This window comes from Miscanthus floridulus, chromosome 5 (genome assembly GCF_019320115.1).
Source record: "Miscanthus floridulus cultivar M001 chromosome 5, ASM1932011v1, whole genome shotgun sequence".
In the NCBI taxonomy this organism is placed as follows: Eukaryota; Viridiplantae; Streptophyta; class Magnoliopsida; order Poales; family Poaceae; genus Miscanthus; species Miscanthus floridulus.
This window is the reverse complement of record NC_089584.1, coordinates 21639696-21710907: the sequence shown is the minus strand read 5'-3', so window position 1 is coordinate 21710907 and position 71212 is coordinate 21639696. Positions and strand designations below refer to the sequence as shown.

General features: G+C 45.9%; 4 protein-coding genes and 1 pseudogene across 9 annotated transcripts; 2 read left to right on the top strand and 3 right to left on the bottom strand.

The window, feature by feature from the left end:
* Window positions 1–1333: 1333 nt before the first annotated feature.
* Window positions 1334–3620, bottom strand: LOC136454392 (uncharacterized). The gene is made up of 3 exons (XM_066454835.1): window positions 1910–3620; window positions 1691–1809; window positions 1334–1585 (listed from the first exon to the last, which is right to left on the bottom strand). The coding sequence occupies exons 1-3, from the start codon at window positions 3618–3620 to the stop codon at window positions 1334–1336; spliced, it is 2082 nt and encodes a 693-aa protein (XP_066310932.1).
* Window positions 3621–11427: 7807 nt separating this feature from the next.
* On the top strand, window positions 11428–12155 carry LOC136451735 (uncharacterized). The gene has a single exon (XM_066452419.1). It carries the CDS (start codon window positions 11444–11446, stop codon window positions 12092–12094), a length of 651 nt encoding a protein of 216 aa, XP_066308516.1. The 5' UTR covers window positions 11428–11443; the 3' UTR covers window positions 12095–12155.
* A 21577-nt stretch (window positions 12156–33732) lies between these two features.
* On the top strand, window positions 33733–36849 carry LOC136451733 (uncharacterized). Its single transcript, XM_066452418.1, has 7 exons — window positions 33733–34115; window positions 34337–34462; window positions 35332–35466; window positions 35548–35644; window positions 35855–35958; window positions 36130–36181; window positions 36478–36849. The coding sequence occupies exons 1-7, from the start codon at window positions 33835–33837 to the stop codon at window positions 36673–36675; spliced, it is 993 nt and encodes a 330-aa protein (XP_066308515.1). The 5' UTR covers window positions 33733–33834; the 3' UTR covers window positions 36676–36849.
* A 302-nt stretch (window positions 36850–37151) lies between these two features.
* Window positions 37152–46356, bottom strand: LOC136451732 (uncharacterized). Of its 6 annotated transcripts, none has more exons than XM_066452413.1 (9): window positions 46091–46355; window positions 45949–46004; window positions 45104–45345; window positions 38593–38664; window positions 38390–38457; window positions 38156–38306; window positions 37980–38060; window positions 37791–37880; window positions 37152–37614 (listed from the first exon to the last, which is right to left on the bottom strand). In XM_066452413.1, the coding sequence occupies exons 3-9, from the start codon at window positions 45338–45340 to the stop codon at window positions 37492–37494; spliced, it is 822 nt and encodes a 273-aa protein (XP_066308510.1). In that variant the 5' UTR covers window positions 45341–45345; window positions 45949–46004; window positions 46091–46355; the 3' UTR covers window positions 37152–37491. The 6 variants fall into 6 exon arrangements, with proteins under 6 accessions (XP_066308510.1, XP_066308511.1, XP_066308512.1 ...); XM_066452414.1 differs by having other exon boundaries at window positions 46128–46355; XM_066452415.1 differs by having other exon boundaries at window positions 46142–46355.
* Window positions 46357–47757: 1401 nt separating this feature from the next.
* LOC136454391 (uncharacterized) lies at window positions 47758–50380 on the bottom strand (annotated as a pseudogene).
* Window positions 50381–71212: the final 20832 nt, after the last annotated feature.

Genomic DNA, 71212 nt, shown 5'->3' with positions numbered 1-71212 from the left:
GTTGACACAGTATGCTGATGTCTTTTTTGACCCATGGACATTACCACCACAAAGGACTTATGATCACTCCATTCCTTTGCTCTCTGGTTCCATTCCTGTGAATTCAAAACCCTACCATTACTCTCCCCATCATAAATTAGAGATAGAGCGGCAGGTTCAATAGTTACTATAAGCTGGATTAATTTGCCACATCCACAACCCATTTGCTTCTCTAGTCCTACTAGTCAAGAAGAAAGATGGAACATGAAGGTTTTGTGTGGATTATAGGAAACTCAATGCACTAACTATAAAGAATAGATTCCCAATGCCTATAATTGAGGAGATATTGGATGAATTGGCTGGTTCCAAATTCTTCACAAAATTGGATATGAGGTCTGGTTACCATCAGGTCAGAATGCTCCCAGAGGATGAGCACAACACAACATTTAAGACACATCACGACCACTACCAGTTTAAAGTGACGCCTTTTGGACTCACTAATGCACCAACCACTTTCCAGTGTATCATGAATCAGATACTTTAGCCTTTTCTCAGGAAGTTTGTGTTAGTCTTTCTAGATGATATATTGGTATATAGCAACACTTTAGAAGATCATGCTAGTCATCTTGAGGAAGTGTTGGCCACCCTTAGACAGCATTAGTTGTACTTCAAATCTTCTAAGCAAAGAAAAAAATCGCGGGCTATAGAATTTAGCGGGAGCCTGTCCCGGACGCTATCGGCGCTATAGCGCACGCTATAGCGGCGCTATAGCCCCGCTATAGCGGCAGCCAAACACAGTAGCGTCAGATGGCTGAGCACACTATAGCGGCGCTATAGCGACGCTATAGCGCGCTATTTATATACAGCCAGGCAACATATGATAAACTCATAAGCATCTTCTAAACTGATAATCATATGACAATCATAACTTTATAAGAGCAAACAGGCAACATATTCATAGTTTCATACAGTCCAAAAAGGCATATAAAGCCATAAACAGCAAAACCACATCCATAAGGTTCAAACAGCCATAACGGCTTAAGCATAAGTGCTTAAACCACATCAAACATCCATAAGGTTCAAACAGGCATAACTATTAAGTCCTGATAAATAGTCAAACAGGCAAATAGCCATAAAGGCTAAAGCATAAGACCATAAGTGCATAAGCATAACCACATCACATCGCCACATCGGCACATCCACATCATTCAGCCTCAGAAGCAAAACTAGAATCAGATGCCATATCAATGTCATTTTCTCCATCAGAAGATGAACCAGATAACTCATCATCCTCATCAGTAGTAGGGATGAACCTCTTCCTCTTCCTGGTCTGGTTACCTCCCTTTCTTTTTTCTTATCCTTGAGGTGCAGCTGCAACTCCCTGTGATGATGCTCCAATTTCTCCTTCCTGCTCTAGATCTACTTCTGTTGGCTCAATGCCAGTGATCCACTCATTGTCTTCATCTTCTAAAGCATCACGAACAGGTTTCTCAAGGGGATCTCTGTCCTTGTTGTCCTTCTTTTGCCTCAGTTTTGAGTTGAACTTGACAAACACAAGATCCCTCATTCTGTCATGAAGCAGCCTGTTGCGTCTCTTTGTGTGGACCTGCATAGGTTTGATGCCATTATTTGAAAATTCAATAACAAAACAGGATTGAATAATTGCACAAATGAACATAGGAATCAGTAAGTCAGAATGTCAGATTCATACTTGTTCAAATGAACTCCAGCATCTCTCACAAGCTGATGAACTGCATGTCAAACTTAGAATTCTAGCAGCTAACTTTCTGAGGTTTGGTGCACTACTTCCATGATTCAGCCACCACTTAGCTAAATTACAAAAAAGTGGAAAACAGAGGACAATGTAAATTATTTGCCAAGAGAAAACAGTATATAAGAAATTTATTTGCCAGAGGATAATTTTTCATACCTGGATCAAAATGAATATTTTTGCACTGCCTTTTAGCAATGTCTTTGCCAAAGGATCCTTCAGCATCCTGAAACTTTTGAAGCTCTTCTATAATCTTGTCCTGAGTGTCTTCATTTGGAACAAGCTTTGTAATGCAAGTTATTACACCATCTCTAAATGATTCATTCTCCTCTATATCCTTCTTGTTTTGATAATAATAGAAAGGGTTCAAGTAGTAACCAGCCCAATGTAAAGGTGTCTTCAGCTTACTGTCCCACCTTTTGTCAATGAAGTGAAAAACTTCCTCAAACTTTTTACTGTCATTGTTAAACCTCTTAGAGATCTCATTCTTAGGCTCTAGTAGATACCCATACAAGAACCCCATTGCTGGCACATCACTGTCCATTCTCCTCAACACAGTAGCTAATGGCTCAAAGTAATTAACAGCAGTCTCAACTCCTTTCCAGAAAGTTTCAGACCTCACAATCTTGTTTGCTTTCTTCCCTTTGACACTCTTTAGGTAGCCTAGTTCACTGAGGTCATCTTCCCTAAAAAGCCTCTGCAATTGCTTCTTGTTTTCTAGCAAGCTCTTCAAGTTCAGATAAGCTGTAGCAAACCTTGTGACACCACACCTCACCAAATCTCTAGAAAGATACTTCCTCATCAGGTTCAAAACTCTAGTATGGCCATACAGAAAAACAGTCAAGCACTTTGCTTTGCTAATTGTTGTTGCCACTCTTGGCATCTTTCCTATGTCTTCCAGCATTAGATCAATGGTATGGGCAGCACAACCATTCCAGAAAATAGAGGGGTGCTTTGCTTTCAACAAACTTGCTGCTGTCTCATTTGGTCTTGCATTGTCAGTCACAACTTGAACTACATTTTGCACCCCTATTTCCTCAATACATTTAGCAACCAGTTCAAAAATGTATCTGCCATCTTTCTTCACAGCTGAGCAATCCACTGAATCAAGAAAACAAACTCCATATGCACTATGAACTACCAAATTCATCACACCTCTACCTCTCTTGTCTGTCCAAGCATCTGTCATAACTGAGCATCCATTTAGCTCCCAAGACTCTTGGTGAGACTTCAATAAATCCTGCACTTTCCTCTTCCTTTTTTGTAAGAATTTCCCACTCATCTCATATGGAGTTGGCCCTCTCAAGTTTCTGCCAAAGTCTCCAATAGCCTCAAGCATAAGATCAAAGCTAGGTAGTGTAACAGCGTTGTGTGGGATACTAGCTTCATAAAAAAACTGACAGATGTACTCACATGCTCTGTCCCTCTTCTCTTCCCTTTTTTCAGTTGACAGCTTGGATTGAACCTTATCAGCAACAACAGATTTGCCCTTCCTTGCAGCCACTATTTCTTCTGGTGTCAGTTTACAGAACTTATCAATAGGACCTGAAGAAGCACCTTTGCCACTCACCTTCTTCAACACAATAACTGAATTGAGTTCTTCATCACTCTGTTCCTCTCCTTTAGAATGGCTCAAATCAACTTCAGCTCTATCATCTTCTTTCTCCTTACTCTTCCTTTGCTTGTTATCCATCTTCTTTGATAGCAACTTAACCATTTCTTTTTGCACATCAGATGGAACTTTAGTACACTTTGCAACACCACATTTAGGAACTTTACCAAGGTGGTACTTGATTCTAGTTATTCCACCATGATAAGTGTTGTCACAGTAGTTGCACTTGAGAGAACCTTTCTTGTTCACATCTGGCATTGTGCAGTGCTTCCAAGCTGGGTCAGATGCTTCATTTGATTGGTTGCCTGTGGATGCAGTGCTAGATAAGCCTACAAAGTGGATAAAACAGAATTAATAAGTGCTTGCTCATTGTCTCATTGTGATGATAACTGATAATTAATAAGTGGACACCACATTTCAATCAGTAAATAAAGTAATAAACTGATAGCCATACTTTTCCAAAGTTCAGTTACTCTGTGGGAATGACAAACATACAGTAGCAAAATGTATGGTAGAAAAATTCAAATCTTAGAAGTAGAATCATGCATTCCAGAAGTACTCAGTAATCATCTGCCAGTAAGTACAGTAACAAATTTCATTTTAGTTTTCATTTTTCAACATCATATTCATATATAAAAAACCTGAGCTCTCCTAATTAGACTATTCAGAGAGATACAATCATGGAGGGCAATAGAACATGCCATGTTCCTAAATGAACTAATCAAGTAGTAAATCAAAGTATCAAACACATCTCCATAACACAGTGATGACTGATGACACAACCAAAGGTAAGCATCTAGCATATGCATCTCCATCACCAAAGAACAGGGGAGAAGAACAGGGGAGAAGAAATTACCTATTGTTGGCGCACTACCATCAAGACTTCGATTGATTTCGCTTGGCTCAGTCATTGTTGACACTTGAAGGAGTGCGCCCAGCCTGCCGCCGTCGCCCAGCCTGCCGCCGTGGCCCTGGCTCCCGCCGTCGCCCAGGCTGTGGCCGTCTCCCAGCGTGGGAGGGCGGCCGGAGTGGGAGGGCGGACGCCGGACGCAGAGGGTGGAGGTCGAGAGTTCGGGTGGAGGGCGCGGTCGCCCAGCGGCCGCCGTCGCCCAGGAGGTCGGGTCGAGTGGCCAGGGTGAGGAACTGACGATGGACTAGGGTTCCAGCACTTTTGGCTCGTGTATGTTTCCCTGAATCGGGCCCTTAGTGGGCTATATCTGACTGGGCCGCGTTTTTTTTGGGTCAGCCAGAGAAACAGCAATAGCGGCCATTTAGCGGCGCTATGGCGCTAAAGCAGTTTAGCGGCGCTATAGCGCGATATAGCGGCAATAGCGCGCATAGCGCGAATATGAGTAATATCGTCGCGCCAAGTCCTCTGGCCCGCTATAGCGGCGCTATAGCGCCGAAATAGCGCGCTATTTTTTTCGTGGCTTCTAAGTGTACTTTTGCTCAAGATAGTTTGGAATATTTGGGCCACATAATTTCTTCTAAAGGTGTGGCCACAGACCAAAACAAGATCATTGTTATGCTACATTGGCCAGTACCTACTATAGTCACTGAGCTGAGAGCTTTTCTAGGACTCACTGGATATTATAGGAGGTTTGTTAAACATTATGGTCTGCTTACTAAACCTCTTACTCAGCTGCTCAAATATAAGCAGTTTTCCTGGTCAGAAACAGCTCATAAGGCCTTTGATGAGGTGAAAATAGCCATGACCAGAACACCTGTATTGGGTCTTCCAAATTTCACTTAGCCATTTACTATAGAAACTGATGCTTGTGATGATGGTATTGGAGCTATTTTGATGCAGCAGGGACAACCCATTGCTTATCTTAGTAAGGCTCTTGGGGAGAAGCACAAATCACTATCCATTTATGAGAAGGAGTTCTTGGCCTTGATTATGGCAGTTGAGAAATGGAGACCATACTTACAAAGGCAAGAATTCATAATTCTCACAGACCACAATTCTTTAGTCTTTCTCAATGAACAGAACCTACATTCTGAAATGCAAAGAAAAGCTATGACTAGGCTCATAGGTCTCCAATTTAAGATTGTATCTAAGAAAGGAAAAGAAAATGTGGTTGTAGATGCTTTATCCAGGGTAGCTCACCTCATGGTTGTTCAAGCGGTTTCTACTGTTCAGCCAGTTTGGATCCAAGAGGTCTTGAATTCCTACACCACAGATCCCAAAGCTCAACTGCTATTGAAGCAATTAGATGTATCAAGCCCTGATGCTAATGGGTTCAGTCTCGAGCAGGGTCTCATTAGACACAATGGCAACATTTGGATTGGCCAAAATTTAGCTTTACAAACGAAGCTCATTGTTGCTTTTCATTCAAGTGCTTTGGGAGGTCATTTAGGTATGACACCTACCTACTACAAACTAAGGAAGCATTTTGCTTGAAAGGGTATGAAGCAAGATGTAGAGAGTTATATCAAGCAATGTTCAGTCTGTCAACATGCTAAACATCCATTACAGCATCCAACATGCCTGTTGCAACCCTTGTCGTGCCAGAAGGAGTTTGGAGAGATGTTTCTATAGATTTCATAGAGGGTTTGCCCAAATCTAATGGGTACAATGTCATTTTAGTAGTTGTGGACAGGCTGACTAAGTATGCCTATTTTATTCCTATGAAGCATCCTTACACTACCAACACTATTGCTTAGGCATTCCTAGATAATGTGGTGAAGTTGCATGGCTTATCAAATTCTATTATCAGTGACAGAGACACAGTGTTTGTCAATCACTTCTGGACACAACTGTTTAAGCTGTACAAAGTCAATTTAAGTCTGAGCACAGCATATCATCCTCAAACGGATGGACAAACTGAAAGGGTAAATTAGTGTTTAGAAATGTTTCTCAGATGTTCAGTGCAAGACTCTCTCAAGGCCTGAAAATCTTGGCTTTCACTAGCAGAATTGTGGTATAATTCCTCCTATCACAGTTCACTAGGTTGCTCACCTTTCAAGGCTCTTTATGGGTATGAACCAAATCTGGGTGTAGTACCTCAAATACCAGAAACTACTTGTCCATCAGTAGCTGAGGTCATTAAGAACAGAGGACTTCATCTGCAATCCCTCAAGCAAAATCTAGCACGAGCTCAGAATAGGATGAAGTTGATGGCTGACAGAAAACGCACTGACTGTCATTTCAGTGTGGGTGATCAGGTGTTATTAAAATTACAGCCCTACACTCAATCTACAGTGCCAACCGCCTCTTTCCCAAGCTAGCATACAAGTATTTTGGTCCTTATACAGTACTAGAACGAGTTGGATCAGTTGCCTATAATTTGGAATTACCAGAGGACACTATGATTCATCCTGTCTTCCACATATCACAGCTAAAGCCATTTGTGGCAGACTATACTCATGTGTTTGATAAGCTACCAGTAACTACAGACTTGGAAGCTGTAGTAGCTGTCCCGGATAGGATCATTGATAGGCATAAGGCATCTGGTCAAGAAAGAAAATACAACAATTCCTCATGTTAAGGTTCTCTGGACCGGTCTACCACCACCCGCCGCAATGTGGGAGGATTATAATGTTCTGCGGCAACGTTTTTCTGATGCTCAAGCTTAGGGACAAGCTTCATCTTCAGCGGGGGGAAGTGTCACAGGTGACACAACGGAACACTGAGCAGGAGAACATCGGTGGAGGCGTCTTCCAAATAGCTTGGCGTATTTTCATTATTTACTTGGGGGAATTCCCCGTGTGCCATTAAAAAAGATCGCAATGCCCTCTGTGCTCCTAAAAAAGTTCAGCGGTCTTCAGCGCTACTGCTCCAACTTTTTTGCGCCCTCCATGCCACTGCCGCCAGTTTGGGCTCTAACGCCGTCAAACTGCAGGTGTGAAAAGTCGAAAATACCCTTAAGTCTAAATATATCATTAATTTTTTGAGCATCTTACGACTTCAAATGAAAAAACTCAAAACTAGAAAGTTGTAGATCTCGTCGAGATCTATAATTTTCATATAAAAATTATTTTTATTTAATTCCGCAAAAAAATATATGATTTTTCTAAGATATATTAATCATATCAAATCATATTTTTTGCAGAATTAAATGAAGATAATTTTTATATGAAAATTATAGATCTCGACGAGATCTACAACTTTCTAGTTTTGAGTTTTTTCGTTTGAAGTCGTTAAGATGCTCAAAAAAATTAATGACAATTTAGATTTAAGGGTATTTTCGATTTTTCACACCTGCAGTTGACGACGTTAGAGCCTAAACTGACAGCAGTGGCATGGAGGACACAAAAAAGTTGGAGCAGTGGCGCTAAAGACCGCTGAACTTTTTCAGAGACATAAAGGACACTGCGATCTTTTTTAATGGCACATAGGGAATTCCCCCTATTTACTTTGTTACTCGGTGTCTGTAACGTGGGCCTGGGGCCAGAGTTTTTCCGACATACATATGCCTAGACGTTGTAAGCGAACATCTTATCGAACAAGTAAAGTAAAACACGAACACGCTAAGGCAAGGCTTTCCTAGCCGGCGCCTTCTCCTTCGATCTGTGCCTCTCGTAGTGCTCACGTCGACGGCTTGACACCGGTGGCCACGGTTGTTGCAGGATCTGGGAGTGCGGGTGGAGACGGCTGTGACGCAAGGGAAAGATGATGCGATGCCAGGGCATTCGGTGGCCGGTGGGGTGAGCGTTTCTGGCGTTCTGCACGACGTGGATGGATCTATAGGCATTGGTTTTCACTTTTCATTTCAGGTGATGGGACTCTGCAGGGTGTCTGATCTTCGGACGGGCAGCTGGGATCAAAGCCCCGTAGGGGCCACGTTTTGGAGGCAAGGCGAAACAGAGGATTGGGTTGAAATCTCTGGCCCAATTTTATGTGGGCCTTGTAGAGAGGCCCAGAAAAGATGGCCATCCTTTTCAACAGAGTTTTGGTTTTTTTTTCGTCCATAAAAAAACAGAATTTTGGTTTTCCAATCCAATAATGGTGATTCGATATTTCAAGGTAAATTACTATCCTCTCCCTACATTTCTCCGCAACTCCAAAAAAATATTATCGTACCCTGTTCACGTCATTGTCTCTGTCCGTGGCTATGTAGTTTGAGGAAATTTGGACACTGTTAAATCTATACACTACTAATAAGTACAAAAGTTTGTTTCAATGTTTCTTTTATTTGACTATATCGTTTGTGAATTCCTGCGTTCCAACCACTTCTTCCTATTTCTTTTCTATATTTTATAACCCTCCCGTCTTGCCACTATGTCCAGTGGCAGAGCCAGGACCTGCAACACCGGTCTAAAAACAACATAATCTTGCTTAACTCCATGTAACATAAGCTTAAGGCAAGTCTAATCTAATTTCTATTAGTCAGGTACTTGTTTAGCATTTTCAACTATAAATAGCACCAGGCGCAAGACCTGTCTAGCTCCGCCCACTATGTCCATTGTCTGTCCCGTAATTTTTTTTTCTATTTCTCCGTTTTTCTTTCCTTCGTTCTAGTCAAGTCCTGGATGTACAATGTGCGGCGTTGTGCATTTTCAATATTATCTTTGTGTTGTGCCGTCAAAAAGTCCTCGACTTGGTGCAGGTACTTACATTTTGCTTGATTTATTCCAGAATTTAACGGCGCCATGCTTTCAGTTGTAGACGACGCTCCGTCGTCAGCGAGGCGCCAATGATAACTTCGTGAATCTCGAGATCTGTCGGCTCTGTCTTTTGAATGTACTTATACGTATGTGTTGTGGGCGTCTGTGTTGTACCGTGTAATTCTAAAAAAAAAAAAACCCACTGTAGTACGCATTTCCATCGTGTCGCACACGCATACGCGGTGCGGTTGCTTGCCCTTAGTGTGGGGTATATCTCTCGGGGGTTGGCATTTGTAAAATTTTCACGTGGGAAACTACTACTCTCTTGGCTCAATGTGGAGCACAAATGGTACCGCCTTTCATGCAAAGATGCCCATCTTTCGTAGCGAACACGTGCAGCACTTGAGCAGGACATACTACACGAGTAGAGTGTGTGTGTGTGTGTATATATATATATATATATATATATATATATATATATATATATATATATATATATATATATATATATATATATATATATATATATATATATATATATATATATATCAATCAGCGCCGAAGCTGATTAAAAGTACCATAATTCCTCTCTCAACGTTGAGGCTGAGGAGTTTGACAGGCTCTTCGACGGCAACTTAACCGCGTCGAAGGCCGAGGCGATGGACGCAAGGCTACCTCCTAAGTCGCACTGCTACGTCGGTTTTGGTTGTTTCCTTTTATGTAATATCGCAACAAAAGATATTTTGTTAGGATGGTCCAGCTACGGCTGTGTTAGGTCAACCTTCTTTAGCGCTCGATGAAGCGCGTTGTATGTCTGTTCAGACTCTTCTATGATACATGAACCTTTTGCGTATTTAAGAAAAAAAAAAGATTCCAACGCCTTGATTGGCGTCGCCAACACTAGACTGGTCACAGGCGGGCAAAGATTGGGGGAATATATGGGGCGAGACGCCGGAATCCTCTGATTTTCCAGTAGGTCCATCTCGCAATCATCGCGAGCTGGATCTGTCGCCTTCGCCCTCCTAAAAATCGCCACGCCGCTCCATCCGGCCCTCACCCACAGCGCAACCACACCCCTTTGTTTAATGATCGAGCTAACCACAACGAGATAGCAATTAGCAATAAAGAAAATAAAAAGGAAACAATGTGCCGCACTGGAAGGAATTAGTTTTCTCGAACAACCGCTATGGTGTTCTGTTGGTTATTATACTAGCATTATAGTATATATGCAGAAATTCCGAGGTCCACCGCGAAAGTCAGAGCTAGTAGTGTGGAATACAAAGTCTTTGTAATAGTAATGCCGATTAATTGCTGAATTGCTCGTCACGACCAAAAATAAAAATAAACTTCTTGAACTGCGCCAGCGCTAATACATCGAGCTGCGACGATGCGCAAGTTCGCGCGTGCAGCCCTACTTTGCATAATTTGCTGCGGTCTACGATGATGATGCATTGGTCTCTGCTTATCCTCTTTCCTTTTTATTATCTGAACAAAAGACGACCTCCAGCTTACGATCAACTTAATCAGCTTTGTTAACTTGTCATCAGTTTGTGGCCTCCAACTCAACACTGGCTAGCTAGCACTGCACCGCCAAAGCGGCCGTTGGTGCCGGTCTGCCGGACTTTTGTCAAGCTCTGCAGCCACCTAGCAGGCGCCTGCAGGCAGAAGCAGGCAGAAGCAAGCTATGTTAGGTCTGAAAAAGGTAAGCCGGAAAAGCGGTGTGTTTGATTACGGGGCTTCAGTTTTATCTATTTTTACGTAAATCGAGGCACTGTAGCGTGAGGTCGTTTTATAAGCCGGGGTTAAAATGAACTAGAAGTCGAAAAAAGTTAGTTTTTCTGACTTCACTGGTGAAGCCATTTTGGATAAGCCGTGCCAAAAGGGCTTTAGAATTAGCAAGCTGGCTAGCTAGCCAGTAGCCAGCACTAAGAAGCTTAGCTAACTTGTGCCTGTGATCCTGTGACAGAGACCCCGGCCGCCGAATTAACAAGTGATTAACAGATGCCATGCTAGAGGGGCTGATACAGTGACATCCCTCCCACCGAGACGACGGAGGGTCCAAATGCATGCATGCCCTGCGTCGTCGCTTGACGCTCTCTGGCGCTCTGCCGAATCGAGAGCTGTTTTGTCCATGGGGATAGCTGTCTCGCGTCCTCTCGCTGCCACGTACAAAGTGCATGCGGGCGGGCGTTGGTTAATCCTGGAGACTAAAATAACCTAGCGAGAGCCTTGAGGGATTTCTGGAGTTGATTAAGCGAGCGAGCTGCTCCTAACCAGTCTGCATCATCAGAGTAATCAAAATCATCTGCTTGTCCTCTTCCATGCATGCACCGCACCAACTCGGCCCTTCCACCCTGGCCTGCGCCTGCCGCGGCGGCGTCGAGCGTCGTATACATACACCCACTCCACCATCTCCCACCTCACTGCCCCCCAAGGCATCGTCCGATGGCCGTCTCGTCCCCTCCTCCTCTTTCTCCTCTGATCTCCTGAATCCCGATCCCCTCTCTCTGATCGAGTTGCTGTGCGTGTTCATGGGGAACACGCCGTCGTGCATACTGCTGGCGGTGGCGCCCGCGGGGGGCGGCAGCCGCGCCTCGTCGCCCTCGTCGGCGGCGGCCACTACCACCAAGGTGATCCACGCGGACGGCACCGTCACGCGGCTGGCGCGCCCGGTGCGCGCGTCGGAGCTCATGCTCGACCACCCGGGCCAGTTCGTCTGCGACGCCCGCCGCCTCGCCGTCGGCTGCCGCGTCCCTGGCGTGGCCGCCGACGAGCTCCTCCAGCCGCGCCACGCCTGCTACTTCCTCCTGCCCATGGACATGCTCTACTCCGTGCTCACCCACGAGGAGATGGCCGCGCTCTCCGACTCCCACGCCGCCACGGCCGCCGCCTCCTCCTGGAAGAGGATCACCACCGCCGCCCACCGCGACGGCCGCCACGGCCGCCGCAGCGCGACCGGGGGCCGGGGCCGGGGACCCGCGAAGGACGAGGCCTCCAGCGATGGCGCCAGGGTTTACCCGATGCTCGGCCTGCTCGAGACCGGCGATCTCGGCGCGGATAATAACAACAAACCTGAAATACGCGCCGGACCCGCAGGCAGGTCGGGCGGCGGCGCCGGCGCTGGGTTGAGGCGGCACCGGTCGTGGCATCCGGTGCTGGACACCATCGAGGAAGTTCCGTGACGCGGCGGGCGGGCGGTTGACCGTCGGGACGCCGCAGGAGTGAGCAGCTTTGGCTGAGCTGGTGTTAGGCGGGCGGCAGCTAGCTTGAGCTGGCTTCCGAGTGTACAGTAGCTAGCTTCCAGCTATTCTTTTTTCTCTTTTCCTTTTCCATTTTTTTTTTGGTAAAGCCATTGTTTTTTGGGTCTACAAATGCACGACTGGCAAATTGATTGTCAAGTTTTTGTGCTCGGGAAACAAAATAAAGAAAATCAAGAGCCTTTTTCAAAATGAATCATCACTCGAACTATATCCTAAAATGCATTCTGAATTAGCCTTCTTCAAAATCAAAATAACAATAAAATGGGTATCTTAATTTTTGAATATATATTGTTATAAATAAGGTATAAAATTTACATAGTAATAAACATAAATACTTCATCCGTTCCAAATTATAAGACGTTTTGGCTTTTTTATATTCATAGTTTTTGCTACACACCTAGATATATGTTGTGTTTAGGTACATAATAAAAGCGATGAATCTAAAAATGTTAAAACGTCTTATAGTTTAGGACAGAAAAAGTAATAAACAACATATTATTTGACTTTGTTTCTATCTAACCTCAATGAAAATTTTATATACTAATTTACGATAATGTCAATATATATTTACTATAGTTGGGTTACTATAACACATAGGGATATTTACCATAACGTTATAGTAAACCACTTAGTAAGGAGTTACTATAATCTCATAAATTAACATAGTAATTATAGTAACTCAAGGTGGCTACAGAATAAGTTATTTTGTAGCCAGCTATAGAGTAGTTGTTCTATATATATATATATATATATATATATATATATATATATATATATATATATATATATATATATATATATATATATATGAAAAAGTCTACTTAACCTCCCAACTATTGATGGTTGTCTACTTCACCCCATCACTTATAAAACCAGGTATTCTACTCCTTAAACTATCGAAAATTGTCTAAATAACCCCCTGAAACGGTTTTAAAGATGGTTTCGCTAATGTGACGTATTAAAGGTCTACATAACCCCTAACATATTAAGGGTTGACTAAATAACCCCCTCAACTATAAGACCAAATATTATAGCCCTTAAGGTATATCTAATAATGTTCAAATGACCCCATGATAGTCTTGTAGGGTCGTTTGAACATTGTATCCCACCACACTAGCCTAAGCACTCATACTTGCACGTAGGCCCATTGGCTGTCTCCCTCTCCCTACTCTTTCTAGGATTACGGCACCGTTCGATGAGCACCACCCTATCTCCTGCTCCACCTCATGGCACTCCTCCACAACATTGAGTTCATGCACTCTACCTACACCCTTGTCATTCGACTGTACCCCATCCACATTCTAGTCATGTCTCATTGTCTCCTACCATAGCTTTCTAAAAAACTGAAGGACAACCTGATGGAGGATGTGGGAGAGGCCGGATGATGAGGGTGTAGGCTTGGTGCTTGAGCTCAATGGCATCGACGAGTCAGGAGGTGGAGCAAGAGACAAGATGTCGTGTGCTTCTCGCTGGATGGTGGATTAGTCTAGAAAGAGTTGAGAGGTGGAGGTAGAAAATGTGGCTTGTGCACAATCATAGGTACTTAGGCCAATGTGTCGGGATACGGTGTCCAAACGGACTTACAAGAACATCCAAGGGGTCATTTAAATATTATTAGATACTTTAAGGGCTATAATATCAGATTTTATAGTTGAGGGCTTATGTAGTCGGCACTTAATATGTTAGGGGGTTATGTGGACTTTTTAATATGCCAAGTTAGCGAAACCACCTTCAAAACCGGCTTAGGAGTTATTTAGATGGTTTTCAATAGTTCGAGGGGTAGAATGCCTGGTTTTATAGGTGAGGGGGTGAAATAGACTTTTTCGTATATATATAAAAAAGATTTCCACTAGCCCCCATATTTGTAGCACTAGCGGTGGTGCTAGATGAACAAAAGTTTCAACCAGTGTCTGAAAAATCACAAATTTTTTAGTGGCTCATATGAAATTTCAAACTTTTATAATGGCACATAGGAAAAACGCCTCTAGAATTAACAATTGCAGGATCATAACTGCGCCAGAATTGTAAAATCATAGATTCTACTCAATCGAATAGTAGAATCAATCCAAATTAACTAATATCATAAAGTTGTAAAATCTACTTGCGAACTCAGCACAGCTCAATTGGTTAAATTTCTTATAGTGAAACCTGTTTACCCCGGTTCAACTCCTATTTTTCTAAAATTATTATTTTAGGATTTAATGAATGCATTTTTTTAGTAGTAAGATTTAAGGTTCTCATGACTATAGGACTTCAATGGTGTTTGTAGGATTGAATGCACCTACGTGTGTTCATAGGATTTGAATGCACCTACGTGTTTGTAGGGTAGTATGGATCGTGTATTAGAGCAGTCGGTCTGTTGGTTTTTGTTTTTTTCAGTCTCTCTTAGCTCATAGTATAATAGTTAGCTCCTCATTATTAATATATGGTCCACTTGTTTTTTTTTTAGTTTCTTGGTTCCTGTACCTAACCCGTTTCTCCTCTTCTCCTCTTCTTTCTCCTCAAACTCATGCATTTATCTAGCTTACAGCCAGCTATTATACTTGCTCTTATATATGATCGTTGAATGTAGGTATATGTAGATACCGTGTGTGTAAGTAAAAAAAGCTATCGCATTTCATTCTTCACTAGCCAGCCGGCACACAGGTTGCAGAGAACATAATGCTAGGAGCACGAGCTGTATCGACCCGCTTAGCAAGATATACAAGTTTGCTGAATGCCGACTGGACCTCAGCTGTACATGCAACTTGTTATGGAACAACAAAGGGATCATATCTCAAAATGGTCCTTATTTTAGGTCATGTTGCTTTGAAGCAAACAAGGAGATATCATATGATATGCCAGTGTATTATCATCTACCTGTAATGATATAAAACAACTCAACACACCGGTTCTCGATGGTTGCAACTTGCGAGAGGATGAGAGATAAATAAACTTTACATATACTGGTAGCGTGTCCGTACGTTGCTACGGAACAACTAAATTTTTATACTAAAAACACATAGATCGTACGATAAAATAACAATACTGTGAAACTAAATACCGACGTTAAAATGACATTTAATCCAAAAGGCAAATTTAGTGAAATTAACATAACTTTTGTACTAAAAACACACGGATCGCACGATAAGATAACAATACTGTGAAATTAAATACCGAAGTAATATTTAATCCAAAAAGCAAAGTTCGTAAAATTAACGTTCTCACGGAGAGCGCGGCGTCGCAGGCTCACCAACTCTACTGTATAGACCTTTTCGTGCGTTGCAACAGGATAAATAATGTCCTAATAATTTGAGCATGAATGTGTTGTATTGTTAAAAAAACGATAATACGAGTATGATGTTCCATATAATGTAGACGGGAATCCCGATCTTCCGTCGGGTGATGGTAACTATCGTTGTGACGGAGAATGGCACATCGATCTGGCTTCAGATCGAAAGATCGAACCCTGCAATCTTAACACCACAGCTCCTCTAGTTATCAACCAAGTCACGGACCAAGTTGACCTCGCCAAGAAGGCTAATCCCTGCCTGCGCAACGAAGAACACAAGAAAGAACGCAACCAAATTGCAGATGAAAGATTAATCTCACGAGTTGGGATCTCACGAATCGAAGAGCGGCGAAACTATTTCTTGACAGAATAATCTAAGCAAAACCCAAAAACCTAATGACGGCGGCGGTGTATGATTATAAAGGTCTTAGGGTCATCGTCTACCCTGGACACGCCCCCTAATGGGCCCAAACACGATACATGGCCCAACGGACCAAAAGAAGATGTCGTAGCACCCTGGCAGATTCTAGACGCTGACTTGTTTCGACGATTCCTGTTGATTCCGAAGAGCTTTTGACGTGAAACCATTTGGATTGGCTTTCTTATCAAATTATCTTTCCATCCATATGTAGATCATCGAAAATGGAGTCCAGATGCGTCCTGGGTGACTAGTTTAAGGCAGACTGATTCTAGATTCCGAGGCAGACTCAAACTTGAGTTGCTTTGGGCCTCCACCTCGGGGACTCGAACCGAAGTAGCCTTGGGCCTCCTTCTTGACTTGGACACCCTTGCTGGCCTCCTTCCCCTCCATCCCATGTGCCAAACATGGTCATATGCATGGGTGTCATGTCCTCATCATCCTCCCCTTCTTGATGAAAAGCCGTCCTCGGTGTCGATTGTGCTTGAAACTGACCATGCACAACATAAAGGAGAACGGGGTTGCGAGGACAAAGAAAATTGAAATAATTCTAAGAAGGAACGTGACCATGTTTTTAAGTTTCTAGCATGTCATCTCGCATAAAAATTCCAGCAAGCATGTTGACTCCATGATCCGAATGCACACGATGTATGTCAACACTATCCTGCAAAAGATTAGAACTAACCAAAGACAATGCATGAATAGATGGTCGAGCAGACATAGGTAGCAACCAACAATACTCCCCTTCTTGGAAGTGAACTTGTTTCTTTAAGGAATATGAGAAAATGTTTGTATTATTATAGTTGCCTTCTAAACGATCATAATCTTGTACAACAAAAGGAGAATTCATATTATTACGAATGTATACTCGATGTATCATATATTGTCCCTTGTTGTTATATCTGCCAATAACATGATATGTGTGTTTAGAAAACCAAGGCAAATCAGCATATTTAAAAAGGCTCTCTTCTAAACAATCTAGGTTACACAAAACATCAAATTCAATGTAACCCAAAGTATATAAAGAAGACAACAGTTTGAACTCATCAGTTTTAGTAGTAATATGAATAACATGTTTATTTTCAGCACAAGTCACTGGTTCCAAAACATGTAAAACTGAAGCATCTTCAACCAATTCATCTTTGTTACAAGGAATATCAAGCAAATTATCATGGGACAAAGATAAATCAAGAGAGGGTTCCACTAACAATTGCTCTATGACAGCATGGTTTGTGGAAAAATTTAGTACATTAAGATAATTTTCACCTTCCATAAGTGTAGCATCATGGGTATTACCTATGTTCTCAGCAGGAGTAATAGGTGCATTGTGAAGTGATTGTTCTGAATTTGCATATGAGGTTGTGAGCTCCTCATTTTCTTCCATGTCATCCTCTCGCTTATGTACATTATCCTGCAGAAGGTTAGTCATAGCAAAAGGAATAACAACAGACTCTTCCTCTAAATGGTGCACCTCAGCATACGAAGTCAAAACAGGAGGTGAATTAATAAAGGTTTCTCACATAAGAAGTTTTATATCATTCCAAGTTTGAGGTTTATCAGAAGGATCTAAAGACTCCCACCAAGATAAAGCAGAATGTCGCAAAACACTAGCTGCATTTTTTACCTTCCTCCTTGGATACATAAAGCGAGTAGCAAATATGTTATCGATGGTAATTTCACACTCCATGTACTCATCAGCACCTATACCATCATAAGTTGGTGGATACGAACAACCTGTCATTATAAACACAAAAACAGGAACAAACGGTGAAAGTTATCCCTATCAAATGACTACGTGGTTGCAGTGGTGTCACTTTTCACAGTAAGTGGAAGCGTCTTACCAAGCTCTTACAAAGTTCTTACCAACACAAGCAGTGGGTGGTACAACCGGCGGCTGGTTCATGATACCTGTGGGGCAGTGGTACCGAGATTGCAAAGCCCTTTTTCTGTACTGATCTGAAGAATTTGTGGAGCTTGGAAGGCAAACAAAGAGTAATATGTATATTTGGCACACAAGTCAGTAACAGAAAGTAATGCTGAATTATAGTCCAAAGTACTTGTTCTCGTTGTTGGTCTAAAGTGTTGCAAGTATCAGATGTGTGACAAAAGTATGGTGGATAGCAAGGTGATAGGTGTGAGAAAAACAAGTATGATAGATGGAAACAGCAACACAAACAAAGAACCAGACAGCACATGCTAACACATCTCACTTTGGTCTTCTCTATGTGCTCCTCTAGATATTGTTCCTCTTTTGCCCCTCTCTTTTTTTCTATTTTTTGGGCTGTCGTTGTTTTTTTGGGAAATTTTGACTTTTTTATTTTATTTTTTGATATTTTTCCTTTACTTAGGAGCACAAAAGAAGTAACCACAGAAAATCTGAGCTCAAACAAGTGAAAGACGTGGCCTGTGGAATTTTCAGAAAACTAGAACAAAATCAATAAAAACCTTGTGACCACGAAATGAGGATCTTGTGACCAGTTTTTGACCAATCTAAAAATTTCGAACCCCGACAAGGCGAGGGATGGACGGATCTAAAAATTTTTTCTGATCGATTTGCATATATGGAACGTCGAAAATGGAGTTCGTATGCGAAATCACCATATTCCAAATTGAATCTTGTGCATGGCTAAAACTCTCATTGATGGTTCGCAATCATCAAGGTATGCATTTATAGTATTGTATATTTGTGCATACGCATATAAAAGTTTATATCACTATAACAAGATTAATTGATTCCTCAACCTTTTAAAACTAACCATCTCCATGAATTATCAGTTTACTTCATACAGGACTAGTATACCAAGGCCACCTTTCTTCATATTTTAGATAATAACATAACATGCCTTCAACCATATGCCCCTAGTATTGAATTATAATCCAGTTTAGTATACCTTTGCCGCTTTGAAACATTGTTCTATTAGTAACTCAATGAGATGTAGACAATTATTTAATTCAATATAAAAAACTTGTAACGAACAAACTATAATTCTAGCATACTATAATGGGATTATCATACTTAAGAAGTCATAGATCATGAAATTGCAACAAAGCTACTCACCCTTTCTAGAACTCAAGTAGTTACATGAGGCAAGCAAAATTTCAATGCAATTCAGATTTTAGAACTCGGTGTTGTATATAGAAGAAGGAATAGACAGTGTAGTCAAACAAGAAGCATCTCTTTCTATTTTTTTTGTAACTTGAACATTTTTCAGTGACTTTGGAATAGGAGATGATCCCTGTAGACGGCTTCCTAAGCTGCCATGGCCCCTGTTCACAGTCAAGTTTTATATAGTATTATGTAAAAGGAAAACTTAAAATATGGAGGTATTCATGTGTCCTTTGTTATTTCCATACTACCTAGGTAGATTAAAATATATCTGGCAAGAAGGTATTAACTACTCAAAATCACCATTTTCTATGAAGTCGATCAAAGTACGGCTCATTCTACATGGATAGCCTTGACCGGACATCGACGAGGCACGGAGGCCTCCACTCTCCTCTAGGCTCCAGATTTGGCGTTCCATGGTGGCAAGAACTACAGCCTAGTGACTCACTTCCGGCCCCGCAACATTAAGTCAGTAACCGGCCGGGAAACCACCCCAAAGAAGAGATCATAAGCAACCCATGACCACACAAAACCATAGATCAGAGCAAAGCCGATGCCTTTGGGGACCAATAGCGCGAGGGGAGCCGAATCCGGTGTTAAGATCGCACCTTTGCGTGTCCTAGCGGTTGCGGCAGTGGAAGGAGGGAGACGATGTCAGAGAGGAGGGTGCGCGAGTGCTGCGTTACCAGGCGGACGCGAGTGCCACGAAGTTTGCGTCCGTCGGCCTAGCGTGGCCATTAGGGGTTGGATCACCACTGCTTGATCTGAATACCAAAATGATGTATATATTTCCCAAAAAAACAAAATGATGATAGACCCTCTCTTAAGCATGTTCATTAATTTATTGGTAGGAAGTCCACATAAACTAAATATATACTACTAATAACACTAAAATAGTTACACACCGTGGGAACCGCCACAACAATACCAGCTATTGCGGCATTCTTGCTCCTAGTAGTACAGCCTCTGCAACACAAAAACTATATGTGGATCAGAACAAAAATTCTAAGAAGCTCCAAAAACACAGAATTTGAATCATGAACTGTTCGCAAGATGACTCAACTACTGAACTAAAACAAAACTGCTATGCTCTCCTGCTCTTAAGCCTTATGATCAAGCAAATAATATTGCAAAAAATAATTAAATAGAGTATATTAATTCCTATAGCTACTGCCCCTCCATCTATTGGCCAAAGCTCCAGCATGCACAGGGTCAACATAAGCATGATGCATGAACAATTAAAATGTAATTTAAGAGATGTTCAGAACATTTGTTTTTTGTAAATCCGTCTTCATGATGCGTGAACAATTAAAATATAATTTAAGTTTTAACATAAAATCGAAACAATCTTATTTTTTGAAGAAATCAAAACAATCTTATTGCAAACTGCCAGGACAAAACTCGATCTTAATATGTCACCTGCAGCTGTCCTGTTTATGAAAGTATGGCCCTGCATATAAACAATTATTGTTTAAAGCTAAAGTAACATTAATTATCATAAACAAAATTATAAATTTGTATTGCGGGACTTGCTCCTCACTGGCTTGTTTAGTTGGATGACATAGAACCTAAATGGAGGCCTAAAAAAATGAAAGCGGGAGAAGCAACATGAATACTATAGGAAACGTCCAAACATGAATTGCACTTGAAAGCTGGAGAAGCAACCTGAATACTAACCAAGTGACCTCGATTGGCCACGAAAGTTTTGGAGACATATATACCTAGGTGATGATGTGGTAGGCGGGGTTATGCGCGGTTATGCCTAGTACTGCCGAGATCGATGGGTGCGGCGACCAAACTGTCAAACTGACGAGGACAGTGGACTTTGCCCTACCAAGAGGGCAATAGCGGTGGAAGACGCTGGTGGAGACTTACTGATCCTTTGACGACGCGAGCCGGTGGGGAGGGCCTGGCGGAGACGCACGCTAGTTGTCCGGTTGGCCGCTGGACGTTGTTCCTTTCCTTTCTTCCATGAGCAGGATGAGCTGAACGGTGGCTTGCGCGATGATCGATCCACTACGATGATCGATGACGGCCAGAGTGATGATGGTTCATGGTGGGGTGGGGAAGTGAAAGGTCCTAATATGGCTAGAGGGGGGGGGGTGAATAGCCTATTTGAAAACCAACAAATCAACTAGAGCAATTTGATTAGTATGACAAATAGCGTAATGCAAACTTGCTCTAGCTCTATAAGGGTTGCAAGCCACCTATCCAACAATTCTAGTTGCAATGATTACTTACGCACACAAACTTGCTATGTAATTACTCACTAAGAGCTCTCAACCTTGCTACTCTAAAGAGCTCAACTAGATGAATATAAATAATAAAGCAAGCTCTCAATTCTAATTACACTAAAGAGCTTGTGTCAACTAGTTTGCAAGAATGTAAATAAGTGAGTAGAGTGATTATACCGACGTGTAGGGGATGAACCAATCACAAGATGAATATATAGCCAATCACTGGGAGAATGCCAAAGACAAGAGACAATCAATTTTCTCCCGAGGTTCACGTGCTTGTCAACACGCTACGTCACCGTTGTGTCGATCAACACTTGATGGTTCGGCGGCTAAGAGGTGTTTCACAAACCTCGTCCACACGATTGGACACCGCAAGAACCGACCCACAAGTGAGGTAACTCAATGACACGATCAATTTACTAGAGTTACCTTTCGGCGCTCCGCCGGGGAAGGTACAACTCCCCTCACAATCACCGAAGGCGGCCACGAACAATCACCAACTCGTGTCGATCCTTCACCGCTGCTCCAACCATCTAGATGGTGGCAACCACCAAGAGAAACAAGCGAAATCCGTAGCGCAACACGAATACCAAGTGCCACTAGATGCAATCACTCAAGCAATGCACTTGGATTCTCTCCCAATCTCACAAAGATGATGAATTAATGATGGAGATGAGTGGGAGGGCTTTGGCTAATCTCACAAGGTTGTTATGTCAATGAAAATGAGCAAGTATTATCCCTTGAGCCGGCCATGGGGCTATAAATAGAGCCCCCATCGAATAGAGCCATTGTACCCCTTCACTGGGCAAAACACGCTCTAACCGGACGCTCCAGTCACACCGACCGGACGCTGGCCCTCAGCATCCGGTCGCCCGATGGACGCCACGCATCACCTGCTTCAAACGCTGTTCGTCAGATTTCAACGGCTACGAAGCTGACCAGATGCTCCGGTCAAAACTGACCGGACGCTGAAGCTCTAGCGTCCGGTCATTTCCAGTAAGCTCCCCGAGGCATGTTTTTTCGACTGGACGTGTCCGGTCCACCTTGACCGGACGCAGACCAGCGTCCGGTGCTCAACCCTAGCGACTGTGCCGTCTGACAGCTCGACCGGACATAGCCCTTCAGCGTTCGGTCGCTGAGTGACCCAGCGTCTGGTCAGTAGACCGACGCCAGCATCATTTCGACCAACTCCATTTCAACTCTAACTTCTTCACCCTTGCTCAAGTGTGCCAACCACCAAGAATTTTTGTATTCGGCGTAATAGAAAATAGATATTTCATTTTTTCCAAAAGCGCCGAATCCCGCCGAGCTTGCGAGGCGGGAGGGAGAGAGGGACCCAAATCCATCTCAACCCTGCAAACACCTTGTGCACATGTGTTAGCATATTTTCACAAATATTTTCAAGGGTGTTAGCACTCCACTAGATCCTAAATGCATATGCAATGAGTTAGAGCATCTAGTGGCACTTTGATAACCGCATTCCGATACGAGTTTCACTCCTCTTAATAGTACGGCTATCTATCCTAAATGTGATCATACTCACTAAGTGTCTTGATCACTAAAACAAAATGGCTCCTACATTTTATACCTTTACCTTGAGCCTTTTGTTTTTCTCTTTCTTCTTTTCCAATGTTCAAGCATTTGATCATCACCATGCTATCACCATTGTCATGATCTTCATCATTGCTTCATCACTTGGAGTAGTGCTACCTATCTTATAATCATCTTGATAAACTAGGTTAGCACTTAGGGTTTCATCAATTAACCAAAACCAAACTAGAGCTTTCAATCTCCCCCTTTTTGGTAATTGATGACAACCCTTATACAAAGATATGAATTAAAGTTCATTTGAATCCATGTTGCTTGCCCAAGCTTATTTACCATGTGTAAAGGGTATAGGCAAGTTTCATGAACTCCATATGGTAGTAATTGCTCCCCCTACATATGTGCTAAGAGTTTGGATTGAAGCTTTGCACATATGCTTAGATAGGAAATATAGGAGTCAATTTCTATCAAATGATGCTAAGGTATAAGAGATGGACCTTTAAAGCGTGATACCAATCGGAGTGCACCAATATACCATCCTTAGCACCATTAGTAACTAGACATACACAAAAACTAGAATACCCCATGAGATCAACATTAAAAGCAAGAGTCTAGTTTTCATAATGTGAGCATGAGTCTAGTTACTTTTAGCCTATGCATGTTAGTTTTTTATTTCATCATTCAAACCTATAACTAGCATACACCACACAAGCATGGATGTTGAAACTTAGAATTTGTACCATGCGAGCAAATATATGAAATGTTCATTCAAATGCATCATACAAGTTTATGAGCTTGCTCCCCCTACTTGTGTGCTCAAAATTTTAATTGATCCCTTTCCTTTAGCATATCTCTCCCCTTATGTCCAATACTCCCCTATCACTCATATCTTTGTTTCTCTCCCCCTTTGTCAATAATTAGCACAAAAGGTGAGCTTAAATTATGGATAGGTTGGGGTGAAATCATGTGAAATGAGGATCATTTTCCCAATTTTGGTTCAATCTAAATTACTTGCAAAAGATATTTAACTCGGTTTGATCCAAGGACAAGCTTTTTCACACCTCCAAATAAGGGTTATCTTGTACCATGTTGAGTTAAACACTTATAGCTCATTTTTTAAATCAATATCTAGGTTTACAAGCCCACAAACATGTCATATGCTACCACTAGATCATTTCAAACATACAAGCAATAGTGGTACCATATAAGCATCAAATTCATTTGATTTTCATGAATGATCCTAGGACATGATAGGAATGACTAGATGCACTAAACAAGTCCTTAGTAATGAATGGATGACATGACAATCAACTTTACCTTGCTTTGCTTGAAGGAGAGGCATGTCATATTATGGGGGTGCATCAACACATATTGGAGAAGTCAAGTATGTTCAATTCATTCCTTAGCTTGCAAAACCTCTTCTCATCAAGTGGCTTGGTGAATATGTTGGCAAGTTGATCTTCGGTGCTCACACTCTCTATGCAAATGTCCCCTTTTTGTTGGTGATCTCTTATGAAATGATGGCGGACATCAATATGCTTTGTTCTTGAGTGTTGAACCGGGTTGTTGGTGAGCTTGACGGCACTTTCATTGTCACATAGCAATGGCACTTGTTTGAACTTGATTCCAGAGTCACTCAAAGTGGCCTTCATCCAAAGTAATTGAGCACAACAACTACCGGCCGAAATGTACTCCGCTTCGGCGGTTGAAAGTGCTACACTATTTTGCTTCTTTGATGACCAAGATACAAGTGATCTTCCTAATAGTTGACATGTGCCCGATGTGCTCTTTCTCTGAACTTTGCATCCCGCATAATCGGAATCCGAATATCCAATCAACTCAAATCTTGCTCCTTTGGGATACCATAATCCAACATGTTGTGTATGTTTCAAGTACCTCAATATTATCTTTGTTGCCTTCAAATGACTTTCTCTTGGTGAGGCTTGAAATCTAGCACACATGCATACACTAAACATCACATCCGGTCTTGATGCGGTCACATAGAGTAGACTTCCAATCATAGACCGATACATCTTTTGATCCACCATGTTGCCACTAGCATCACTATCTAAGCTTTCACTTGTCCCCATTGGTGTACTAATAGCTTTACTTTCATCCATTTCAAACTTCTTGAGCATGTCCTTGATATACTTACCTTGACTCACAAATGTGCCATTCTTCATTTGCTTGATTTGAAGACCAAGGAAGTAACTAAGTTCTCCAATCATAGACATCTCAAACTCACTTGCCATCATCTTGCCAAACTTCTCACAAAACTCTTAATTTGTTGATCCAAAAATGATGTCATCAACATAGATTTGCATTAGAAATAAGTCATTTCTAAGCCTTTTGGTGAAGAGAGTGGTGTCAACCTTTCCCATCTTGAATCCCTTAGAGAGTAGGAAATCCCTCAATCTCTCATACCATGCTCTTGGTGCTTATTTCAATCCATACAAAGCCTTTCTCAACTTGTAAACATGGTTGGGTTTCTTTTCATCTTCAAAACCAGGAGGTTGCTCAACATACACAAGCTCATTGATGTACCCATTGAGAAATGCACTCTTCACATCCATTTGATACAACTTGATGTTATGGGCACAAGCATAAGCTAGCAAGATCCTAATTGCTTCCAATCTTGCAACCGAGGCATATGTTTCTCCAAAGTCAAGACCTTCAACTTGAGTGTAACCTTGAGCCACTAATCTTGCTTTGTTCCTTATCACTATCCCATCTTGATCTTGCTTGTTTTGAAAGACCCACTTCATTCCAATCATATTATGACCTTTAGGCCTCTCAACTAGCCCTCATACTTGGTTTCTTGTGAAGTTGTTTAGCTCTTCATGCATAGCATTGACCCAATCAACATCATTCAAAGCTTCATCTATCTTCTTAGGCTCAATGGATGACACAAATGAGAAGTGCTCACAAAATGATGCCAATCTTGATCTTGTTTGCACACCTCTTGAAATATCACCAATGATGATGTCCAATGGATGATCTCTTGCAACATTGGTTGGTTGAAGCACTTGCACTTGATTGCTAGCATTTGATTGATCACTTGATTGAGATGATGAACTAGCCATTTATTGATCTTGCACATTGCCATTACTAGTGCTTGCTTGGATTTGATCATGAGAACCACTTGCTTGCACATTTGAGTTAGAGAGCACTTGATTCTTGTCATCTTCAATATCAATCACCTCTCTAGGACTTATATCACCAATGTCTATGTTCTTCATTACATTGACCAATTGAGTGCCTCTTACATCATCTAGATTCTCATCTTCCTCTTGGGAACTATTTGTTTCATCAAATTCCACATCATGAACCTCCTCAAGAGTACCACTAGCCAAATTCCAAACTCTATAAGCCTTGCTAGTAGTGGAGTAACCAAGCAAGAAACCTTCATCACATTTCTTTTCAAACTTGCTCAATCTAGTGCCTTTCTTCAATATATAGTATTTACATCCAAAAACCCGAAAGTATGCTATGTTGGGCTTTCTTCCATTCAATAGCTCATAGGGTGTCTTCTCCATCATGGGGTGACAATAGAGTCGGTTGCTATAATAGCAAGCCGTGTTGATTGCTTTGGCCCAAAAAGAATGACTCACATTGTACTCACTCAACATTAATCTTGCTATATCAATCAAGGTTCTATTCTTTCTTTCAACTAGCCCATTTGATTGAGGAGTATACTTGGCCGAGAATTGATGTCTAATTCCAAATTTATCACACAACTCATCAATTCTAGTGTTCTTGAATTCACTTCCATTGTCACTTCTAACTTTCTTGATGGTTGTTTCAAACTCATTGTGAATGCCTTTGACAAATGATTTAAATATTGCAAACACATCACTCTTGTCACCAAGAAAGAACACCCAAGTGTATCTAGTGAAATCATCCACAATCACAAATCCATATTTATTTCCACCAATGCTAGTGTATGTGGTTGGTCCAAACAAGTCCATTTGCATCAACTCAAATGCCTTAGATGTGCTCATTATGCTCTTCTTAGGATATATATTACCAACTTGTTTTCCGGCTTGACATGCACTACATAGCTTATCCTTCTCAAATATGACATCTTTCAAGCCTCTAACTAAGTCATGCTTAATCATTTTGTTCAATTGTTTCATTCCAACATGACCAAGCCTTCTATGACACAACCAACCCATGCTAGACTTAGTGATCAAATATGTTGACAATTGAGCTTCTCTAGCATTGAAATCAACTAAGTATAGATTCTCATATCTAAATCCTTTGAATATCAAGTTAGAGCCATCTACACTTATGATCTCTACATCATCCACACCAAATATGCACTTGAAACCAAGATCACACAATTGAGCTACCGATAATAAGTTGAAGTTCAAGCTCTCTACTAGTAGCACATTGGAAATGCTCAAGTCATTGGATATTGCAATCTTACCAAGCCCTTTGACCTTGCCTTTGCCATTATCACCAAATATGATACTATCAATCCCATTGCTCTTGCTTTCATTGATTGAATTGAACATTCTTGAATCACCAGTTATATGTTGTGTGCACCCGCTATCAAGCACCCAATGCCTTCCTCCGGCTTTATAATTTACCTACAAAAGAAGATCAATTCTTTTTAGGTACCCAAACTTGCTTGGGTCCTTGTAGGTTAGTCACCAAGGACTTTGGTACCCAAATGGCCTTCTTCTTTGGGTCCACAATTGGTGTACCAATGAACTTAGCCTTCACACATTTGGCACCCTTATAAAGCATGTAACAAGAATCAAATTTGATTAAGGATACATTAGGAAGCTTGTTCTTGTTAGTTTTGCAATATTGCTCTACATGCCCAACTTGCTTGCATCTATTGCAAAACCGACCATTGCCCTTCACAAAGCTAGCTTTGGGAGTGACAAAGGCCGCCTTGCCTTTCTTGGGGGTATAGCCTAATCCATCTTTGTTGAGAGAAAACCTTTGGCTACCCAAGCACTTTAGCAAGCAGGCATCTCCACCATAGGCTTTGCCTAAGGCACGAGTGAGCTCATTCACCTCCTTCTTGAGGGTTTCATTTTCCACCATTAGTGATGTATCATTCTTAGGTGGAGTGGTAATGGTTGTGCTATAAGAAGTGTTAGTGGGAGCAACAATAATGTGTTCATGAAAAGATTCATCAATAAGATCACATGTTAGTCCCACATCACATGTAACTATCACTTGCTCCTCCTTGGCTTCCTCCTTCTTGACTTGCTCAATGAGAGAGGAATGAGCTTTTTCAAGCTTTGAGTGAGTTTTGCCAAGCTTCTCATGGGCATCCATTAGCCCCTCATGAGTGGCATTGAGCTCATCAAAGGATTGCTCAAGAAATTTGACTTTCTTGTTCAATTCCTTACACTCCCTTCTCTTCATCTCAAAGCAAGTATGCACTTGCTCACACATGTCCATGAGCTCCTCCTTGGAGTACTCATCATCATCATCATCACTCCTACAAGCATCACTTTTGCATTCATCATCATCACTCACATCATATTTTACCTTGGTAGGTTTTGCCATGAGGCACGTCGATGGAGTATCGAAGATAGAGGGCTTGCCATTGATGGCGATGCTTGCTAGAGCTCTCTTGATAGATTTCTTGTCATCATCATTAGAGCTATCACTATCCAAAGAGCCATCACTATCCCAAGTGACTATATAGCCTCCACCCTTCTTCTTCTTTTGGAATGTCATTCTCTTCTCCTTCTTCTCCTTCTTTTCTTTCCTATCCTCATTGTGCTTCTTCTTCTCATCCTCATCATTGTCACTATTGTATGGACAATTTGCTACTACATGATCGGGGCTCTTGCAATTGTAGCATCTTCTCACATACTCTTTCTTCTTGGTGTGATCTCTTCTTTTTCTTGCACCATGGCCCTTCTTCTTCATGAACTTGCCCATCTTGCGCACAAAGAGAGCCATAGCTTCATCATCAATATCACTAAGATCCTCATCATCACTTGACTCTTTCTTTGACTTGCCCTTGTTCTTGTATGATGATGAGCTAGCCTTGAATGCTACACTCTTTTTCTTCTTGTCCTCATCTTCCTTCTTGTCCTCTTTGTCATCCCTCTCCCTTTCCACACGGTATGTCTCTTGTGTCATAACTTCACCTAGTACTTGGTTGGGGGTGATCTCCTTTAATCCTCCTCTTATGATTAGCATTCTCAACATTTCAAACCTTGGAGGTAGACTCATCAAGAACCGATGAGAGACATCATCATTCTTGATCTTTTCTCCCAAAGCCTTCAAATCATTGACAATGACTTGCAAGCGATGAAACATCTCTGGTATGCTCTCATCATCTTTCATCTTGAAACCTATCAACTTGTCCTTGAGAATATATAACTTGGCACTCTTCACCTCCGGTGTGCCCTCATAGGTTTCCTCTAATCTCCTCCACACTTCATTTGCTCTTTCACAATCCTTGATTTGCTCAAACACCTTTGGATCAAGGGCATTGTATAGGGTGTTGAGAGCCATTGTATTGCATTACTTGTTAGACTTATCTTGGTTGGTGGGATTGTCGAGATTAATGATAGCATAATCATTCTCGGTTACATCCCATACTTGATCATTGATTGAACCAAGATACACACTTATCTTTCTCTTCCAATAATCATAGCTTGTGCCATCAAAGAATGGTGGTTTGCCCCTCACATGGTTGAACACAACTTGAGCCATAATTTGACACCGAGGTTGTTAAGCCTTCAATCAAATGGTGACCACGGCTCTGATACCACTTGAAAGGTCCTAATATGGCTAGAGGGGGGGTGAATAGCCTATTTGAAAATCTATAAATCAACTAGAGCAATTTGATTAGTATGACAAATAGCGTAATGTAAACTTGCTCTAGCTCTACAAGGGTTACAAGCCACCTATCCAACAATTCTAGTTGTAATGATTACTTAGGCACACAAACTTGCTATGTAATTACTCACTAAGAGCTCTCAACCTTGCTACTCTAAAGAGCTCAACTAGATGAATATAAATAATAAAGCAAGCTCTCAATTCTAATTACACTAAAGAGCTTGTGTCAACTAGTTTGCAAGAATGTAAATAAGTGAGTAGAGTGATTATACCGATGTGTAGGGGATGAACCAATCACAAGATGAATATATAGCCAATCACCGGGAGAATGCCAAAGACAAGAGACAATCGATTTTCTCCCGAGGTTCACGTGCTTGCCAACACGCTACGCCCCCATTGTGTCGACCAACACTTGGTGGTTCGGCGGCTAAGAGGTGTTTCACAAACCTCGTCCACACGATTGGACACAGCAAGAACCGACCCACAAGTGAGGTAACTCAATGACACGATCAATTTACTAGAGTTACCTTTCGGCGCTCCGCCGGGGAAGGTACAACTCCCCTCACAATCACCGAAGGTGGCCACGAACAATCACCAACTCGTGCTGATCCTTCACCACTGCTCCAACCGTCTAGGTGGTGGCAACCACCAAGAGAAACAAGCGAAATCCGTAGCGCAACACGAATACCAAGTGCCACTAGATGCAACCACTCAAGCAATGCACTTGGATTCTCTCCCAATCTCACAAAGATGATGAATCAATGATGGAGATGAGTGGGAGGGCTTTGGCTAAGCTCACAAGGTTGTTATGCCAATGAAAATAAGCAAGTATTATCCCTTGAGCCGGCCATGGGGCTATAAATAGAGCCCCCATCGAATAGAGCCGTTGTACCCCTTCACTGGGCAAAAAACGCTCTGACTGGACGCTCCAGTCATACCGACCAGACGCTGGCCCTCAGCGTCCGGTCGCCCGATGGACGCCACGCGTCACCTACTTCAAACGCTGTTTGTCAGATTTCAACGGCTATGAAGCTGACCAGACGCTCTGGTCAAAACTGACCGGACGCTAAAGCTCCAGCGTCCGGTCGTTTCCAGTAAGCTCCCTGAGGCATGTTTTTTCGACCGGACGCGTCCGGTCCACCTTGACCGGACGCAGACCAGCGTCCGGTGCTCAACCCTAGCGACTGTGCCGTCTGACAGCTCGACCGGACGTAGCCCTTCAGCGTTCGGTCGCTGAGTGACCCAGTGTTCGGTCAGTAGACCGACGCCAGCATCATTTCGACCAACTCCATTTCAACTCTAACTTCTTCACCCTTGCTCAAGTGTACCAACCACCAAGAATTTTTGCATCCGACGCAATAGAAAATAGACATTTCATTTTTCCAAAAGCGCCGAATCCCGCCGAGCTTGCGAGGCAGGAGGGAGAGAGGGACCCAAACCCATCTCAACCCTGCAAACACCTTGTGCACATGTGTTAGCATATTTTCACAAATATTTTCAAGGGTGTTAGCACTCCACTAGATCCTAAATGCATATGCAATGAGTTAGAGCATCTAGTGGCACTTTGATAACCGCATTCCGATATGAGTTTCACTCCTCTTAATAGTACGGCTATCTATCCTAAATGTGATCATACTCACTAAGTGTCTTGATCACTAAAACAAAATGGCTCCTACATTTTATACCTTTGCCTTGAGCCTTTTGTTTTTCTCTTTCTTCTTTTCCAATGTTCAAGCATTTGATCATCACCATGCTATCACCATTGTCATGATCTTCATCATTGCTTCATCACTTGGAGTAGTGCTACCTATCTCATAATCATCTTGATAAACTAGGTTAGCACTTAGGGTTTCATCAATTAACCAAAACCAAACTAGAGCTTTCAGGAAGCAGGATATGGCGTCTGATCTCGTCTACCTCTCTTTTGTGCGGTTGTCGCTACAAGGAAAGAGAGAAGGATGAGAGAATATGAAAATCCGGGCTTACATATGAAAATCCGGGCTTACATGTAATGTGATTTTAGGAAAGAGAAGTGACGTATTTTTTCGTAAGTCTTAATTACGCCGGATGGACGTCCGTTTCTTCCCTTCCTATTTGGCCGACCGGATGGACGTCCGTTTCCCCTCCTTCCTATTCGGCTAGGCAATTTGAGATTTTTTTCACAAGCGCTTATGACTGGTGGACGCCGTTTGACCGTATGTTTCCGTCAATTAGTGGCATATGATGAGACATGATCATGTGATTCTTGCGTGGAGTAGCATTTTTAGGGAAGAAGTGTCGTGTGGGCCATTGTGGGGGGCGACGATGTCGGGTGGGATAACGAGCATGGGATCGTACGCAGGCAGACCGACGACCCGACGTTGGATTGTTGCATTAAAACGGTATCTATTTTTTAGTCTTTTTAGACGTGATGAGAGAAGAGATTGATGAGTCATTCTAATGTGCCGCTTGTGGTTGGTGTGGTCTTTGATGATTGCAGTTTCCTTCTTGGTTGATTGCATGGCTTCCTTCTTGATTGCACATGCACGATTCCTGTTTGCATGCACCATTGTGGCGCCGTGCATGGAAGGTGGTCTGATTGTTTGGTTTCACGTAATCCTTGATATTCTTTCTTCCTTTCAAAAAAAAAAAGAATGGAGATTGATCTATAATCAATCATTCGTATATATAGTCCCCATTTAACAAATTGTATTGCTATAATTGTGCATGACTAATTTGGAAGGAAGAATTTTGTTGCAAGGGATGGGTGTAGGAGCGAGGGCTGCAGGAACGCAACTGGTAGGATTATGGGTCTACGTTGGAATGTCGCATCAAAAAATATTCACGCTTTATTCTTTTTAGTTGTAGAAGATAAGCAAGCCTCCTAATAAACAGGCATTACTGGTTGAGAAGAAGCTAAAGCGATTTACATACTTTTTATATATCTGCAAACAACATTTCTTTAGGAAAGAAAATGTCATGTATTATATACTAGGAATTCCTAGGCTGCGAATCTGTCCTAGATTAAACTAACTTCAAGAGCCTGACCGTCTAGTAGCCTATTTGTTTTTTTTTTTTGGTAACAAAAGCCGCCAACAGTTTCTTGGGGCCACGTCCACGTTAACTAGTACTGCATCTAAGAGTATCTCCAGGAGTTTGATGTACTTAACTTGCTAAACTAACAGATAAAACAAGTTAATAGAAGAAATAACAACCTTAAATTTTGTCCTTCTCCAACAATCTCTATAATAGCGGTCTACACAATTTTGCATTGGTAACCCAAACTGTTTCTAACCAATCAAACCTTTTTTTAATAGTTTCTTTATCTCTTACCGCTTTATCGTATGAAATCCTTTATTTTCTTAATTTACTTAATTATAAGCGTCCAATTTACTCTGATCTCCCTAGAAAAAAGTCGGAAGGTGAGCGGATATAGAGTTTCTCTTGGCTGTGGAAACTTACAAGTTGGAGGGGATATCTGACAACTTTTTATTTTCAAGTTGCTCTTTTACTAAAAACTATTGAAGGGTATTTTTTTTTCTCTTTTTGCTAAAAAATTAAAATAGGGAGTCATTTTTATAAAACTCCTAGAGATGCTCTAAGAGGTGCCCTAAGAGGTCTTAATGTGCAATTAAAGATGGAACTCAAATTAATAAAGGCGCTATGGTCTTTTCACCTAGGACTAATTTGTCCCTTTTTAAGGACATCCATAATTTTGTTCTAATAAGGTTGATTTAGGCCATGTTTGGGATATATGGACTAATTGCTAGCTAACTAAAATTTAGTCAAAATTAGTTTTAGTCCATCCAAATAGGAGAGCTAATATATGAGTTAATTTTTTTAACCAAGTTTTCAACTAATTGTTAATCAATTAGTCCTAACTACTTTTTTTTAGCAAAATTTAGTCCTAAATAAAAACTGAGCTGTGTACCGGAGGGCCGGCGAAGCAAATAAAAACCGGCCCACTCCGGGCGGCTAACGGCCTTCAACCCAATCTCGCGCGCACCAGCACGACGCATTCTCTACCAATTAACTGATTCGTGGTCCCGCTCTTATTTGTCCCCACATTTCAGTTGAATAAGCTCCAACCGCCCGCCGTCCCTCTCCCAGTACCCCCGTGCCATCCCAACGATCCGAGACACCGACACGTAGGCCAACCTCTCTGCTGACCCACCTGTCATCACCGAGCCGCCTCGTATCCGTCGTTCCCCTCCTTCCGGCACTACCCAACCCAGCACGCGAGCCGCACGAGCAGGCTAGGGTTCCGGCAAGGCGACGGCGAGCGCCATGGCGGGGATTCGGTGGCCGCCGGAGGACCCGGAGATCTTCCCTTCCCGGATGGTCGGCGGCGGGGCTTGGGTCCCCGTCGCGCCCCCGGGGGAGATGGCGTCGGACGACGACCGGTCGGTGGCCGCGGACTCGTGGTCGATCAAGAGCGACTACGGCAGCACCCTCGACGACGATCAGCGCTACGCAGACACCGCCGAGGTCCTCCTCGCCTCCTCCTCCGCCTCCTCCGCGGCCGCGCCCTCCGCGTCGGTTGCCGTCCACCCCTCCTCTGACTTCAGGTGAACTGATTCTACTCCATTTCTGGTTCCTGTGCCGCAAAATGGGCGAGCATCTGTGATCTGATTCCTAGTTTTGGGGAAACAAAGGCATCAATTCTCTTCCCCCATAATAAACCTTAATTTGGTCCAATGATCTGTCGGTTATTGCATTTTGGTCCAAAATGATCTTATTTGTCTGGGCCTAGTGTATTCAAGTTATTGTTGCTGTGGATCTTTAACAGCTTCGACAAGGATGTCCCTGACTCCAGCGACGTTGAGCCTCGGTTGCTGGGCTTGCAGAATTTTCAGGATGGTGTTTATGCTGAGGATCTTGCAAATTTCCATGAGCGCAGCCACGCTGATGACTGGTATTATTCTTCAAGCTACTGTATTAGCATCTAAAATTGTTTGTAGTATGCACAATAACCTATAGTGGCAGCCTTTTTTGTCTGATGACGAGTGTTATGCTCCATTGTCATTTATAACAAAACTGATTTGACCTTTGCTTATATGAGCGATCAGGAGCATTATTTTGATAAGAATAAGAATGTAAAGGCGACTCAAGCAACCTTGGGTTGTACAAACTTTTTACATTTGCCATGCCATTAGCGTTTGGCGTTGTGGTATCGTTTTGAAAGCACCTTATTCTAGATCCTATAATTTTGCATCTAGCTTGAAGCATCTTTTTAGATCCATACCAGGGAAAAAAACTGGAACCAGTAAATATTCCAGTAGAAGACTATTCGATAGTTGCAGTGTAGCGCATCACAACATTGCAACTACAGTTGGCCTTTAGACCTGGCATTCCAAGGGAATTTATTTCAGGATGGGAATAATAAACCTTCTTTTATCCATGTTTAAACTTTACCATCTCTACTTCTAGTAAACCTTATTTTATCCATGTTTAAACTTTACCATCTCTATTTCTAGGTTTTCAGGAAATATGATGATTATTATCTTTTTATTTGAGGCTTGGCTGTTATAAACCATGCCCATCACCCGCTGGTGAAATAGGAGATCAAAATATGCAGAGTAGGTTTTTTTTTTTCACTTTTCTCGGATTACTGATTTGGGTTTTGGGTAACAGCTGTTTGCAGCATTTTTTCCTTTCAAGAAGAGATGTAAATACCGATAACAAAAAAAAAAGAAGTGGTGCAAAATTAATTGTGTGTTCCCCCTTTGTTTTATGCATTTGATGCTTATATTGTTGTTGACCAAAACCTGTGTGGGTTTGCAGGTTTGGCACTGAGATCATGGATATCCGTGTAGGTTGGACCAAAAATTTGTGCTCAAGCAGGGATTTACCCAGCTGCAGCGTACTTGACATTGGGACCGGGAGTGGCAGACTCTTGCAGCAGCTCGCGAAACAGGGGTATGCAGTATGCTGAGGAAATGTGAAACTTTGTTTTTCATTGTTAATGCCAGCACTGACCTGTTAATATACAATATACAGGTTTTCCGATCTGACTGGGATTGACTATAGTGAAGGCGTGATTGAGCTTGCTCGGAACCTTGCAATTCGTGATGGGTTTGAGCACATTAATTTCTTGGTGAGTCAGCCAGTGAAGCATATATTGTAATTTGTAAATTCACGTCGACATGCATGTCCATATTGCATGCCCACATTTGCTGTCCTTCTTGTGCTTCAGTTTATAACATATCCCCAAAGGCTTTCATTGTATCTTAGGTGCAAAACTAGCCTTAATATTGTAAGAGCAGTATAGAACTATTTCAGCTTAATATGAATGGTCCTTTTGCAGGTTGATGATGTATTGGAGTCGAAGCTGGAGAGAAGATTTGAACTTGTAATGGATGAAGGGACTCTTGATGCAATTGGGCTGCATCCTGATGGACCTGTGAAGAGGTAAATGCATGTTTACTGTGTAGATGGTGATGTGTCCTTTTAGTCCTCATGCAGTATTCACACCGATGCTTACATGTTTTCAATTGCTGAAACTTTTTAATGCGGAAAGAATGAGATCTTGTTTACACACATGTCTAAGCCTCTAATTTATGTTCATCTCCTGCATTTCAGAATGATGTATTGGCAGTCAGTTGCTAGCTTGGTTTCCCCTGGTGGTATATTGGTCAGTTCTTCCATCCAAATTGGACCTGGAATTTTCTTTTTCTTTGTACATTTAAGGCAGAATTATGAAAGACCAGTTTTACATTGACAGTGAAATTTGATGTATGCCTATTGTATCTACTTGAAAGTTGAAACTGCTATGCACATATGGTATACTGCTTTACTGCAATAATCCTCAATTGGCTATATGCTTTCACCTTGTGACTACCTGTTAGTAATGACAAAAGTAGTATAGCATATCCCTGTACGAGTAATATGGCCATTCAATCCTCTGATGTCACTTCAACGATTTTTTAGGTCATCACATCATGCAGCAGAACCAAGGATGAGCTGGTGCAGGAGGTAGAGAACTTCAACCAAAGGAAGCTTGGTGCTATGGGCTCAGAAGGATTGCCGGCTAGTGAAGCCGCGGTGTTCAGCTACCTCGACCACGTCCAAAGTTACCCTAGTGTGGATAGTTCTTGCATCACGACCGTTGCTTTCCTGCATAAGTGAAATGAAACATAAATGTATGCTTGATTTATTGGCCCTAGAAAGTTACCATACCTGCTACGATATTAACTATGTACCCAAATCACTGGTGTATCTGGATAATATTTTAGTGTTTTACCTTGTTGGGTTTGTTCATCAGAGCTCAGATGTTATTGTATGTTGTTTTGGTATTGCTGGGTCCTGGATTTCACTTTGGTATACTCTTTGAAAGCATGTCAAGTAACTGATGCAATCAAGACATCCAGATGTTTTAATGCGTGGAAACCGGGTATTATCTGACCAGAAACACAAGCTGCATGTTAGCACGTATCGTGGCAGATGACTCACATGACCTGTCTCGAGTTTTTGCAATACCAAGGGCAAAGCTATTGCAGGGAGAAAACATCAACAACAATAAAAATGAATGATTCGACTGCAATTAGTGATGCAAAATGCAAGATATAAAAAGGAAAGAAACCACTAACATTTGGAAACTGAAACGTAGTTACTTCGGTTTGCAATTGCAAGTACTTTTCACAGGGAATATCTTCAAGTACACGAGGGTAACTGCAGTTAGCTCACAAGTTACAGTATCCGGGTTTGTCAGTAGTCTGCTATTTTCTCATATGTACGAGTAGCAGGGCCACTACATTCTTCTCTATGGGCTTCGAAGCGAGTGGCTTCAGGCTATCTTACTATGTCACCACATTCTCATTTTTGTAGATTTTTTGTTTTGTTTTTCCCCTTATGATCATCCTTGCTTCTGTCAGCTACACAGGAGGCGCTGGAATTTCCTGTCAGATGGGAGGCTGGAACTTGGAAGGCTTGTTCTTGGCCATGTCAGTAGACTGGTATGAAGCGTGGTTGTGAGTAATTTGGATGTGCCGAATTGGTAACTGTCTCTTCTTCCTCTTCGTCTTCCTCCTCGCTTTCTGATGAAGATATATATGCTTCCCGGCTTTCCTGCAGTGTTAGATGATCTAGATCCGAGAGTTATGCCTGATATAAGTTTATGTTGCTACTACTACGAATGGAGAAATTTCCACAGGTGTGACATGCAATTATGCCGTATCTGCTGCTGCTAAACTGAACATGATCAGGATTGCATTTGACACAGCGCGACTCGGTAATGAAATTACCTGCTGCCGCCGTCGACAGTGGAAGCTTGCCAATGCTCTCACCATCACCAGGATTGGGAATAGGATTCCTGCAGTCTTCAGCACCAGAAGCTTTATTTCCAGAAGCAGAATGCACAATAGGAGACATCAAGTCAAGACCAACTTAAATCATACTAAAAGATACTGGTGAATGCTTATCGTCAATCTTACCGCGAATAAGGCCAATGAGTACTCCCCATTGTCACCAATCATGAGAGGAAGAGTGTGACGAAGGACCAGGAGTGCCATGAACTGTTCAATGATACAATCACAATGACAGATCTTCATCAGACAGGAGATAAAGGAAACCACACCAATCACTGTTGGTTCTGATGTTAGAAACTCACAATTATGGCAATTGTCCGGCAACACAAGGTGCTACTTCTTGTCCTGATAGGAAAGTAGTCGTCATAATTGTCAATAAAATCACGCTCCGTGGGCATCATTGTTATTATCTGGGAATCATTGAGATCTTGCCGGGCAATCTCCCAGTTCCCTCTGTAGAGAAACGTTAGACATTCATTGAGAGAACTAAACAAGAACACAAACAGATTTATTAAGAATGCTAAAGAGATGAGGACCTGAAGTTCATTGGTATACTTCCATAGTGAAACAGCTGCTGTGGAGAAGTATAACCTGGTCTGAATTGCTGAAGAAACATATCAAAATTAAATCCATAGGCATGTTTCCATAGTTGCACATATGTTAAAACTTAAAACTGCATCACCAGTTGACATATTTTTAAACCAATAAACAATATGCATAGATCACCTAAAAGTTTTACCTGCAGGCATATTTCACACATGGTGTCGCCTTTCTCATTGCACCAGCGCTGAATGCATTTCCGGTGCGCATACTGCAAGAAAGAAACTAATAGTTTAATTTGGTTCAATCACTCTAGCTTGCTGAAAAAAATACATCTTCATAGTCCATTCCTCACACAGCATGGTAATCTGTCCACTATTAGACATAATCTGCTGCTCCCCATTCTCTCCTTGGTTGGAGACTGGTCGGCTCGGCCGACCACTCCCTGTTGGGAGTTGGGGACTGATCGGCTCTGCCGACCAGTTCCTGTAGGTGTAGCAGTATTGCAATAGGCCACCTCTAATACATTAGTTGGTAGCTATTACATCAACCATGTCTTGGTAGTGGGTTGAGGTAAGCTTTGTACTGCTAGGAGTAGTTGGTATACTCTGTACCTTAGGAGTAGGTAGTTGGTGTACCCTGTACCTTATGAGTAGGTAGTTGGTGTACTCTTGTACTCAGGAGTAGGTAGTTGGCCAACAACTATGTTCCTGGTGAAGGTACAACTAGAGTTGTATATATTCTATTCAAAGGGCAATGGAATACTTAGTTCAGTTGCCACAAACCAAAGGGCAGGGCTTCGGTCAACGCTGGTGCTTGTGCTAAGTGTGTGTGCGCTGTTCTCAATCTGTTCTTCTACCTCTAGCTATAGTGAGTGAGTGTGTGTGCTGGTAAGCTAGTTACTTACCTGTGCAGGGCAGCCAGGGATCAACAAGTGGTATCGGAGCCGTACAAGCGTCGTCGCTGGACTAACCGCTGGCGATGACGAACGGTTTGGAGATGGGCGACAGCAGTGGCGCTGCTGTGGCTGCCCAGCCACGACAGGAGGTCGTTGTGCGCACGGTGCGGAAGGTCAGCGGCACCAGTTGGCCAACGCTGACTCACACCAACTATGACGAATGGACGGTGACCATGAAGGTCAAGCTCAGAGACAACTCTGGAGTGCCATTCACAAGGGCACCGACAACAAAGAAGACATGTCAGCGTTGGAAGCCATCCTCGCTGCTGTGCCAGCGAAGTACAGGAAGCCGTTGGAGGCGAAGAGCTTTGCTAAGGAGACGTTGGAGGCCATTGTGGCGATGCGCGTTGGTTCCGACCGTGCAAAGAAGGCGACGACCCAGCTGCTGAAGCAGGAGTACGCCAACCTCAAGTTCAAGGATGGTGAATCGGTGGAGGACTTCTCCCTTCGCCTGCAGATGCTCATCAGCAAGCTAAGGAGCCACGGCGTCACCATCGACGAAGAAGAGGCGGTCTCCAAGTACCTTCACTCCGTGCCGGCGAAGTACATCCAGATTGCTCTCTCCATAGAGACGATGCTGGACTTGTCCACCCTCACCATTGATGATGTGACAGGTCGTCTGCGGGCGGTGGACGAGCGCATGGAGCAAGCCACAGCAACGACGAACAACGGCAAGCTGCTGCTGACAGAAGAGGAGTGGGTTGCCCGGATGAAGGAGAAGAAGTCCGGGGAAGCCTCCTCCAGCCATGGTAGCGATGGCAAGCGTCGCAGCAAGGCTTCTTCGGAGAAGAAGAAGAAGGTTGACCCCAACGTCTGCTGGCGCTGCAGGAAGACTGGCCATTAGACAAAGGAGTGCCCAAATCTCAAGTAGGAGAAGAAGGCTGAGGCTCATCTGGCGCATCCTGCTGCTGATGATGAGGCCACTCTCCTGATGACGACGTTCTGTGCACTGCGCGACGTTGAGGCCAAGGAGAAGGGAGAGGGGATGACGGTGGAAGGGCCTAGGAAGGCTCTGAAGGCTATCAACCTCGATGAACCGCAGAAGTCCACCTCGGACGTGTGGGCGGCGAGCAGGAGCAGCGGTGGTACCTGAACTCCGGCGCTAGCAACCACATGACAGGCTCGAAGGCAGCCTTCTGCGAGCTCGACGACGACGTGACCGACACGGTGAAGTTCGGTGACGGCTCAAGGGTGACGATCCGAGGGCGTGGCACCATCATCTTCAGGTGCTAGAACAGCGAGCACCGCGCACTAACGGATGTATATTACATCCCACAGCTGCGTTCAAGCGTCATTAGCATTGGCCAGCAGGATGAGCGCGGCAGCGAGGTACTGATCAAGGACGACGTCCTCAGGATCAGGGACCGGGAGCAACGGCTTCTTGCCATGGTGAAGAGGTCCCGGAATCGGCTGTACCTGCTCAACCTCAAGGTGGAGCAGCCCATCTGCTTGGCTGCATGGCACACAGAGGAGCCATGGCTGTGGCATGCTCAGTATAGACATCTCAGCTTCGACGCTCTTGGTCGGCTGGAGAAGATGGTGGCTGGGCTGCCTCACATCGAGCACGCAGGCGAGCTGTGTGACAGCTGCTTGGCCAGGAAGCAAAGAAGGCTGCCGTTCCCAAAGACGGCAAAGTACCACACGGCAGAGACCCTCGAGCTGGTCCATGGTGACCTCTACGGGCCGATCACACTGGCGACGCCCGGCGGGCGCAAGTACTTCATCTTGCTGGTGGATGACTGCAGCCGATATATGTGGCTGCAGCTTCTGACCAGCAAGATCGAGGCAGCGGAAGCAGTCAAGAAGTTCAAGGCGTGCGCGGAGACGGAGAGCGGCAAGAAGCTACGCGTGCTGCGGACTGATCGCGGCGGCGAATTCACTTCGGTGGAATTTGCTGCGTACTGTGCGGATTAGGGCATGGTGCGACATCACACCTCGCCGTACTCGCCACAGCAGAATGGCGTGGTGGAGCGGCAGAACCAGACGGTAGTCGGCATGACACGATCCATGATGAAGGCTAAGAAGATGCTGGTGGAGTTCTAGGGAGAGATGGTGACCACGGCGGTGTTTATCCTCAACCGCGCGCCCACCAAGACCCTGAAGGGCAAGACGCCATTCGAGGCTTGGCATGGACGCAAGCCGAATGTGTCCTTACTCAGGACATTTGGCTGCGTCGGCCATCTGAAGAACACCAAGCCTCACCTCGGTAAGCTGGAAGACAGGAGCACGCAGATGGTGCTCCTAGGCTACGAGGAGGGCAGCAAGGCCTATCGGCTTTATGATCCCAAGAGAGGCAATGTGGTGATCTTTACGGATGTGGTGTTCGATGAGAAGGCGGCCTAGGACTGGGACAGTCCGGGCACGGGGGGAGCTGGCGGCTTCACCAGCACCTTCATCGTCGAGCGCATGGCCATTCACAGTGGTGGAGACGCTGGAGAGGAGGTGCCAACCACTCCAGCAACAGAGACGAGCAGTCCTAGGACAGTACCGAGCACTCCGGGAGGAGTGCCGAGCACTGCAGAGGGGGTGCCAAGCACTGCAGCAGCAGTGCAGAGCGCTCCAGCAGTAGAGTCAACCACTCCAGGAGTGGTGCCGACCACTCCAGCAGTGGATCCGACCAATTCGGCAATGGTGCTGAGCGGTCCAGCAGCGATGCCGACCACTCCGGCAGAACAGGGAAGCCGGAGACCAACGATCGAGTTCACCTCCCCTCCGAGCGACATCAGCGAGTTCGTAGATGCCTTCCACGACGGCGAGGTCCGGTTTCGCAGGCTAGACAACATCGTCGGCAATGCAGGGGCCACAGGCCTAGCGAGTCGACTGCTCGATGATCTAGAGCTGCTCCTTGTTAGTGCCGACAAGCCACCGACGTTCGCAGTGGCTAAACGCGACGCCAATTGGTGACGGGCGATGTTGGAAGAGATGAAGGCCATCGAAGACAATGGTACATGGGAGCTGGTAGATCCACCGGTGGGCTGCAGGCCGATCGGTTTGAAGTGGGTCTATAAGGTGAAGCGAGACAAGCGCAGCGCCATTGTCAAGTACAAGGCTCGGCTCGTCGCCCACGGCTTCATGCAGCGTGAGGGCATCGACTTCGAGGAAGTATTTGCTTCGGTGGAGCGAATGGAGTCCGTTCGCTTGCTGTTGGCTATGGCAGCAGCGAAGGATTGGCGTGTCCACCACCTCGACGTCAAGTCTACGTTCCTCAATGGCGGTCTTCGTCAAGAGCGCTGAGCACATGGTGCTCAAGCTGCGCAAGGCGCTCTACGGGCTACGGTAGGCCCCTCGGGCATGGAACGCCAAGCTCGACGCCACCTTGGGTGAGCTTGGGTTCACTCGCTGCGCTACAGAGCACACGCTCTACACGCGGCGACGTGGGAAGGAGGAGCTCGTCGTCAGCGTGTACGTGGATGACTTAATCATCACCGGAGCACGAGCAGAGGACATCGACGGTTTCAAGCGTGAGATGATGGCTCGTTTCAAGATGAGCGATCTCGACGCGCTCTCCTACTACCTCGGCATCGAGGTGAGGCAGGGGAAGCAGAGCATCTCCCTGGGTCAGCGTGCCTACGCGGAGAAGCTGCTGGAGTGCGGCGGCATGATGGAGTGCAAGCCGTGCACGACTTCGATGGAGGAGCGGCTGAAGCTGAGCAAGCACAGCACTACTGCAAAGGTGGACGCGACGCGCTACCAGAGTATCATCGGTAGCCTGCGCTACCTCACTCATACCCGACCGGACATTGCGTTCGCGGTTGGGTACGTCAGTTGTTTCATGGAGGACCCGCGCGAAGATCACTGGTCGACAGTGAAAAGGTTGTTGCGTTACGTCGAGGGGACGCTCGATCAAGCGATCATCTTCCCCAAGAGTGGCGGCAAGGGAGGGTTGAGGCTCACGGTGTTCAGTGAGGCATTCCCCAAGGCAAAGGAAGGTGAGCCGGAGCTCACTGTTTTCAGCGATGCGGACATGGCGGGCGACATTGATGGGCGACTGAGCACCTCCAGCGTGCTCGTCTTCTTTGGAGCGGCCCCCATTGCTTGGCAGTCGCTGAAGCAAAAGATCATGGCATTATCGACGTGTGAGGCGGAGTACGTCGCAGCGGCCACGGCGGCGTGCCAGGCTGTATGGCTGCGCCGGCTGCTGGGCGAGCTGACCGGCGAGGAAGCTCACCCGCCATCTCTGATGGTGGACAACCAGCCCGCCATCACCCTCGCCAAGAACCCTGTCCTCCACGACCAGAGCAAGCACATCGACATCAAGTTACACTTCCTCCGGGACTGCATCGATGGAGGGCAGATCGTCATCGAGTTTGTCGAGACCGGCAGACATCTCGCTGACATTCTCACCAAGTCACTCGGACACCTGCGGTTCATGGAGCTGAGGAAGATGATTGGCATGGATGAGGTTAAGGCATCGGACTCGCAGCAGGATTAGGGGAAGAATTGTTAGACATAATCTGCTGCTCCCCATTCTCTCCTTGGTCGGAGACTGGTCGGCTCGGCCGACCACTCCCTGTTGGGAGTTGGGGACTGATCGGCTCTGTCGACCAGTTCCTGTAGGTGTAGCAATATTGCAATAGGCTACCTCTAGTACATTAAATGGTAGCTATTACATCAGTCATGTCTTGGTAGTGGGCTGAGGTAAGCTTTGTACTGCTAGGAGTAGTTGGTATACTCTATACCTTAGGAGTAGGTAGTTAGTGTACCATATACCTTAGGAGTAGGTAGTTGGTGTACTCTTATACTCAGAAGTAGGTAGTTGGCCAACTTACCTGGTGGAGGTACAGCTAGAGTTGTATATATTCCATCCAAAGGACAATGGAATACTTAGTTCAGTTGCCACAAACCAAAGGGCAGGGCTTCGACCAACGCTGGTGCTTGTGCTGGGTGTGTGTGTGCGCTGTTCTCAATCTCTTCTTCTACCTCTAACCATAGTGAGTAATGGTGTGTGCTGGTAAGCTAGTTGCTTACCTGTGCAGGACAGCCAGGGATCAACATCCACTATCAGAAACAAGACCGCGCAATAAGATCAACACCAGGGTGTTTGCGTTGCTCTTAAGTTTCAACTACATTCTCGCCTTGCATTCAGCAATGTGGGTAGTTGCCCCACACATTCGGCGTGTTCGCTGGTTGGTTTCTGGACTGGTTTGAGCTGGCTGGTGCTGGTTTGTTGTGAGAGGAAAACACTGTTGGCTGGTTAAATAAGCCTGGCTGAAACCAACAAGCGACTAGGGTGATTGCGTGAAGGTCACACTCAAACAGATAGCTCCCTCCATACCCCTATCTTCTGGAAAACACCAACACCTTCCCCTTCCCTATATCTTTCAACACACTATTACATCACTGTCAAATAGGAAGGCCCACTACATAACATAATAGATAGTGCCTTCCAAGCCACATTGAGAAAAACACAGTTGATTTGGTTCATAGCTCTTGTCCACAATGGCCCTCAAGTTAACATGGAACTCCCAAGTCCTAACTGCACAACCTACAACATCTAACCCCAACCATAAAAGTCAACAATTTCTCATGCTAGGTCAACTACATTAACTAGTGCCCAATTTAAATCTAAAGAGACCCAACATAATACTGTAGTCGCAAGTGGCAACAAGCCAACAGGAACTGTAACACAATATTTTAGGAACTCTGAGAAACAGTTGCATAATCACCATAGCACGATCGTGAATCTGCTGCATAACCCTGAGCATTTATTTTGGCCCAAAATAAAAATAGCGTGATTAAGGAGGACAACTACCTTGAGGCTGCCACAGCAGGCGCAGGGGGCCTCCATGCAGGTGTCCCAGTCCTCCTCCTGGCAAATCCTGCACTCCACCACCTTAGTCGCCGAGCCACCGCCTAGGGCGCGATGACAGTACTCGATGGCCACCGTCTCCTGATGCAGATCGACCATCCGCTTCCCACCGCCGATCGCCGCCTCCAGCGTCGACTCTGTCAGCAGCCGGTCCACGATCAACGCGAGATGGTCGCCCATCGGTCCTGCGAGCACGCAATCCACGGTTCAGGGAAACAATGCCACCATCTCCACGAATTGCAGACACTCGAAACAGAAGAGCAATCAAACGCAATCGCAACTGCCAAATTGAAATTGTGTTTGAGATATCCGTAAGAGTGCCGAGAGGCAGACCAAGAACCCAATGAGGACCAGGAGGTTGCAGGCGGAGGGGATCCAATGCAAGCATGCAACTACTCCCTTTAACTGACTGACAGAAACCAACCAGCAACCGCTTGGAGATAATAAATTGATTTAAAAAAAAATACTAAATTGATAACCGCAAGATATGGAGGTCAGATTAGTGGAATTGTAGCAGCTGGGCCGACTGCCGAGAGAGGCCAAGACTGTGAGCGGTGGATCGAATAATCGGCAAGTGTACAAAGAACAGGTAAAAACCTCCACATTCGGAACGCGGCATATAATGGACCAATAAAGCTGACACTTTTTTGTTATATTAAACCAATTGATGAGAGTTGGCTAGCATTATAGCGTGCACAAGGGGTACGAGGAAAGCGCATTTATTAGTGTTGCACCGAAGAAACACCACGGAAAGGGGAAAAAATGAACACCAGGAAACGGAAACTCACCGAGGAAGAGGAGACGCAACCGGAGACGAACTGGAAGAAGGAATGAAGCTTGGCAGCTGGCGAAGATACAAGCGAACTCTCAATCTCGACGGGCCGAGCGTCTGACGAGTTAAATCTAACTGAATAACACAGCAGCACCAACAAGAAGAACCAGATGACGGGAACAAACAAATCTTTACGTTGTCCTAAGTACCAAGAACAGGGCTCCGGGACCGGGAGGAAGAGGAAGCTTCGAAGGCTGGATTCGGTGCGGGGTTAAGGCACGGAGGGGATTGGGTTGGATTGGTGGAGGGGTTAAGGGACGCAAGAGATGGAGTGCCCTCGGATGTAATACAGCGATGGAGGTGGAGGGGAGGCCAAGCCAAGGCAAGGCCAAGGCAAAACAAACCCTCTCTGTGCTGTGTTGTGCCTCTCGCTCCCTTGCAGCAGAGGTTTAAATTAGAAGAGAGGCAAGGTTAAGGGTGGGAAATAGCACTGGTATCATAACTTCACTGATAGTACTGCAGCTGTTTTGTTGGGTTCCCAGGAATGACCTCCTAACCTCGTCACTTTGCAAAAGCTTTCTATATTTTCTAGAGGTTTGGAGGGGGTGAAAAGCTCAACTTTTTTCCCCTTTGACTCTTTTTTCCTGAAAAAGGAGCCTTCTCTTTTGATTGTGGTAACTGCTTTTGGGTATCAGTAAATCAGTGAGATTGCAGAACAAAGGAGTACATCATCAGACACCGGTAAGAACTCTTCATATCTCACCAGTTTGTTCTGCCCATGTCTAGTCACTGTTATGAATGAAATGTCCTGATGGCAATGGTGCAACAATGCCAGTGTCTGAAACAGGAGTTGTCGAGAGGTGATTCGCCACACCTTTTGCTGCACAAACTAGTTCATCAGAATACACGCTGCATTCTGCTTAAATATAAATATACTCTTCTCATTCAGTCATTTGGGTAAAAGCCATTTTGCTCTGTTCGTTTGGCTGATAAGTCATGATTAAAATTGATTGATTTGTTGTAAGAAAAAATTACTGTTCGTTGGCTGAAAAAATACGACTTATAAGCCAGACGAACAGAGCGTAGGCTTACATGGTCTGCAGTTTGAGTTTGCGGACGAACTGGCCAGGACGTGCGATTTGCATGCCCAAGAATCCATTTCGCGTGAAACGACATGAGAGCTGCTAAAGCTACTAAGTCACATGATTAGTAGGGGATCTACAGTAATAGACGGCTGAGATGTGATAATTCCTTAATTGCATCATTAGCCGGCAAGATTCTCCCTGTGCTTGGAAGAACGCAAACGGGTTCCTTATAGGTGGCCCACCACTTCTGCGACGGCACACGAGTCAAGTTACAGGAGTGCCCCTCCCGGGGCTTGGACTTTGGTAGCTCCACTGCCCTAGGACTAGGAGCACAGTAGGAAGCAGTAGGCTAACTGCTTTGCACACGTTTGCCGCGACTGCTACGCCCACTACTCGATGCCCACTCTCCGGTCGGGCGGCCTCCGGGGATTTCTTTTCGTGCCGTCCTTTTCCGGGTAAGGGGCTCCTCTAATTATCTTGTGCGTGCAAATGCGCAATGTCGGATCGTGACGCGAGCAGTGGTAAATCTTGCGTGTTCATTAAGCGCCTTGGAAGGAAATGCAGGAATAAAAAAGAACCGTAGGAATAGATTGTCCTAAAATTTTGGAATTCTATATGGACGGAGAACATATAGAAAAGAGGTAAACTTGTCGCGTGGTGCCATTTAGGTTTACAAACTCTCAAATCGTACTTCTGACACTCTAATGTTGTTTAAGTATGCTACTTAGGTTCATAACTCATCAGATCAAGGTTTTTGCCGACGTGGCGTCCACAGAGCGCACATGAGCTACGCATGAGCCTGGTTTGGGACGTGCAAATAAGCAAAGAGGCCCCCAGTTCTTTTCTGCACGCAGCTTGTCGTACAGCAGCAGGACCCCAGGCGCCCTGTCACCACCATCACTCGGATCTCTGCTCCCGCGCGCCGCGGCGGCGGCGCACCACGTCCCGAGGTCAGAGGCGGCGCACATCATGTGCAGCGGCAGGACGCTGAGCAGCGCGTGCGACGCTGCGTGCACGCCGCCGTCGAACCCCAGCCTGGGCGATGATAATGATGATGCAGTTTCATCACCGGTAGTTCCATCACCATGGCCGTCGTCTTGGAGGATGTTGATCTCGGTGACGTCATGAACTCTGGTGTAGTACTTGAGGTCAGCTGCTGCTCGGCAGTACGCCGTCCTCGTCGATAGATCTAGCTGCTCGACCAAGTAGCTGACGCCCTGGTGCATGTACACGGCGCCTTCGTGCACCTGGAAGAAAGCCTTGCTGTCCTCGATCTCCTCCAGCACCCGGTAGCCCTGCTTGTCCACCACCTTATACCTATTGTGCTCGATCGCTCGTATGCTCATCGCGCGAGCAGGGTTCTTGTCAGGCCCGACGTACTTCCACACGCCTGACTGATCAGAACTATTCGTGTTCGTGTTCATCAGGTGACCCAGGGTCACCATGGCACCGTCCATGCCGGGACCAAAGTGCCTAGCGTCGTGCTTCGGGCACAGCGGCTTCTCGAAAGCGGCGCGGGCGAGGTGCTGCCCTAGGACCTTGCGGTTGCGAGAGTCGACGTGGCAGTGCTCCACTGGCTTGCCAAACATCTCGTGCGGGAAGCTCATGAAGTACTAGTCCAGCGCATTGTCGAGGCCGACATAGATGGCGATGGACGGCTTCGACCTCTGCCCGAAACGCCCGGCATGTTGCCACAGGCTTGCCATGCTCTGGGGGAACCCGAGGTGCAGCGTCGCGTCGATGCCGTCAACGTCGATCCCGAGCTCGAGAGCATTCGTACCCGCCGTGGTACACGTAGATGGTGTCCACGAGCTCCGCCGAGGTCTCCTCGAGGATCTTGCGTGCGCGCTCCAGCATGGCCTCGTAGAGCTTCCTCATCTTGCAGAAGGTGATGCACCGGAGCCTGTGCTGGACCATCTCAGTGAAGAGGTGGGAGACCTCCTGCGCTGCGCTCGGGCACCTCCCTTGCCTTGACACCGACGGGTTCCACAGGAGGAAGTGCTTGGGCCTGCAAGGGCTGTCGTCGTTCTGCACGAGCTCGACGTTGTTAGCGTCCAGGCCAACGAGCTCTGTGACGTGCTCTCGGGGGTTCGCCAGTGTCGCCGTGCAGGATATGAAGGTCGGGTGGCTCTCGTAGACGTCCGCGCACATGCGCTTCAGTCGCTGGAGGATGAGCGCAGTGTGGCAGCCGAAGGCGCCCCTGTAGGAGTGAGCCTCGTCGATGACGATGTACTCGAGGTTGGACAGGATCCGCCAGAACTGTGCGTGGCACGATAGGATCGAGACGTGCAGCATGTCCAGGTTGGTGATGAGCAGCCTCGTGCCGTCCTTGATCCTCACACGGTGTTTCATCGGGGTGTCGCCGTCGTAGATGCTGACGACATCGCTGAGGTCGCCGGTGCCCTTCACCATCCCCCGCAGCGTCTTGAGCTGGTCCTACGCCATCGCCTTGGTCAGGAAGATGTAGAGCACGCACGACGCCGCACGCGGGATGTGAGATGGACTCCGGCATGGGCATGTTGTAGCACAGCGACTTGCCGCTGGCCGTGGAGGTGGACACCACCACGTGCTTGCTCTTGCCGAATGCAGAAGCGGCAGAGGCGATGGCCTGGGCCTAGTGGCTGTACAACCTCATCACTCCGATGGCCCTGAGCACCTCCCTGGTGGGCTACGAGAGGTGAGACAGGAGCGGGCAAAAGGACGCCTCGCTGCCAGGGATCTCCTGGACATGCCTGATCTGTCCGTGCTTCCCGAGCCCCTGCTTGAGGTGCTCCACCATCCGAGCAGGGTCCAGTGGCTCCACACCATGGCAGTAGAAGGACAGCGAGGCCGGGTCATGGACGGGCACCCTAGCGATCTTAGCGTACACATCCTCCCCGCGCCACATCAAAGACGAAGAAAACTTACTCCTTTTGGCCACAGGGAACACAAAGGGGCCGACGCGTGGGTTTGGATTGGCGCTCGCTGTCGGTGGCACGGCAAGCTTGGCGGTGAAGGGGATGAGGGAGACGAACTCTCCCCAAGCGAGTGAGAGGTTGGCGAGCTTGGCGTCCAGGAGGAGCTTGCCGCCGAGGAGGAAGAGGTGGAAGGCCGGGGCAGCCTATGTGGGTGGGAAGCAGACACGCAGCGCTGCCTTGAGGTCCCACACGGAGGCCGTGGCGGGTAGGCGCACAGACGTAGTGCGACCGTCGAGCGCGCACACGGGGAGGACCACCGCACCGCCATTACTGACGCCTACGTATGTCTGACGACGAATCGAGAGGGAAATGGAGGATATGAAAAGAACAGGGGGGCCTCTCTGCTTATTTGCACGCCCCAAACCAGGCTCATGCGCAGCTCACATGCGCTCTGTGGACGCCACATCGGCAAAAACCTTGATCTAATGAGTTATGGACCTAAGTGGCATACTTAAACAATATTAGGGTGCTAAAAGTATGATTTAAGAGTTTGTGGACCTAAGTGGCACCATGTGACAAGTTCAAGGACCTACGATGCATATACCTCTATAGAAAAACTTGATTGCATGCACTTATATCCACGTAAATCTATGTGTTGGAGTGTTCACCTAAACGGCCTTAAACATCAGCTAAACGGTATGGTTGCGAGTTGCTTTGTCTAGGAGTAAATGGAAATTAAATGATTGACCGTTTAAGCAGTAAAAAATAGGGAAAAACAATCTGAACGCTCTAAACTGAACGAAGGTAAAAGGTTTTAAACGAGCTAAATGATTGATTAGGTGAGTACCGGGTAAATCCAATTGAGTTCTACATGCACAAATTTATACACTTAAGTTTATTATATTCATAAAAATATATACTTGATTTGTTACATGCATAAATATGTATATTTGATTCCTTTTACATGCACATATGTAGGAAAAAGTCTATTTTTGGTCCTCTAACTATGGCTGCAGTTTTGTTCTAGCCCTCTAACTCGAAAACCAGACACGCGTAGTCCCTCAACTCTCAAAACCGTTTAAAATTGACCCTCGTGCCCATTCGACCATGGTTTCCGCACAGTAAACCCACCATGACCCCGCCTGTCAGGCCTTTCCCTCTCACCGCTAGGTTGAGGCCACCTGTCATCCCCTCCCTCTCTTCATGGGCCCCGCTTGTCATGCCTTTCCCCAACCTGGCAGTGAAACAGAGGCAGGGGAGGGAGATGGCCGGTGATTTCTCGCCGTCGGTGAGGAATCTGGCAAAACCGAGGGCACCAGCGTGCTCCTCGCGACGAGCTACACCTAAAGGTGCCTAGGGTTTAACCCCTACTGAGCTGTAACTAGGGCGGCGATGTGCATGGCGGTCGGCGACGAGGGCCCAATGGTGCTCTAGCCAAATCCGACCATGGCAGGCGCAGCTAAGCTCGGTACAAGCTTCTAGGGTTCACGGGGAAGACGAGGGAAGGAAGAGAAGGGAGTGAGAGAGCTTTAGTGATGCCGGCCATGGGAAGCTCGAAGTCCGGCAAGCCTCAATCATGGTGGGCGGTGGTGAAAGTGTCCAATAGTCCCTCACCTAGGCTCGATCGACACTGCGAGTGGGTGGAGATGGTGGCACGAAGCAAGGCGAAGCTATCGGCGTGCTGGCTAAGGCAATGGCATGGCTACGGTGGCGCACGAGCTCGGCGGAGCTCCTCGACGTCGCTGCAGCTCGGTTTCTCCGCGGCGAGCATGCGATGGAGATGCTGACGGAGTCAGAGTCAGAATCGCTGCCGAGCTCTTCTATGCCAAGGCTGTCACTATTCATCCGCTCACCAAAGTCCTACGCCTCCATCGCCTCCTCTGCTCCCTCTTCTTCCTCCTCCTCTCCTCTGCTCTCTGCTCTGCTGCCGTCGCCACGCCTGCTCCACCACGCCTCTGCTCTCCCTTTCTTCCCCACCGACCTACACTGGCCATAAAAGCTAGCCATGGCTGCTGAGCTCGCCAACCTCGCCCCATCCTCCGCCCTACTTCCTGCTTCCTCATCCCATTCTATTCTCTGCTCTGCTCCCCGTGCCATGGATGGGCATAATCAAGGCCGCCACACCTCTGCCTCCGCTACGCTGAAGCCCTTGCCGCCGAGGTCGCCGGAGCCAAAGCTGCTGCCGCTGTCACCGTGCCCTGCTCCACTGCGCCCCTAGCTCTCCTCTTCTCCCTCTACTCCCCCGTCGCTCAGCCACCAAGTGCCGCCACCGCCCTACGTCGACGAGCCAAACCACGCTGCTTCCCTCTTCTCCCTCCGCTCCGTATCTCTGCTCTGCTCTCCCTTTCTCCCCTAGCTCTCCAACCAAACAGATCACACGGTGAGCATCCCCATCCCTCCATGACTCTCTCTGGTTCCATGCCCAGCTCGCTGAGCAGGCTGCAGCGAACGCTCGGCACCCCTTCCCTCCCAGCGCACACGCACAACGAAGCAAGCAGCAGCTGGCCGAAGCTCCATCGTGCGCTTAGTCGCGGTGCGGACTCCGCCGTGAGTTTTGGACACTGACGTTGAGTCCTACAGGTCACTCGGAGCCTCAATTGAAGGAAACGAGTGCCTATTGGCTCTGCCTAGGTGCGCAGCAGCCTCGCCGTGACCCGCCATCGCCGCCGTGCCGCTGTCAATGTGGCCAGCCTCGCTCGAGCCTCTAGAGCCACATCTGGAGCCCTAGTAGGCCTCGTCGAAGCCCTAAAAGGCTAGAAGGACCCTGCTGGAGCTTCATGGACACCCAGGGAGCCCCGTCGTCATCCCCGTGCCGCCGTAGTGCCATTGTCGGCCACCCTGAGCTTCAATCCGCCACCTTTGGCCCCTCGGAGTATTCACCGTGACCTCGCAAAACCATAGACCCCCTTCTCTGCCTCCCTGAGCCGCCGTAGAGCGCGGCTGAGCAAGTTCGCCACCGGCGAGAGCGTGGCTGAGGAGGAAGAGAGGCAGCTGTGCCCCTTGCCGCGCTCGCGTGCATTCGGTGCACCGTGCGCCGCTCGCACCAGCGCCCGCGTGAATTCGATCAAAGGTCTGACAGGTGGGGCCCGCGAAGAGAGGGAGGGGATGACAGGTGGCCCCAACCTAGCGGTGAGATGGAAAGGTCTAACAGGCGGGGTCGTGGCGAGTTTACTGTACGAAAACCGCGATCGAATAGGCGCGAGGGCCAATTTTAAACGGTTTTGAGAGTTGAGGGACTACGCGTGTCTGGTTTTCGAGTTAGAGGGCTAGAATAAAACTGCAGCCATAATTGGAGGGTCAAAAATGGACCTTTTCCACTATATATACTAAAATAATTAATTTTTACTTGCGTAAATATGTATAAGTGCTAGGATAATTGATTTCATATCAATAATAAATAAATATGCAAATTTTTGGTAATATTGTGTAAAAATAGTTTGGACCTTTTTAATCTGTCAAAAGGTGACCGACTATTTATCCTTTAGCATTTAGGGTAACACTGGTTGGAGTAGATTGAGATGAAATTTAATTTAATTTTCATCCCAATCCACTCTAACACGTGAATTGAGATGAATACAGTGGATCCAAACAAAGCCTTAATAAAATTTCTATGAAACAAAGTCATTCCATAGGTATTTCAAAAGAATGTAGGACCCAATCCTTTATTTCAAAAGGGACTTATAGGATTTTTCCCTATAAAATTTCAATCATTCATACTTCCTCTAGTGTTCCTTTGTTCTAAAAGAGCCTAAGAGAGTAAAAATCCAATTTATATGTCCAAATCCTGCAAACAAAGTTAAGAGTTAAGAGAGAACGAGAAGAAGGAAGAAACAGACAGAGAAAGAAGGAAGTCTATTTTAAAAAAAGCTAAGAAGCACATTTTTAAGTGTGTCAATCGCCAGAAGTGGTGACAATACATTTTTCTTTTTCTTTTGGATGACCTTATAATGTTAGAATTGAGTTTCGAGTGGGATTTATTTGTTATTTCACAAGTTTGTAATGATTAGTCTACTTTTTTTATCACAAGAGTTAAAGCTGCATTTGTTTCTAGTGTCTAAAAAAGGGTTTTCTACTCGAACAATACACTTTATATGTTTAACCCCTTGAGCAAAATGTTGTCTAAGATTTATTTTCTCAAACTTCCGTTTGGTCCAATCTCAATGCTAATGAGAGTTCTTTTCTCCGTGAAGAGTAATTTTAAGTTTGGATTTTGTAAGCATATAATGCTAAATTAACCCTAAACATATAAAATTGTATGAAAATAATGATTAAAATTTCTTAATGAATTTTCTAAATTTGGATATCAAGTTGCCACAAAATATGAACTTAAACAAAACAAAAAAGACAAACTAGGGGATATAATAGACCAAGTTAAATAGTTTTTTGAAGTAATTTGGAGCTGAAATTCTATTCGGTGGCCAAGCAGACAAAGTGGATTGCTAAGCAGTAAACCATACTTTAAAAAAAATGCAAATTACTCTAGAGCTGATAGAGTAAAATTAAGAAAACACGCGTGAACATCAGTAAGTGCTTAGGGTAGGCTTAAGCAAAGATAATATTACCAATTTCATTAAGCACTCGGAGAAAAAAAATCTTAGGGCAGCTACAATGTACTCCCCCTGTCCCATAATAAGTGCACTTTTAGAGTTTAATTTTTTTCTCAAAATAAATGCACATCTAGATATAAGACAAACTAACTTATCTTTTTCTACTTTCTCTTTTCTAAGGTGCAATAATTATACCTTTATAGGGGCATATATATAACTTCTCACTAACCTTGGTCTTCTCACCTGAACTCTAGAAGTGCACTTATTTTGCGATGGAGGGAGCAAATAAAAGATGACCTTAAGACAATGATGGCATTGTCAGAATGAACCACAACCATTGTGGAAATGAACCTTAAGAAAAGTTTTTAGAGCTCTAAAAATTAGAGAATGGGTCCAAACAGGCCCTTAAGCATCTTCTGTAGGCCAGGGACGGGAGAAAACATAGGAATAGGAAAGGAATGGAGATATAAAACGTATAGGAATTTTAGAGTTAGCTACAAACTTAATGCTTTAAATTAAAATTAACGGTACATATTTTTTTTCTTTTCACAAAGCCTATATATATATATATATATATATATATATATATATATATATATATATATATATATATATATATATATCAAATAAAGCATGGAAGAGGGCCCAGGCCCACAACTAGCATCTTGTCGGTTCTTCACTCAATGGCTACTGTAAACTGCTGCTGTCTTTTTTTCTCTTCCTCACTGCAATAGCAGCATCCGTCATCATGAGCTTGATTAGCCCGTGAGTGTGTACGCAAGCGCCGCAGGAAACATTCCCTCGGCTCAGCGTGGATGTTTTCTTTCCTCCAAAAGTAGAGGATTGCGCGCCGTTCCAAAGGAAATGTAACCGTTCATTCCTTCGTTCTAAATGCGACTATAGTGAAAAAAATCCATAGAAACTTGATTCCTTCATTTTTCCTATGCTTTTCCCGTGAACTAAACAGGGCCTAAACACATCACCTCATCAATTTTTTTCCTCTCATATCGTAACTTGTACCTTTTCCCTAAAAAAAACCAACTACCTGTTTCTGTACCTGAGAGAATCAAAGGCAGCTTGTCAACTCGACAAGTAGCAGCCGCACGAATTTCATTTGATGATGACCAATCTTTGAAGTGACAGTTCATTTAGGTAGGAGTATGCTCTAGCAAACGCTACAAGGATGTCTGATTGGGTTATGGCGCCTCACATTTTGACCCTATTTTTGTGATGAAATAACGTTTGTCTAGTGTCTAGCGTGAGCCAATGCATATAGTAGGAATTTCAACTAGATGTGGCTATGCATTCACATTTCAGTAGAAGAACTAAGTTCAAACAAGTATATGTGGCCGGTCGACTTGTCCATTTCCATCACCAACTTTCCCGAAAACTCATCAGAAACGTGCCAAACCAAAACAATCTCTGAGATGACCCAAAAGCTGGCAAAAAAGGGAGCTCAATTTTCTAAATCCCTCGTGCAGCTAGGTTAGTCTTGGTAGTACTTTGGTTGGAGTTGGGTTGGTGAATCCCACAACCAAGCTGGCCTCCTCAACATGCGGCTGCCATATGGAATCGTCCAGAGGAAACCTATAGCTGTTTAGGTGTGTGTGGTCTGGTTTGGTTGGCCTATACTCTGTCTCCTTGATCTTATTTAGAACAAACACATCTTCTGTAATAAAAATTGTTGGCCTTCGCATCTCCCCGAAAAACAAGGACTATGTTTTCTGAATTAAAACGGAAGAATGACGTGCAGTTTTCTTTGAATGGTAGACATTTTTTTGAAGAATGGTAGTCAGAATTTGTTGCACCTGTTTTCTTCAATTTTGTATTCAGGTTGAGTAAATACACATAAAAGTGGTTATAATCGAAATGGAGCAGGAGAGCACTAATATTTTGTTAGCTCGAAGTGGCCTGCCTCTAGCTGAAGCAAAAAAAAAAAAAAAAAAAAAAAACTACCTGTATCTTAGTCAACACATAATTTAGTGTATGAAACTCAGTACCTATCAAAGGTAGTCTTAAGTTTCCAAGGATACATCTCAAATTTCTTCAAATTTTAGGCCCCAAGTACATTTCAAAGCAAACGACTTACATAAGTGGCATGGCCATGACTTTAAACTAGAGTGGTCCAAGTGGATACAAAATTTTTGTTAATAAAATATTAATGTAACATGTTAACCTACAAATATACAATTTCTTGAAACAAAATACAAATGGATCAAGTAAAAGTCTTAAGAACATCTAAAAATGAGCAATAAACTCAAAATTTGCTTAAGGTAGCTACTTAAACACCCACAATACCTTGGTCCAAAATACCACTCCCTCTATTCCAAATTAAAAGATATTTTGGTTTTTCTAGATACATAGATTTTGTGATGCACTTAGATATATACTACAATATAAATATTTAGAAATTTTTTTACTATGGTTGAGGGGAATTTCGACGGCACACGACGAGCGATCCGACGGCTAGAAAGGCAGAGGCATTGAGAGACATCTATGAGGGAGGCGTCGGGAGACATAAGATGTGTTTATGGTTGGTGGGCCCATATGCACCATAATGCCTCCCGATGCCTCCAAATTTGAGAGGATTGGGGCCCAAAAAAAGGACTGGTAATTCCTTTTTTGAAATTATTTTATGTAACCAAGGGTAAAATGGTAAATTCATAATAAAATCATAATGTTTTGAGTAGTATAGTTGGGGTGTATGATTCAAGTACTATAGTGAGATGAATATCTTCTTGTTAATTAAAAAAAATCTTCTTCTTGGGTTCCACCCGTCGTCCACCTGTCACCATATTCGCGCGCCGCCGTTCGCCGCCATCCTCCACGCACCATCTTCGATGACGTCCTCCAAGGGTAGGGTGAGGGCGTGGTTGAGCGTGAGGGAGGCGGTGCTTGCGGTGGTATGCCAGGGCGAGGGAGAGGTCAAGGGCAAGTGCAGAGCTGCCGTGCACGAGGCAGACTTCACACCTTCTGTCACAGAGTGCCGCTGCCTCGTCATCCACCCCGACCATGAAAGGACTTGAACAATACCATGAATGCTAATGGCAAGCTAGTGCTTCATGGGTTCCATTTTTTTTTGATGATCGGGTCTTGTACCTGTTTTTCATTAAGAGGAAAGGCCAAAAGAAAGGCCGGAACACGGATTCAAAGGACTCACAAGTAATCCTAGATTACCGGCGGAATCCCAAAAACACAAACAAACAACAAGAATACATAGGGGGTGGGGGAACCTCCACCTCCAAAACACCAACCGACTATGCCTACAAAAGCGAAAGACATCCGGCGCAATGGTCACCAACCGGGGGGGGGTGAAGTTGTGGTGGCAAAGCATCCACCGGTAGATCCACAAGCGACCAAGTAGCCGCCGCGAAGAAGAAGGAGACCAAATCCACCAGCGACCAGGTAGCCGCTGCGAAGTAGAAAACGACAGTATCCGCCAACGACCAGGTAGCCGCTATGAAGAAGAAGACGTATCTGCCAGCGACCAGGTAGCCGTTGTGAAAAAAATAGATGACTATGGCAACACCAACACCTGAGGTGGATAGACCAAAGTGTTGAGGAAGCTGAAGCACAGACAGACACAGTACAAGCTAGGAGCGGCTCCGACGGATGGTGGCAGCCAACGAAGCCTCCAAGAAGGGAATGACGTCCACAGGCGCCAACAACGTTGAAGAGGGCACAAGAAGGATTTTTGTCCTAGAACAGCCCCAACGATCCACGCAACGAACTAACTGATCCTTCGACGATGCCTTCAGGAAGATGGATGACGCAAGCTACGCCATTGCCGCCGGCCCTAAGCAAGATGCCGGGCACGATTTTCACCCAGGAGCTTCTTCGATGGTCGCTGGGGGTGTCTCTTGGCCCCAGCCACCGGCCCCAAGAGGCGCTGGGAACTGCATGCCATGGCTAATAGCCCACCTGCACGGGCCCAGCTACAGGCATGGTGGATGGGACACCGATAGCACGACGTCTCACGCGAGAGCTGGAGCTGCTCCAGGAGGCTCCACGATCGTGTAGCTCCCTGCTTCCCTTGAGCAAGAGCGCGACAATGCCTCACCGGTGCAGGAAGCTGCGGAGGCTCGCACCGCTCCACATGATGCTAACCAACTACAGTAAGGGAGCGAGATCCGGCCATGGCAGCCAGGAGATCCGGCACCTGGGACCCTAGATCCGGCGCCTGCGGCCCTAGATCCGGTCGGCAAGCCACCCTAGCTCACCGGAGTCGAGGAGAGTAGAGAGGGAGGTGGTAGGGAGATGGGGAGGGAGGGGGCTACGAACAACACCCTTTTTTTGGGGCTACCGCTAGCCGCTGCCGCCAGACGCTGGAGGGCATTGATGGTGGCTTGAAGAGGGTGCGTGGAGGGGGGCCTAGGGCGGCGGTGAGTTGCCCCCGAGCCGCCTCGGGAGGGAGACGACATGGGGGGGGGGAGGAGATGTTGAACGCGTGTGTCGTGGGTTCTAGTTCATATTCGTTCTTTGTGATTAGGAACTCTTTCATAGTAATGGTTGGTTCCTTTCTGTGTGATCGCACTCTCTCGATTGGTGAAGTTAGTTTGTCCTCTTTAGGTATATACAATCTATGTCAATTTCATTCTACTTTTCTATGGCCCTTGTCACCCTGTTCCTGAGCCTACTTTTGCTGGTACTATAAGAATAAGAATGAAAAAACTTCATCTCTATTTGTTTCTATTGTGCATTGGGTAGCTTAGTTTCTGCCATGCATTGTGTAGCTTAGAGTTGTCTCTTAACTTCTTAAGATTACATTGTTGTAAAACAGTCACCACACTAGAAGTTGACACCTTGTATGTTTACTACATCTCCATGTTGTAGTTTGAGATTCCAACTGTTATTGACTATGCCATGTGCATTATTTTATTTACTTTTGGATCTTACAGCAGCCTAGACTTGTACAACAAAATAGTTTATTTGTCAAGAACTTGAATGTCCGTAATTTTTCCCACTTCATTGGGCTTTACAGTTGTGTTGATCCAATTGGATTTGCGCATCATTTTCCATGTCGTTTACAGTGTCTATTGAAAAGATAAAGTATATGTTGGCACCCTGTATATTGAGTTGTTCACTGCATCTCCATGTAGCATTTTGAGATTTTAGCTTATTATCTTGGAATTTAAAGTTAAACCTTCCCTTGTGTGCTCAAACCAGAACTTTCTGAGATTTGGAGGACTTCAAAAGTTGTATTTTGAATTTGGTTGCTGAAAATACTGAGCTAAAGGTAATTACAAATACATGAGTTTAGTTTGTGTTGGTGCAGAAACTGACCAACAAGTAAATATTTGTAGTTTTACCGTACGTTGTGATCGGAGGTGGCCTTACACTCAATGACATAGGGTTTATACTGGTTCAGGCAATATGCCCTACGTCCAGTTTGAGTCAGTCGATGACTTTATTCCTGAGCCCAGGTGCTCAAAGTTTGTAGTGGGGTTACAAACGAGAAGGATAAAGATGGGGTGCACGAGAGGTCCGGGTGGCTCCGGTCGGAAGGGCCGAGAGCGACAGGAGCTCCTCTATGAGCTAAGTGTTCAAGCGTGTGCTTGAGGTCCAAACCTGATGGTTCTGTGGTTGTGAGCTAGTGAAGTTGATCGATCTGGACTAACTTGTATGAACTTGAATCAACTTAGTCTCTTGGGAGAGAGCTCATCCCCTTTTATAGATGAAGGGGATGGCCTTACAAGTGAGAGGGAGAGAGTTCATATGCTTCTAAGTCTTGTTGCCCACGCCGGCGGGTATAGGAGGATGGTAGGCGCCCACAACAATGTTGGATGTTGGTTGTATATGGGAGGTTATGTCGTCTTGTTTCGGGTATGGTAGATGTCAGCACCTGCATATACTGTTGATGCCTAGAGGCATGTGAGGAGTCTCACCATGTTCACTTGGTATGGTAAATCCCAGTGCCCACAACACTGTTGATGCCCAGAGGCATGTGGGGGGCCTTACCGTATGGGAGTTAACGACGCCCACAATACTGTAGAGGAGAATATTGACGCCTACAATACTGTTTGTGTCAGGGTAGTTATAGAGTACTGTTCCTATAGGTGACAGGGTACAGACCCTGGTATCATGGTTTGACTTGAGTGCCTTGCCTTGTTTTCTCCGTTTGTTCCCTGGTCCCTTCCGTGCAGGCATCCCTGGTCGGTTGGTCCTAGTCGGCTCTGGTTGCGCTAGTCAAAGAAGAGCAGTGAGCAGGGTCTTTGCATACCCCGATCAGAGATGTGGGGTCGGAGTCAGAGGTAGTGCTTTGCCAGGCCTTCTGGTCAGAGAGACCATCCAGAGGCGCTGGAGACCGAAGTGAGCGCTCCGATCGGAGAGGTGGCTCGGAGTCGACAAGCGGGCGTTGTTCCTCCTCGGCTTGACCTTCTAGTTGGTGACTGGACCGCCCTCCTGGCCTGTTGTTTTAGACACGTAGGTCAGCCTATGAGTTGCGCTTTGTCTACTTGGGCCGAGCCTTTGTGAGGAAGCCAGTCCGCGAGGGACCCTGGGTTTATGAACCCGACAGGAGCCCCCGAGCCCTCGGGCGATTCAGGTAGAATCGTCTGGGGTTTTTTTTGTCTTGACGGTGGGTGCGCGTGAGCCCACCCGTGGGTGTAGCCCCTGAGCCCTCAGGCGGTTCAGGCAAAATAGTCTAGGGGGTGTTTGTTTAGCAGGCGTGTGTGCGTGTTTTTCAGTTGAGACGGAGTCGTCGACCAAGGCATCATTGTGCAGCTGAGGCGGTTAGTTTCGAGGGATTGGGTGAGATGGAGCTTGTGGGTCCTGGCGTCGGTGCATGCCGTGGGACTGGGCGAGGCAGTTAGTCTTAGGGATCGAATGAGGTAGAGCTCGTGGATCCTAGCGTCGGTGTGCGTCGTGGGATCGATCAAGTCAGAGTCGTGGATCTTGGCTCCGGTGTAGCCCGCGTAGCCAAGGCAGTTATTTTTTGGGATCGGGCGAGGTGGCAAGGCGGTGCTCGTAGCTCTTGGCATCGGTGCAGCCCATGTAGCCGAGGTAGTTGGTTAGTTAGTTTAGGGATCGGGCGAGGCGGCAAGGCGGTGCTCGTGGATCTTGGCATCGGTGTAGCCCGTGCAGCCGAGGTAGTTAGTTAGTTAGTTTTGGGATCGGGCGAGGCGGCAAGGCAGTGCTCGTGGATCCTGGCGTTAGTGCAGCCCGCACAACCAAGGCTGTTAGTTAGTTAGTTTAGGGATTGGGCGAGGTGGCAATGCGGTGCTCGTAGATCGTGGCGTCGGCGTAGCCCGCGTAGCCGAGGCAGTTAGTTAGTTAGTTTAGGGATCGGGCAAGGCGGCAAGGCGGTGCTCATGGATCCTGGCGTCAGTGCAGCCTGTGTAGCCGAGGCAGTTAATTAGTTAGTTTAGGGATTGGGTGAGGCAGCAAGGCGATGCTCGTGGATCCTGGCGTCGGTGCAACCCGCGCAGCCGAGGCAGTTAGTTAGTTAGTTTAGGGATCGAACAAGATGGAGCTCGCTGATCCGAGCGTTGGTGCGTGCCGTGGGATCGGGCGAGTCAGAGTCATGGACCCTGATGGGGTGAGTTCAGGGTCGCAGACCTAGGCATTTTGTGTCTTGAGCCCCCAAGCCCCATTGGGCTTTAGTAGGGGTCGGTTTGAGTTGTGTGCGTTACCCCATCCTCGGTTCCTCACAACCAGAGGAGCTGAGTTTTGTCGCTTGTCCTGATCGCTCGGGGTCAAGTGACGCGCTCGTTGAGTTCGCTAACGGATATGATCGAGTGGAATATGGGTCCGTCATTTGGGACGGGGTCAGCATAGCCCTCTTATGACATTCCACTGCTCCTTTACCTATAACCTGGCAGATGCCTGGGTCGTTCTAGAGACCGACCTGGGTGGCCTAATGGTCCCCCTCGATGGAGATTCTGTGGGCTTGGCAAGAGGTTTAGGATCAAACAAGAAGGCTGAGATGACCCTGTTTGTCAGACTAGGCGAGGGCTGCATGGGGCTCATCTACATTTTTCTCCCCTGGCTCTATTGTTGCTCAGGGCTGCATGGGACTGCCGCTTTGTGACGCAACACAGAGCGTTGTGATGTATTTCACTGCACGTGCGATGCTTAGTTCTCGAGCCCCCGGGCGGTTCAGGGACCGAATCATCCAGAAGGCATGGGCGTATGGAATGAATGCGTGTATGGATGTATGAAATGATTATAAAGAAATAGAGGGGGTTTGGTAGTGTTACCTTGACGACCCGAGTGACGGGGTTTGGAGAGCTCTAGTCGGAAATGTCCAACTGGGACCCATGCTCGTCATTCATGACGGAGTCGGCATGGCCTACATGGGGCATTCCTTCGCTCCCTTCCTATCTCTCGGTGTGTTTCTTGTATCAATGAATACCTTAGTACTATTTTTTTGATAGAAATCACTATCCGTTCCTTGTTTTTATCCTAGCATATCTTTTGTTTTTTCCTTTCTTTTTCATACATGCCTGTTAGTTCCGTAGGCTGTAGCTTTTTTAAGAGCCTAGGCATGGCCCGTGGGGCTCGCCTGCTCGTAATTATAGGTCATGGTGGGGTGCGTTCGGTTAGGAGTAAGAACAAAAGTTACGTAGGGCAATCAAAGGAAAAGGAATGCGCTTCCGTTCAGGGACGAAGTTGTTTACCATGTGTCAGTAAAAAAGGGAGTAAAAATGAGAGGTAGTATTCAGTATTGTACCCTTATGGAGACCTGAGCGACCCGGGCTAAAAGTGTTCGGGCTGGGGTGCTTTATAGGGGTAAGTGTTGACTAAAAAGTGGTTAGACCAAATTTAGGGGAAAAATGACGTAGCTGTTCAATGTTCCAAGTGTTGGGGAGAACGTTGCTGTTGTTGTCCTCTAGTCAGTAGGTGCCCGGTCAGATTATTTCGGTCACCATATAGGGCCCTTCCCATGGTGGAGAGAGCTTGTATTTTTCCTTCATTGATTGGGTCCTTCGGAGTACGAGATCACCGACTTTGAGTATCCTCCCTCTGATCTTCCTTTCGTGGTACCTGTGGAGGGTTTGTTGGTAGCGAGCAGAGTGGATGACAGTCAACTCATGGGCCTCTTTGAGCAAGTCAACTGCATCTTGTTGAGCCTCTGTGGCTCGGTCGCGGTCGAAAGCCTTCACTCTTGGAGCGCCATGGTCGAGGTTGGAGGGCAGCACTGCCTCAGCTCCGTAGGCTAGGAAGAAGGGTGTGAACCCTATGGATTGGTTTGGGGTCATTCTTAGGCTCTAGAGGATCGCTAGGACCTCTGCAACCCATCGCCCGGCATACTTGTTGAGTCGGTCAAAGATGCGTGACTTAAGTCCTTGGAGGACCATGCCATTGGCATGTTCGACCTGACCGTTAGTTTGTGGATGACTGACCGAGGCCCAGCCAATCCTAATGCCGTATCCTTCACTAAAGTATAGGAACTTCTTTCTAGTAAAGTTAGTCCCATGGTCAGTGATGATACTGTTAGGAATGCCAAACCAGTAGACGATGTCGAGGAAGAATTTGTCTGCCTCCTCCGAGTGGATGTTGGTAATTGGCTTGGCCTCTATCCACTTGGTGAACTTGTCGACTACTACGAGTACGTGAGTGAAGCCACCTGGGCCCTTTTTGAGGGCCCCCACCATGTCGAGGCCACAGACCATGAATGGCCAGGTGATGGGGATGGTTCGGAGCTCCTGTGCCGGTAGATTGGTTTGCCGAGCATAGAACTGGCATCCTTCACACCTGCGGACGACCTCCTCTGTATCTTGTAGCATGGTGGGCTAGTAAAAACTTTGGCAAAAGGCTTTTCCGACCAGCGACCTTGGGGCCGTGTGATGTCTGCAAATCCTGGCATGGACCTCGAGGAGGAGCTGCTTCCCCTAGGTGGTGGGGACACACTTCATGAGCATTCCTGACGGACTCCATTTTTAGAGCTCGTAACCGAGCGCGACGAAGGTCTTGGCGCATCGAGCCATTCATTGGGCTTCAGTCCTTTTGGGTGGGAGAACCTCCTCGAGGAGGTAGGCGAGTAGCGGCGCTCGCTAGTTGATTTGACCAAGTGCCAATATGGCAACATTTGCGGGTGACATCGTCATGGAGGTTCTATGATCGGAGCCCCCAAGCGCCGGCTTGGTGTTGGGGTTGAAGCCCCAGGTGCTGGCTTGGCGTTGGGGTCAGAGCCCCTGAGTGCCAGGCGGGTGCCGGGGTGTGTCTGGATCGGACCTTCCAGGATATGGGCAGATGGCTCATGGACGTCGTTGATGAAGATCCTGCTTGGGGATGGATCCCTCCTTGTAGCCAATTTCACAAGAAAATCGGTGGCATTGTTGTCCCTTCGAGGGACGTGATGTAGCTCGATCGTCTGGAATTTGTCCTCAAACTTGTGCACCTCTTGGTAGTATGCTACTATGAGGGGGTTTTTGTAGGAGGACTCCTTCATGACCTGATCAACGACTAGCTTTGAGTTGCCGTGAACGTAGAGTCACGTAGCACCAAGCTCGATGGAGATGCATAGTCCATTGATGAGGGCCTCGTACTCCACTATGTTGTTTGAGGCTGAAAAGTGGAGGCAGATGGCGTAGTGGAGCCTACTCTCGTCCGAAGAGATCAGAACCACTCTAGCCCCCGAGTCGGGCGCCATTATGGACCCATCGAAGTACATTGTCCAATACTAGTGGGTGACGTCCGAGGTCGGTAGCTGTACCTCTGTCCATTCAGCGACAAAATCCATGAGAGCCTAAGATTTAATGGCAGCATGGGGGATGTACCTCATGTCGTGGCCCATGTGTTCGAGTGCCCACTTAGAGATCCGTCCTGCGGTGTCGCGATTGCAGATGATGTCCCCGAGTGGGTATGAAGTGATGACCATGACTTTGTGGTCGGTGAAGTAGTGCAAAAGCTTCTAGGTCGCCATCAACATGGCGTATAGGAGTTTTTGCATCTAGGGGTGCTAGACCTTGGGGTTGGCGAGTACTTCTCTAATGAAGTATATGGGCCGCTGGACCTTAAGCTGGTGTCCCGGCTCCTCCCTTTCGATGACTAGCGCGGCGCTTACCACATGGTTGCTGGCCGTGATGTAGAGGAGAAGGGGTTCTCCTCGTTTGAGAGCGACAAGGATCGGGGCTGATGTTAGGGACGCTTTGAGGCTCTCTAGGGCCTGCTGGGCTTCCTCAGTCCAGACAAAAGTGTCCATCTTTTTGAGGAGCTTGTAGAGTGGCATCCCCGTTCGCCGAGCCAGGAGATGAATCGACTTAGGGCAGCCAGACAACCGATGAGCCTTTGCACGCCCTTGACGTTGCGTATGGGACCCATGTTGGAGATGGCTGTGATTTTTTAGGGTTGGCCTCGATGCCGCACTCGGACACAATGTATCCTAGTAGCTTCCCCTTTGGAACCGCAAAAACACATTTTTCATGATTCAGCCTGATGTTGAACCTTCGAAGGTTCATGAACGTCGCAGCCAAGTTTGCAATTAGGTCATAGGCTTGAGCTGTTTTGACCACTATGTCATCAACATAGACAGCGATTGTTGGCCTTGGCCTCTCAGTTTGGTCAGGCTGATCGAGCGGGTCGATTTGGTCGGTGAAGCATTACTGCATGCACCTCTGGTAGGTGGTGCCAGCGTTCTTCAAGCCGAATGGCATGGTTATGTAGTAGTACGAACCATATGGGGTGATGAATGAGGTTACGAGATGATCAGACTCTTTCATCGCGATCTAGTGATAGCCTGAGTAGGCATCCAAAAAGGAGAGGATCTCACAACCCGAGGTGGAGTCGACTATCTGGTCTATGCGCGGCAAAGAAAAGTGATCCTTCGGACATGCTTTGTTGAGGCCCATATAGTCAATGCACATTCTTCACTTCCTAGTATTCTTTTTAACAAGAATGGGATTGGCAAGCCAGTTGGAGTGGAATACCTCTCTAATGAATCTGGCTGCAAGGAGTTTGGTGATCTCTTCGCCTATGGCCATGCGCCTCTCATCGTCGATGCGACATAGGCGCTGCTTGGTGGGCTTTGAGCCTGGGATGAGGCGCAGTGCATGCTCGGCGACCCCCCGTGGTATCCCTGGCATGTCAGAAGGCTGCCATGCAAAGACGTCGTGGTTGTCGTGTAGGAAGTCGACGAGCTCACGTTCCTATTTGGCCGAGAGCTAGGTCCCGATCCAAACCGTCTTGGTTGGGTCGGTGGGGTAAATTCCCACCACCTTGGTTTCCTCAAGTGGTCAGAAGGCCATTGAGGAGGTTGGTTGGTTGCAGTCTGGGACTGCCGAGATCAATGATTCCCTGAGCCATGGGAGCTCGGACGAGTTGACGACCATAGTGGCAAGCTCGCAGTGCTCGCGGTCGCACGTGAAGGCGTGCGAGAAGGCGCTGCTCACAGTGATCACACCATTCAGTCCCAGCATCTTCATCTTAAGGTTGGTGTAGTTGGGGATTGCCATGAATTTGGCATAGCATGGTTGCCCCAAAATGGCATGGTAGGATCCTGGAAAGCCCACCACTTTGAAGGTGAGAATTTCTGAGTAGAAGTTGGCTCAGCTGCCGAATGTGATGGGCAGGTCGATCTGCCCGAGCGGGTATGCTTGCGCTCTTGGGATCACTCCATGGAAGGGAGAGCCCACCAGGTGGAGCTTTGATCGGGGGATGCACATGGCGTCGAGGGTGTTGACGTAGAGGATGTTGAGGCCGCTACCTCCGTCCATCATCACCTTGGTGAGGCACTTCTTGCGAACAATGGGATCGACGATGAGCCAGTAGCGTCCTGGTCTCACAATGTGGGAGGGATGGTCCCTCTGATCAAAGGTGATCAGAGATTCCGACCAGCTGAGGAAGGAGGGGATGACTATCTTGGCGGCGCATGCTTCCCTATAGCGTACCTTGTGCTGGCGCTTGGACCAGATGGCATCGGATCCACCAAAGATCATGATGCATTCATCGGCATCGGGGAAACCATCTCCATCCTTGCCCACCATGCCTCCTTTCTTGGCTGCCGCCTCTTTGTCGTCCCCTTCTTTCGGCCCGCTGGCCTATCGTAGGAAACATTTGAGGAGCTCACAGTCCTTATAGAGGTGTTTGATGGGGTAGGCGTGGTTGATGCATGGGCTATCCATGAGCTTGTTGAAATGGTCAGGCAGGCCCTATTGGGGCTGCTTGCCTGTGCGGTCAGTTGTAGCAACCAACGCGATGTTGTCTGGTCGACGCCGGTCCTTTTTGTTCTTCTTGTCCCTCTGTGTGGAGGGGCCCTCATCATGGTCTGTGCGCTTGGCCTTGCCTTTGTCCCAGCCTCTATTGAAGACTACTTCCTCACTAGAGGCGTGGTTAGTGATGACGTCAAGCAGGTCATGGGTGGTACGGGGCTTCAGTCATCCAAGCTTGTGGATTAGGGACTCGCAGGTCGTCTTGGAGAGGAACGCGCTGATGACGTCCACATCGACAACATTAGGGAGGGAGTTGCATCATTGGGAGAACTATGGGGGTATGGCCCCCAAGACATGGGCTGCACCATTAGAGGTGGCCCAGCCCATAAGATCAAGGCATGCACGACGCTGCTCGACGTGTACCGCAAGCTATTGTATAGTACCAAATAGGGTACTTTCCTTGTAACCCTACCTCCTCCAGAGTATATAAGGAGAGGTAGGGGTCCCCTAGCGGACAAGATCCATCTAGATCCATACATCTCATATTCAATACAATACACCAAAGACATAGGACGTAGGGTATTACGTCAATCAGATGGTCTGAACCTATCTAAATCGCTGTCTCTGCTTCTTGTGTTACCATCTGGTTCCTGATTACACGCATCCCCACCAACAAATCTACCATCGCGGGATGCCCCTCGGTGGACTATCGACGATATTCTGTCGATAAGAACCTATGGATGTAGTCCCATAGGGACTCGCTGGGCTCCTGCTGGCAACTCTTGAGGTCCCAGGAGTTCCTAGGGCGAACATACGTCCCCTAAAAATTCCCGATGAAGACCCTCTTGAGGTCCGCCCAGTTGCGGATGCTGTCGTGTGGGAGGAATTCAAGCCATGCCCAAATATGTTCCCCCACATAGATGGGGAGATACTGAATGATGAAATAGTCATCATCCACCCCTCTGGCTTGGCAGGCGAGCCGGAAATCTTCAAGCCAAATACCGGGGTTTGTCTCTCCGGTGTACTTGGTGATGTTGGTGGGCGATCGGAAGCGTTGTGGGAACGTGAAAGGTCCTAATGGCTAGAGGGGGAGGGTGAATAGCCTAATAAAATTTTTACAACAACACTTAACAAAATGGTTAGACAATTATGAGGCAAAGCAAGTGTTGCGCTAGCCTACTCAAAATGCAAGCCACCTACCAAAATTCTAGTTTAGATAGTATCTATTCACATAATAGCTATGATACTACCTTATGTTAGTGTGCTCTCAAAGGCTAACTAAAGAGCCACACCAACCAACCAAGCAAGCTCTCACAACTAGTTACACTAAAGAGCTTGACAACTAGTTTGCAGTAATATAAAGAGAGTGATCAAGATAGTTATACCGCTGTGTAGATGAAGGAACCAATCAATCATAAGGATGAATAACAATGAAGACCAATCACCTCGGAATCAATGATGAACACAATGATTTTTTACCGAGGTTCACTTGCTTGCCGGCAAGCTAGTCCTCGTTATGGCGATTCACTCACTTGGAGGTTCACGTGCTAATTGGCTTCACACGCCAAACCCTCAATAGGGTGCCGCACAACCAACACAAGATGAGAATCACACAAGCCACGAGCAATCCACTAGAGTATCTTTTGGCTCTCCGCCGGGGAAAGGTCAAGAACCCCTCACAATCACCACGATCGGAGCCAGAGACAAACACCACCCTCCACTCAACGATCCTCACTGCTCCAAGCCATCTAGGTGGTGGCAACCACCAAGAGTAACAAGCGAATCCCGTAGCGAAACACAAACACCAAGTGCCTCTAGATGCAATCACTCAAGCAATGCACTTGGATTCTCTCCCAATCTCACAAAGATGATGAATCAATGATGGAGATGAGTGGGAGGGCTTTGGCTAAGCTCACAAGGTTGCTATGTCAATAAAAATGGCCAAAGGTATGAGCTTCAACCGGCCATGGGCTTAAATAGAAGCCCCCACAAAATAGAGCCATTATACCCCTTCATTGGGCACAGCGTGGGGTGACCGGACGCTCCGGTCCGATTGACCGGATGCTGGCCCTCAGCGTCCGGTCATGTGATACAGGCCACGTGTCCCCTGCTTCAAATACTGTTCATTAGATTTCAATGGTCATCTGTTGACTAGACATAGCGCACAAACTAACCAGACTCTGTGCCTTCAGCGTCCGGTCATTTCTAGTAAGGTTCTAGAAATGATATTTCACGACCGGACGCATCTGGTCATGCTTGACCAGACACAGCTAGCGTCTGGTCACATTGTGACTTCTTGCTGCGCTGCCCGACAACACGACCGGACACTAGACCTAGTGTCCTATTTGTCCAAGACCCAGCGTCCAGTCAAAGACCGACACTGGCGTCTTCACTGCCACACTTGACCGGACGCACTAGTCCCTCTGAGACCAGCGTCCGGTCACCTTGTGACCATCGTGACTAACTCCTTTTCACCTCTAACTTCTTCACCCTTACTCAAATGTGCCAACCACCAAGTGTATCACCTTGTGCACATGTGTTAGCATATTTTCACAAACATTTTCAAGGGTGTTAGCATTCCACTAGATCCTAAATGCATATGCAATGAGTTAGAGCATCTAGTGGCACTTTGATAACCGCATTCCGATATGAGTTTCACCCTCTTAATAGTATGGCTATCAAACCTAAATGTGATCACACTCTCTAAGTGTCTTGATCACCAAAACAAAATAGCTCCTACAATTTATACCTTTGCCTTGAGATTTTTATTTTTCTCTTTCTTCTTTCCAAGTCCAAGCACTTGATCATCATCATGGCATCACCATCATTATGTCATGATCTTCATTTGCTTCACCACTTGGAATGTGCTACCTATCTCATGATCACTTGATAAACTAGGTTAGCACTTAGGGTTTCATCAATTCACCAAAACCAAACTAGTGCTTTCAATCTTCCCCTTTTTGGTAATTGATGACAACCCTTATACAAAGATATGAATTAAAATTTTATTGAATCCATGTTGCTTGCCCAAGCATGTTTACCATGTGTAAAAGGATATGGACAAGTTTCATGAACTCCATATGGTAGCAATTGCTCCCCCCTACATATATGCTAAGAGTTTGGATTGAAGCTTGCACATATGATTAGATAGGAAATGTAGGAGTCAATGTCTACCAAATGATGCTAAGGTATAAAAGATGGACCTTTGAAGCGTGATACCAATCGGAGTGCACCAATATACCATCCTTAGCATCATGGTTAGCTTGATACCACTTGGAAACAACACTTTGGAAATGAAATCATTTGATATCCTATGCATGCTAGTTTTTCATTTCATCATTCAAACCTACAACTAGCATACATCACACAAGCATGGATATTTTAAATTTAGAACTTATGCCATGCAAGCAAATATATGAAATGCTCATTCAAATGCACCATACAAGTTTTTGAGCTTGCTCCCCCTACTTGTGTGCTCAAAATTTTAATTGATTCCTTTCCTTTGTCATATTTCTCCCCCTATGTCAAGTTCTCCCCCTTTGTTGTCTTTTCACCATCTTAGTACACTAATATATCTTTTGTCTTTCTCCCCATGTACTAATATCTTTGTTATTTCTCTCCTTATCACTTATATCTTTGTTTCTCTCTCCCTTTGTCATC

Excerpts from the sequence above, each read along its gene's own strand:
- LOC136451732 (XM_066452412.1), bottom strand. The coding sequence starts at position 45,340 with ATGGGCGACCATCTCGCGTTGATCGTGGACCGGCTGCTGACAGAGTCG. Across the intron at positions 38,458-38,592 it reads TGTGTGAAATATGCCTGCAG|CAATTCAGACCAGGTTATAC; the intron begins GTAAAACTTTTA and ends ATGTTTCTTCAG. Across the intron at positions 38,307-38,389 it reads AGTATACCAATGAACTTCAG|AGGGAACTGGGAGATTGCCC; the intron begins GTCCTCATCTCT and ends GTTTCTCTACAG.
- LOC136451733 (XM_066452418.1), top strand. The coding sequence starts at position 33,835 with ATGGCGGGGATTCGGTGGCCGCCGGAGGACCCGGAGATCTTCCCTTCC. Across the intron at positions 35,467-35,547 it reads CAGCAGCTCGCGAAACAGGG|GTTTTCCGATCTGACTGGGA; the intron begins GTATGCAGTATG and ends TACAATATACAG. Across the intron at positions 36,182-36,477 it reads TTTCCCCTGGTGGTATATTG|GTCATCACATCATGCAGCAG; the intron begins GTCAGTTCTTCC and ends ACGATTTTTTAG.
- LOC136454392 (XM_066454835.1), bottom strand. The coding sequence starts at position 3,620 with ATGCCAGATGTGAACAAGAAAGGTTCTCTCAAGTGCAACTACTGTGAC. Across the intron at positions 1,810-1,909 it reads AAATATTCATTTTGATCCAG|CTAAGTGGTGGCTGAATCAT; the intron begins GTATGAAAAATT and ends TTTGTAATTTAG. Across the intron at positions 1,586-1,690 it reads GCTGGAGTTCATTTGAACAA|GTCCACACAAAGAGACGCAA; the intron begins GTATGAATCTGA and ends AAACCTATGCAG.
- LOC136451735 (XM_066452419.1), top strand. The coding sequence starts at position 11,444 with ATGGGGAACACGCCGTCGTGCATACTGCTGGCGGTGGCGCCCGCGGGG.